The 72089-nt window shown below is 33.7% G+C and overlaps 1 protein-coding gene across 1 annotated transcript; it reads right to left on the reverse strand.

Annotated features, from left to right (window-relative positions):
• Nucleotides 1–22916: 22916 nt before the first annotated feature.
• LOC141667086 (carbon catabolite repressor protein 4 homolog 6) lies at nt 22917–37913 on the reverse strand. Its single transcript, XM_074473437.1, has 15 exons — nt 37783–37913; nt 37277–37682; nt 35780–35946; nt 33733–33798; nt 31745–31797; nt 28503–28584; nt 28370–28416; nt 27101–27182; nt 26177–26269; nt 25995–26027; nt 25795–25883; nt 24681–25704; nt 24490–24575; nt 24135–24219; nt 22917–23254 (listed from the first exon to the last, which is right to left on the reverse strand). Exons 1-15 carry the CDS (start codon nt 37843–37845, stop codon nt 23186–23188), a joined length of 2445 nt encoding a protein of 814 aa, XP_074329538.1. The 5' UTR covers nt 37846–37913; the 3' UTR covers nt 22917–23185.
• Nucleotides 37914–72089: the final 34176 nt, after the last annotated feature.

Below are 72089 nucleotides of genomic sequence, written 5' to 3' on the forward strand. Positions count from 1 at the left end.
AGAAAAGAATTTTATATCACAACAGGACAAAAATCTGAATTTGTGAAAAAGTATTGTTGAAATAAAAGAATAACTGAGAGATCAATATGATCAAATGAACTTGGTATTGTGTGTCCAAATGAAGACACTACTAAAGGTTGTTAACCTTCTTGTAGTCACAACACACACAAGTGATGGCGTCCCATCCAACTCCTATCACACAGATAGGTATACCTTGTGTCCCCTATAGTTAGGGTTGTTCATCTCAGTCAGAATAAAAGAATATCAAAGGAATCCAAAATCAAATGAATACAACTGAAAAGATTTCAAAGCTGATATTTCTGGAGAAAATGAAATCCAGAGAACAAAATCCTGACACCAAATGAGCAAGCGGTGTCACATCACCAATAAACTATCCACCATATAAGAAAAGTGGAAGTTAAATTATCATAACTTGGTAGAGCTATCAAAACCTGAAAAATAGGCTTCATGACAGTCTCTGGCACATTTAAAACACAGCTATAATCGAAAATGAGTGTTAGGAAATATATCCTCTAACAATTACTTCTTTTTGAGAGATGTCAAAAGGAATTATAGAAAGAGAAGGTATTGCCAAAGTCTTAATGCTTATCTTCTGTTTGAACTCTTCTGTTGACTCGTCATCCGATTCTCGACACTTCTTCATATTCCAAGGACATTGATAATCTTCATCGTCGTCAAATCATATTAGCCTCGGAAGATTCCACAAAATTTGCAGCTTCCCGGAGTTCCATCCAGCTGAACACAACCATCTCGAACGAATGCGCCTATCTTAACTTACTCGTTGGTACTATATCCAATAGTCCAACAGAAACTCGATATGAGCTCAAACGTCCTCACATAGCTATAAACACTCCTACACACTCTCGTTTCTAGTTTAATATAACCTCAGCTCTGATACCAACCTGTAACGCCCCCAAATCCGGGGTCAGAAGATTTGGTCGTCACGATGAAACCTCAATCCAAATTAACCTATTTAATCAATAATTAAATGCCAGCGGAAGATAATTATCATTTATGACCCCAAACTACTCCAAGATTTTTTAAGGTTACAGTTCTAGAAACAAGAATTCCAAATTCCACAAATAAATTTTCCTTTTCTTTAAACTCTTTTCAATAATTCTCAATCTCAAAACTTAACCCGCTAGTATAACTTCGAAAAGAAGTATACTAGGCCCAACTATAAAATACACAACTATAATATAATATAATATAATATAATATAATATAATATAAACAACTTTATAGAATAAAACTTACACCAATTCGCAAACCCTGGACCAACCACCTTCCAAAAGCTTCTTCTTTGCTTCCTTGAATTACTCAGCTAAACAGCGCAAGCTAATCCTCACTAGAGGTTAAATTTAAAAACAGGCAAGTATGAGCGAAAGAAATGCTTAGCAAGATCATTATGACATATATAGGGTCTTTTGATATAAAACTGACATCTGCATTAGAGCAGGACATTTAAAATCATAATTGCTGAATCATAAAATTTTAGTTGAGGAATCCCAGAATTGATTCCTTAATTGTATTCAAAATCATCTTGATATTTTTGAGCGAAATGCTTCAGCAATACTTTGAATCTTGACAAGAATAAAACTCACAAAACAGTGTTTACGAAAATATCGTAAACAACAATAATATGAAACAATGATTATGGATTGAGTCATAAACTTTATTCAAAGCCGAACTCTTGATATTAATACTCATTTTGTAGCCATATCAAATTAGATATTACTACAAACTTTGATGCTCACAACATCCCATACTGAAGTCAACACCAATCATCTGTACTAATACCACCTTTGATATTTAACAACAAACTAAGTATCCACAAAATCAGAAACTGAATCAAACTGCATTTCATCTTTTATCCGAAAATAGAAATAGTTGATAAATTATTTCTTTATAAGATTATCAAAAGCAATATAATAATTTAGATTGGAATCCTCGAACGATGGTGTATTGCCGCCGGTGATCAGCCGCGGAGCAACACCGGTATGCCGAAGCATATCCAACTAAACAAATGGGGCACCCAAGGCACATATCGGCCTAATGGTATTATATCCTGTATAATACCTAAATCTCTGCTGGACCGCCGTTGCGGCCTCTTACGCAACCATCCAATCTTAAAACTTTTTGTTGAAAGGGGTCATAATACTCGACACCCTTATAAAACTTTTATTCGCCCATTTACTTGGGCAGGAAAACCAAAACAACGTCATCTTTCTCAAAATCCAAAATATTTATAAATCCAGTAATTTGATAAGTAAAACATTTAACTATTCTGAACATAGAATAGCAGAGGGTACTTGCATGATAAGCATTTTAATTCAGCGATATGTAAAACATTTATCTATTCTAAACTAAGAATAGGGAAAGCAATATTTGCATAATGAGATTCAAAATAAATATCACTTGAATAATAAGTGATGATAGGGATATTTGCCTTTGGGTTTTTAGCAGTTAGTCACACTCGCAATAACACAATTATCTCAGTCTGGCATCTCATGACCTCGTTGTCCTTCTATTTTGACAACTCACTGATATGCTGCTTCTGCTATTGCTAGAAGCTTGATAACCAACAACATTCTATTTCACTCTTTATCCAACTTCTTGTCTCGATCAACTCTAGATATCTGCATCTATAATTAAAAGATATAACTTTAATCGCCTAAACGATAATCACTCGACGAACTGCGCGTTAAAACCCTATTGTCTACCCATACGATAAACCGCACATAAAGAAGATAGTCAAACACAAGACCATTGACCCACTTACACACGTATTTCATATAACACGTAATCACATAATCCACATATCACATAATTCATATCACATATGACTCGGTTCGCCAAAAGGTTCAACTCAATACGTTTAAAACGGAAATCGGGTCAAAAATATGATTTATCGATCAATAATTGACTCAGAATGACTTGTAAATCAAGCGACCTATCGAAACAAAAGGATTTAGGTCTCGAAAGTATTTTTATTGAAAGCGGAATATTTTTCTGAGTCTAGAGGCGTTCGTTTCGTATTAAACGGACGAACGGTTGATTTATTATGAATTTTTGAATATTTTTCGGAATTAAAACGGGTCTCCGAATCATTTTATAATTAAATAATAGGGCATGAACACCCGAAAATAATTTTATAAGAATTATTGAGCCTGGAAAATAATTTAAAATAATATTTTAAAGTTCAAAACTATTTTTTGGGATTTTTAAATCAAAATAAATAATTAAATCTAATTAAATAATTAATTAAAATTAATTAATAACTAATTAAATTAATTAATCAATTAATATTTAAATTACTTGACTAATTAAATAATTAATTATCAACTAAAATTAATTAATTAAATAATTTGGATATATTTTGGAATTAAAAATAAATTTTCAGAATTAAAATAATGATTTTCAAAATTAAAATGAATTTTTAAAAATTAAAAATTGGATTTTTGAATTATTTTAAAAACTAAAAAGCTGGAAACAGGGTTTAAATTAGGGGTTAGGGTTTGGATGGATCAAACCCGGGTTATAAACAAAACCCAACGGGTTGGAACCGGGTCAGACCAAAAACAGGTCCGCCGGAATCTGGGAAACCCAGAAACCGGCGGCCGTTCCGGGCGCCGGACAAAATTCCGGCAAGTCTCAAAACCCAGTCAACACAGCCAGGTTTTCACAGATTCCAGGCTCAAACCATTCCACTTCCTTCCAACATCAACTCTGATATCTTAACAACTACAAACCATTACCAGTTCATCTTCTCCGACGAAAATCAAACAAAAACCGGCGAAAAGCCGGCGAACTTCCGGTGAAGTTCGATTACGCTTAAAACTTGATGAAAGCTCGCGATTTTGATGTCAAAACAACACTAATTCAACACTTAAACTATTCACGACCTTAAAATTATCACCACATCATTGTAATATCTCATATTTTCAAATATTATTTTTATTATTATTTGGAATTATTTATGTGATTTTTATGTGAATTTTGGTGAATTATCTGGTAATTGGAGTTGATGTTTTGGATGTTTAATATTATATTCTTTGAGTATTCTAATTTTTATATGTCCAGAATAAAATATAGATAATTGTGATATTTTTCTGGTAAATTTTGGAGTGTTATATGATTTTATAATGATTTATGAATTATTAATTATTTTCTTTATAATTACAAAAATATTTTATAAAGCCGGGAATCGTCCGACTTCAACTATTTTTTGCGTTTTTGTAACCCGAAACTCTTCCGAAAACTCCTTCCTAACCCAATCTGATAATTCCGGACATTTTCCGTGTTTTAACTTTTTCGATCCGGATTACGGTTTGACCAGTGTGCGGCCCGGCGCAAGATTTTTGGTAAGATAACCATTTCGATAAATCAACAAAACCAGTATTCTCGAGAGACAGGATATTTTTACATTATTTTCGTATATGGTGTTTTATGAAAAGCTCGGTTTTGATAATTATCCAAATCTGATATTAAATTGTATCATTTTTATAGTTACTTAGCGGCTAAGTAACCTATTTTTGGATCGTTTTATAGTTACTTAGCGGCTAAGCAACTAATTTATCGATCCAAAATGATCCAGAATGAACCAATATTCCGCAAATATAAATAGCCTATTTCTTATTTCATTTATCTCGTTTATTCATTTGCAACCAGTAAAAATACAATAAATACAAAGAAAAACCTTAGAAACCGACATGTTCCTGAGAATCAAACGCACGAACGAGGACGTTACCGAACTCCGATTCGAGCGTTTAATATATCAAATCGAAGCTCTCGAAAAATACTTTTTGATTCAACCAACCATTTCAGGGCAGAAATCAAGGTGATTTTCTTATTTAATTATTTTAATTCGAATTATTTAGGAAATAAAATATGAATTTTTGCAGACGTGATTATTTGAGGTTTTTGATGATTCCATGTTGTAGAGCATGTTTTTCTGGTCAATTTCATATATTATACTTCAAAAATAGAGTTCAATATTATATAGTAATTGAAGTTTGATTTTCTGGAAATTCTGTAAAAAGGTTGTTCTTAGTGTTCTTGAAGAGTTCTGAGAATCAAACTTAAATTTGAAGGTGATATTGAACACCAAATCACAAGTATTTGTAACCGTTGTGAAGCCCTTGATGAGAGCTATATGTTCGTACATATATCATCAACATAGGTTGATTATTTAATAATTTCGATTTTTTAATTTTATTAGTTAAATTCGATTTTTGATTTTAAATAATTGTTTGTTTGATTTGAAGTTAGATTATCATTCTTGGGAGTCTGAGGATTGATTTCGTATATTAATATGTTAATTTTGGTCCATTTTTGATTAAATTCGAAGTTCTTATTTTTTTTTGTTTTTAAATTTGAATTTCTGGATTCTATGATGATGTGGTGATAATTTTAAGGTCGTGAATAGTTTGAGTGTTGAATTAGTGTTGTTTTGACATCAAAATCGCGAGTTTTCATCAAGTTTTAAGCATAATCGAACTTCACCGGAAGTTCGCCGACTTTTGTTTGATTTTCGTCGGAGAAGATGAACCGGTGATGGTCTGTAGTTGTTAAGATATCAGAGTTGATGTTGGAAGGAAGTGGAATGGTTTGAGCCTGAAATCTGTGAAAACTGAAAGAGATGTGTCCTAAGTCCAATCATGTATGATGATTTAGGAATAGCTTTTATGTAGTATGTTTTGATTTCATTGATATTAATAAAAGACTTGTTTTGGTTTTATTGCGGGCTTTATATATTTAAGTGTTTAAATAAGATATACCATAGTTTAGAGTAAAGCTTTTTATGGATTATGATGAGATCATAATAATGAGACCTAAAATATGATAACTCTAAACTTAAATATTTCCTGGTCGTAGGATTACTAACTGGTAATTAGTAATCCGCAAAGATCGGTACATATTATGCCTGCTTCATTATGAAGGATGTCTGTTCTCATAGACATTTATGTGGTGACACTATAGCTAGTATGCAGGTACTTATTATAGAATAAGTTCACTGAACATGACTCACACAGCTGAACAACTGATGGAGTTCACTCACGTGTCAGCAGTTGTTCACATAGTGATAGTTGTACAAGTATCCTTAGACTTGAGGTCATCATAGTCATCTTGTATACACTGAACTATGCTTTACTTTAGTTCTTAGTCTCCAGGGACAATTATAAGGGCTCTACTGGGTATAGGAATTTGTACGCAAAGATAGTGTATGATCAATAAAGGATCTACCCCTTTCAGTGAAGGAAGAGAATGTTTAATGCTGATCCACTTATGCTAGTTCAGGAATCTCTGACCAGAGTGAATGAAATTAGAAAGGAGTTTCTAATTTACATTAAATAGAACTAAGCATAGTGAATGGGAAAGCAAATGATTAAATAAGATAGGCTTAACACAAGTTCCATGTCTTGTATTTAATCGTGACATTGCAGTGTAGAAGGAATTAATTGTACGGTAACTACTCACTGAATAGGTTTTTGGTATTCTAAGCAGTGAATTCGTATTATCCGGATAGTCGCGATATGCTGAGAAGTATCCCTCACGATGTAGAATAAATATGATTAATTTATTAATTAATCATATTTAATGAATTATAAAATTTATATAAATAATGATAAAATAGTTTTATTATTATTTATTTCTACTACCGGCTTAATATTGAACCTACAGGGTCACACCATAAAAGAGAATGATTTAATGGTGGAGGAATTAATTAATAATGGCTGGTAATTATTTATTTATGAAATAAATAATTAATTAGCAGATTTAATAATTGATTAAATGAGATTTAATTAATTCTTAATATTATTAATTAAGAATTTAATTTTGGAAATTAAATCAAGTGAGAGAATTATTTTTTTAAAGTGTTTAGAAAAGGGATTAATGATTAAAAGGTGTTTTAATTATTAGTTAATTGGTTAATAAGAATAATCAATTAAAGGGTTAATAATAATAATATTTTATGGAAAATTTTTCCTATAAATATACTATTATAAACCCTATTTACCTCAACCCAAAATAATTAACCCTAATTCTAAAGTAGAACAAGAGGGAGGCAACTAATTCTCTCAACATCTTCCTCCTCCATCACATTGTACTCTTGCTGGATACCGGTGGAGTGCTTCACAATTGAGGAGCAGCTGCTAGGGATTTCCGTTCATCATTCTTGGATCGCTATTAAAGACCTCCATATTTCCATTAACGTAAAGCTTCTTAAGGTAAACATACTGAACTACGAATTAAATATTATTTTTCGCATGGATCCTACGGAGGGTTTCGGTTTTTTTAAGATTTAAATTTACGTTTTTGTTGCGTTTATATGCTAAAAACCCTTCAATGGCATCAGAGTTACTTGCGAAAAGTTTTTAATTCGTTTATGTGTTTAACTGTTTTCGATATATGAGCATGTACGTGATTCGCCATGATTTGATGTTGATATAATATGCTTATATATGTATGGTTTTGAATATATGATATTCATGTGAGTTGTATAGTCATAAGATGATTATGTAATCTGTATATATACTGAGGGGGCTACTCCAATAGAAACAAATTTAGAATGGAAACTAGAAACCAAATAATTTTTTAAAAAAAAACTAATTCGAAATATAACACATATGGTATGCAAATCGATCGTTGAGAGATGTAAAAAAATATAGTGAAATCGGATTTTAAAAAAAACATACGGTTTGACAGGAAAAATCAAATTAAAAACAGAGGGGAAAAGCTGAAATTGGAGGTGGGAGGGTACAGAGTAGTTGGGTGGGGTGATTTAGGGAGGGTTCATAGTTTCTATTTTAATTTTATTTTGTATTTGATCATTCTCCTATATACTGATATATACATGATTTATGTCTGCTAATTATGAAAATCATATTAGATACGGATTCTGAATTGGCTGCTGCAGATTTGTTGAAATCTGGGTCTGGTGTCCAATTTACGCAAACTAATACCCTATTTCATAGGTAAATGAGCGTTCGAACAAAACTGATAGCTAAAGCTATCAACTACTCGTCTGTAAGGCATTTGACGTCGTTTACTGCCCGTAAACAGTGATTCTTGTTTTTCTGATTTGATTTTGATTTTTCTGATTTTTGTCATATTTTTTTTTATGATTAGATCATGGATAATATGATATGTTAAGATCAGATTATGTGTTTTAACATGCTTTTATGTGTTATATGAGCATGGTGGATGGTTATGGCCTTTCGACCTTAGTGTAATGGTTTTGGTTTTGGTTTTAAATACGACTTGCATGTCGTCAATCTTTGTAATCATAAATCTCGAATGTAACTCGAGTTATTCTTGTAAGTTCATTAGATTAGTTTTACTTTCAATCTATGTAAAGTAATTGAAGACTCAAGAAGGCTATCCAATGGAGGTGATACAAAGAAGAAGACGAGGCATACAAGAAGTCTACATAAAAAAGAAGACTTATGTAATAAGTAGTTGTATTTATTTCCATCACCATATTAGATTGACCTTGATCTTTATCATGAGCTTGATAAAGATCACATAGGATGGGGCCATAACCAAACACATTTACTTTATTGCACTTTACATTTACTTGTTTATTTAATTCTCTCAACCTCTTGCTCCTCCATCACATTGTACTCTTGGTGGATACCGGTGGAGTGCTTCACAATTGAGGTGCGGCTTCTAGGGATCTCCGTTCATCATTCTTGGATCGCTATTAAATACCTCCATCTTTCCATTAACGTAAAGTTTCTTAAGGTAAACATACTGAACTACGAATTAAATATTATTTTTCGCATGGATCCTGCGGAGGGTTTCGTTTTTTTTTAAGATTTAAATTTACGTTTTCGTTGCGTTTATGTGCTAAAAACCCTTCAAAAACCTGGCTGTGTTGACTAGATTTTGAGACTTGTCGGAATTCTGTCCGGCGACCGAAACGGCCACCGGTTTCTGGGTTTCCCAGATTCCGGCGGACCTGTTCTTGGTCCGACCTGGTTCCAACCCGTTGGATTTTGTTTATAACCCGGGTTTGATCCATCAAAACCCTAACCCCTAATTTAAATCCTGTTTCCAGCTTTTTAGTTTTTAAAATAATTCAAAAATCCTATTTTTAATTTTTAAAAATTCATTTTTATTTTAAAAATCATTATTTTAATTCTGAAAATTTATTTTTAATTCAAAAATAAATCCAAATTATTTAATTAATTAATTTAATTAGTTATTAATTAATTTTAAATGATTATTTAATTAGATTTAATTATTTATTTTGATTTAAAAATCCTGAAAAATAGTTTTAAGCTTTAAAATATTATTTTAAAATTATTTTCCAGGCTCGATAATTCTTATAAAATTATTTTCGGGTGTTCGAGCCCTATTATTTAATTATAAAATGATTCGGAGACCCGTTTTAATTCCGAAAAATATTCAAAAATTCATAATAAATCAACCGTTCGTCCGTTTAATACGAAACAAACGCCTCTAGACTCAGAAAAAATATTCCGCTTTCAATAAAAATACTTTCGAGACCCAAATCCTTTTGTTTCGAAAGGTCGCTTATTTTACAAGTCATTCTGAGTCAATTATTGATCGATAAATCATATTTTTGACCCGATTTCCGTTTTAAACGTATTGAGTCGAACCTTTTGGCGAACCGAGTCATATGTGATATGAATTATGTAATACGTGGATTATGTGATTACGTGTTATATGAAATACGTGTGTAAGTGGGTCAACGGTCTTGTGTTTGACTATCTTCTTTATGTGCGGGTTATCGTATGGGTAGACAATAGGGTTTTGACGCGCAGTTCGTCGGATGATTATCGTTTAGGCGATTAAAGTTATATCTTTTAATCATAGATGCGGATATCTCGAGTTGATCGGGACAAGACGTAGGATAAAGAGTGAAATGGAATGTTGTTGGTTATCAAGCTTCTAGCAATAGCAGGAGCAACATATCAGTGAGTTGTCAAAATAGAAGGACAACGAGGTCATGAGATGCCAGACTGAGATAATTGTGTTATTGCGAGTGTGACTAATTGCTAAAAACCCAAAGGCAAGTATCCATATCATCACTTATTATTCAAGTGATATTTATTTTGAATCTCATCATGCAAATATTGCTTTCCCTATTCTTAGTTTAGAATAGATAAATGTTTTACATATCGCTGAATTAAAATGCTTATCATGCAAGTACCCTCTGCTATTCTATGTTCAGAATAGTTAAATGTTTTACTTATCAAATTACTGAATTTATAAATGTTTTGGATTTTGAGAAAGATGACGTTGTTTTGGTTTTCCTGCCCAAGTAAATGGGCGAATAAAAGTTTTATAAGGGTGTCGAGTATTATGACCCCTTTCAACAAAAAGTTTTAAGATTGGATGGTTGCGTAAGAGGCCGTGGCGGCGGTCCAGCGGAGATTTAGGTATTATACATGATATAATATCACTAGGTCGATATGTGCCTTGGGTGCCCCATTTGTTTAGTTGGATATGCTTCGGCATACGGTGTTGCTTCGCGGCTGATCACTGGCGGCAACACACCGTCATTCGAGGATTCTAATCTAAATTATTATATTTCTTTTGATAATCTTATAAAGAAATGATTTAATAACTATTTCTATTTTCCGATAAAAGATGAAATGCAGTTTGATTCAGTTTCTGATTTTATGGATACTTAGTTTGTTGTTACATATCAAAGGTGGTATTAGTACAGATGATTGGTGTTGACTTCAGTATGGGATGTTGTGAGCATCAAAGTTCGTAGTGATATCTAATTTGATATGGCAACAAAATGAGTATCAATATCAAGAGTTCGGCTTTGAATAAAGTTTATGACTCAATCCATAATCATTGTTTCATGTTATTGTTGTTTACGATATTTCCGTATACACTGTTTTGCGAGTTTTATTTTCGTCAAGATTCAAAGTATTGCTGAAGCATTTCGCTCAAAAATATCAAAATGATTTTGAATACAATTAAGGAATCAATTCTGGGATTCCTCAACTAAGATTTTATAATTCAGCAATTATGATTTTAAATGTTCTGCTCTAATGCAGATGTCAGTTTTATATCAAAAGACCCTATATATGTCATAATGATCTTGCTGAGCATTTCTTTCGCTCACACTTGCCTGTTTTTAAATTTAACCTCCAGTGAGGATTAGCTTGCGCTGTTTAGCTGCGTAATTCAAGGAAGCAAAGAAGAAGCTTTTGGAAGGTGGTTGGTCCAGGGTTTGCGAATTGGTGTAAGTTTTATTTTATAAAGTTGTTTATATTATATTATATTATAGTTGTGTATTTTATAGTTGGGCCTAGTATACTTATTTTCGAAGTTATACTAGCGGGTTAAGTTTTGAGATTGAGAATTGTTGAAAAGAGTTTTAAAAGAAAGTGAAAAATTTATTTGTGGAATTTGGATATCTTGTTTCTAGAACTGTAACCTTAAAAGATCTTGGATTAAGTGGGGTCATAGATGATAAATATCTTCCGCTGGCATTTATTTATTGATTAAACAGGTTAATTTGGATTGAGATTTTATAGTGACGACCAAATCCTCTGACATCCCGGATTTGGGGGCGTTACACCTAACCCTATATACACACACTTATACACAATCTTCTCCATCACTTTTTCAATTCTCAAAACTCTAATTCTCTCTTACTTACATCTTTTCTCTCAAACTTATTCAGTTACCATGGCACCCAAGAGACAAAGAACCCAAGTTAGCAGCAGCACCACCGATTCTTCGAGCGTTGGCGGTGTGAGGACTAGGTTTTCTACTCTAGAGGCTGAGGTGGAGTATACGAGGCTGCTTTCGAAGCCCATAGCCAAGGAACGAGGTTTTCTGCCATCAAGAAGGGATGGTAAGTTGCTTGAGATGATAGTGGAGATGGGTTGGATTGCTTTTTGTGAGGCACCCGCTGCTGTGCCCATGAGTGTGGTTCATGAGTTTTTTCGCGAATGCGAAGGCGGATAAGAATGGTTTTACTGTGGTGAGGGGGTTGACGGTGGATTACAGTGCTGAGGTTATTCGGAGGGTGATTAACCAGCCCGATAGGAGGCCAGCGCAGGAGGATTGGAAATGCTAAGACGGACGAGGATTTTGACTTAAACGTAATTATTGTTATGTTGTGTTTTCTTGAGACTCATTGGAGGTTCAAGAGGGGCACGAACGAGTATGCCACTTTCCATGCCTCGTGCATGAACAGGTATACCCGTGTATGGAACTCTTTTATTTGTGCCAATATTATGCCTTCATCACGTGTGCATGATGGTACAGTGGATCGGGCAAAGCTGTAGTGGGGTATTCTGCAGGGTGATTATGTGGACTTGGGGTCTGTGATTTATCAGGATATGTTGAGGTTTCTGCGGGGCAGCACTACAGGTTCTATTTTGTATGCGTCCATTGTGACGAAGCTGTGTGTGGCGGTTGGAGTTCATTGGCCCGTACACGAGCAGCTGCAGATGCCCAGTGCACTGATTGACAGTTTGAATATAGCAGTGATGCAGGAGTGGTACGGTGGAAAGCCGGATGAGAAGGGCCTTGGTTATTCTTTTGATCACTTGTCGGGTGGACGGCCAGCTGATCAGACATATGCTGGTGGTTCGGCCCAGGCTAGTAGAGCAGCTTGGAGAGCGCAGAGGGGTGAGCCTAGTTCTTCACAGCACCAGCAATAGCAGGATGCTGAGAGCGGTGCTGGTTTGAGTTCAGCGCAGTATAGGATCTTGATGAGGAGGATGGATGCGATGTATGACATCCATAGTTGGTTTGCATAGGACCTTACCCGGGCGTTGGGGACTGCATTCAGAGCCACATGAATTGACATCTAGTGGCCAGTGTTCGGTGAGGATTCTGTGTACCCGCCGCCTGACACTCCTGACACTCCACCCGTTGAGGGTGATGACCCTGATTCCGAGTAGGTATGCCTGATTCCTTACTATTACCTTCACTGAGGATAGTGGATATTTTAAGTTTGGGGGTGGTAGTTAAGGAATATAAGTTATGTGTGAGTCTCATATAGTTTGCATATTCATGATGGTTTAGTCATATAGTTTGTATATTCATGATAGTTTAGTTCATAGAGTTGCATATTTGTCATGTAGTGGTTTTTTTAATTTATTTTACATGATTAGTATGTTGAATTTAGTTGCATTTACATTATAACATGATCCCTTAAGTTTACTTTACCAACTGATTTGTGATATTGATGCTAGTATAGTGATGTCGTATTTAGTGATGTTAAGTCCTATCGAATTGATTTGTATGCTAGAAGCAATAAAAATTTCATTAAGTCTTATAGGTTGCTTGAGTGCTAGATCATGGTCATGGTTTGTTTGTTTGTCAAGGTTAAATCACTTGTTTATATTTAGAATGTATGATATTTTCTTAATGATGAAATAACATGAATATTTAAAAATTAGAGAAAAACATTGGATTTCATTGCTAGTTGTTGTGGCTAGGTGTCAAATGGCTAGTAGCCGGCTCATTTCATATGAGTAGTCTAGGGTTGAACGAGATGGAGCGAAATGCAATCGTTCAGAAATTTTTGAAAAAAATATATAAGAAAAAAAAAGAAAAAAAAAAGAAAAATATGTGTTGGTGCATAATTGATCGTGAGTGGGCTCTTTAATACTCGAGTTATTAAGTTCTTAGGGGACTTTGTGCCTAGTGACCTAAAGCTTTTATAGTCTTGGATCCAATAACCTAACGCTCGTTATATGGGTATTATTGTATAAGTCTTTTGTTGACCTCACTCATTGCACGGTCAAAAAAGCATATTTGTATTGTTATGTGTTATGAATAAAAGCATGAATCCGTGTATAACTCCGATATAAAAATTGAAGCGTTGTCAGTCATTTTGAGTTTAGCGTTTATTCTATTTATAACCTTGTGATTTCCTTGATGAGCAGTGAGTCATGATTATTGATCTAGTTACGAGAGTATATCTATTAAGCATTTGCACACACACACACGTTTCTAGTTTGTAAGTTGATTTGTGAGATTTGATTGATCTATGTGTGAATAACTGCATTTGTTGAGATGTTGCTCATTGGGTGGTTTAGTTAATCTGAGGGGATCGTTGCATTCATGTATTTTTATTTCTTGTTCTTGGAGTCTGTTTATGCTTGAGGACAAACATCGGTTCAAGTTTGGGGGTGTGTTAAGTGGCATTTATGTCCACTTAGAACATCCTATAAAGGCTTGAATTGGTGTGTTGTACTCAAGTTATTTATATTTTTAATGTGTTTTGTAGTGTTTTTGCATTTCAGGCATAGTTGAAAGAATCAGGAGGTTTAGCATTGCTTTGGTGCTAAATTGGTGTTAGGAATGTGTCCAGGAAGTTAGCTCGTGGAATGCCATCTCAAACTAGTCAAGAAAATAAAAATTAAAAGTTTTTCCCGAAGGTCAGCACGCCCGCGCCGGGTTGTCAGAGTTGCAGCGCGCCCGCGCTGGTGAAGCGCGAGGCCTCGCCAGGTCGGGATTTCAGAATCCTGTTGCAAGTAGAAGATGGATTTTCGGGTCTTCTGGATTGATTGGGTTGCTATATAATGACAACTTAAAGACGTTTTTAATAGGAAGCATGTTCTAGAGCTTAAGGAGAGACATTGAGAAGACTTAGAAGCACAAATACAACCAAGACGAAGAGGATCTAGTTTATTCTTGTGATTCTTTGTTTTAAGTTGTAATCTTGGATGCTAGTTTTCTTGTTTGTTAAACCTAATACTCTTGTTTAACGTACTTCGATTATTATTCAGCTTATAAAGACTTAGTTTATTATATCATGCTTTCATCGTAGCCCACGGTGATGATGAGTTTGATTACGGGCTAATCGTTATTGTGGGGTTCTAATGGATTAATTTATGGATTTCTTTAGTTAAATTATTTCGATACCTTAGTGCGTGGTGATTGTATGATATCCTAGTAGTGGTTGTGCTTATTCGTCTTATGAGCGTCGCGAACTTATAAGATAGCGTGTTAATCTCTATTGAAGCGAAAATGAATATAGGGGTTTAGAACTTACCATGCTAGCATAGGTTCATGTATTTATTATGCATGATTCGTAGGTAATTTTAACCATCTTACTTGCCCTATGTAATCATGATAGATAACTTATGCATTAAACCGTTATGTTGTCAAATTCTATAGACATATAGGGTCTCAGTATAATTGGTGTCTATTAAGCTTCTATCTCTTTTGTGGATGTGTGGTAGTAGGATATGCGTACAACGAAAGTTGGCATTTACTAGTTTCGTGTTATTTGATTAGTGTCATCATCATTGCATGCTAAGGTTAAGAATAAGAAGGCCATTGAATGAAGTATTTAATGAAGTTAGGATCCCGTGTTTGTGTCATATAAATTAATCAACTTTAATTCTCTTAGTTAATATTAGTTAGTAAAATCTCGTAGTTATAATTAATCTCAATTCGTTATCATCTTAGCATTGAATAATAACCATACCCTTGTTGCATAAGTACATTGATTGAAATTAACCTAAAAGAGTCTCTGTGGGAACGAACTAGAAATAATTCTACATTACTTGCGAACGCGTATACTTGCGTGTAATTTAGCGCGTGTTTTCGTCCTAACATAGATACCTATTTCATTATTGTTAATATGAATATTTCATCTTCAATAATAACTAGCATGATAGCTCGTGCAAAGTCGGGTAACATTTAAATTATATAATTTGACAGTTTTGATTTTGAAATAGATAACTTGTAATTTTTTAAATATTATACATTAATAGTGTGATATATTTTGGTAACAAATATTTTTTTTTATAAAAACTGATACTAACTTCAGGTTCTTATCTGAATTTCATATTCAATCATAACAATAAACTATAATTTAAGAATTTATAAGGAATTTTGTATATAATTAAAAAATTATAAAGTAGAAAGATAAAATAATACATATTTTTAAAAACATATCCTTGAGTTAGTTGACTGGCTTGTGTGTAAGTGCTCAATTTAACCATGCCAACGTATTCAGATCTAATATACACTTCACCTTCATCCTTACGAATCCTTCACGTTTTACATCATTTTCGCCAACAGTAACATGATCATTACATATCTTTCACTTGGACATCCTTATCGTCATTATTGTTCGTGATACAGACATACATATGTATAGTGTGTGTGCACACCGTCTTCCTTCGACCATTCCTTCGAATTACCGAGTCGACCATAATTTAATCATTCAAACAACTACTTATGAACAAAATTATCTCCTAATTTAGGCTTCATTCCTGATCACACCTCCGCAAACTGATTTTTTTTCATACTTTCATAATAGAAATGAGTTTATAAAATCCCAATGACTATTATTTGCACATCCTCTCCAATTAGCAACACCACAGACATTACCTTCAAACACTGTTAAAATTTAGATATAGTTTTTTTTAAATTTGTGTTTCAAATTTTAGTTATTTGGGTTCATATTTTAGTGATTTTGGTGGTTTTAATTGTGGTTTTAGCTAAGATTTTTAGTGATTTTAGTCTGACTTTGTGATAATTTTACATTGTTGCGTGGCAGACAGTTTGACAGTGATGGTGATAGTAGAGACGTGTTTATGGGGATGATGATATCAGTATATTCGTAAAAATGTAAGAATATTTACTCAACTTATATATAATTTCTTCGTCCTATAAAATATGTTAATTATCAAATATTTAAACAATCATAATGATCTTGATCCATATATCATGTGTGTTTGTTATTTATTTGAATATTAAAGTTGTGATATATTATAGAAAATAAAAGATAATAAGATAGAAACATTTGAAAAAAAATCAGTTTATTTGGAATATTTTGAATATATAGTAAGTCAAGTTTAAATAAAACAGGTTGAATAAAATAAATTTCTATTATTTAGAAAAAAGATTTGAAATAAAATCTGCATGTAATTCTAATCTCTATTACCGTATACTATCCATATAAATATAATAGAGTTCTCGCAAATCAGTCACTGAAATATTTTCATGCTAAAATATTTTCATAAAACAATAAATATTTTGTATCATATTATCTTTCTGCACAAAACTAGTTAGGGGTAATTTGGTTCAGGAAATTTGGGTATCAGATATGAGTTTTGTCCATTTCAAACCCATACATGGTGTTTGGTTCATAATTTTTATTAGCTGAAACCCCAGTATCTATCTGAAACCCACTGGCAATCAAATTTGATACCTTAAGGGGAAGGTGGGTATGGAGAAGGGGCATGAGCTATCATTTTTATTTTTATTATTAATCTTATTTGTACAATTAAATACAATTTACAATTTCAGTTCACAAATTTTTTAATTTGATATATTATTAATTTAATTTTAAATAAAATCATAATAATTTTTTATTTAATGCCAATTAGTTAGATTTAATTTATTTAAAAATATTAAATTATTATCTATTGGGTAAAGTATATTATACTAATAATATACTTTTTATTAAATTTTTATTTATAAATTGTATAAGAACTTAATTTCAATGCTCAATATATACTTACACATAATATTGGTATCAAAATTGAGCTATCTATTATATAACTAAAATTAAACGGATTCATTCCAAAATTGAACCAAACACATAATATTATGAATCATTCCTTGTCTACATACGAGTTTAACCTGATTTCTGATTCTAAACTCATATCAAACTTCTGAAGTAAACGACCCCTTAGCTCCTTATTAAGCTTTGATAACTTGTTGTTAGGCTCTAAGCTTGTTGATAAGATGTTAATCCATATTATGGGCAAAACATAATTAGTATCATCATAACTAAAGGAGTATAAAAAGACATATATTACACAAAAGAAGAGAAAAAGTTTACTAGTAATTTTTATTTCTTATATTCCTAAGTTTAAGAAAAGAAAAAGAAAAGTAAAAAAGTGTTAAAAATTAAATAATTCAATATAGTTATTACTACAATTTATCTTTCTCTCGATTATCTCAGTTTTGGATGTAAACTTTCAGAGAGAGAATTTTAAAGAAAAAGATTGACTTTTATTTATGCTACGTTTCTAAAAAAACTACCAACCCATGGGAGGAAATAAGTAAACATATTTTATTCTTTTGTTTCTTAATTTTAACTTTGGTTTCAAATTACTTTATAAAAATTGGGAAATGAAATGGATGGATTAATTTTTCTCAAATTCTTGAAAGAAAAAGAAAAAAAAAAGAAAAAATCGAGTAAAATTTTTAGACATTATACTTCAAATTTTCTTCCCATACTTAATAAAAAGCAAAAGATTTAGCTTCCGTTCTTTTCTTTCATGTGATGGGTTAGGAAACACGGGTTTGGGGGTACAGGCTATACGACCATACCGACATTCTTTTAAATTTGTGAGCAATTGTGTTGGTATTCTTCATTATATATTTCCTCCTTTTTTGACATTAAAGTAAAAAAATTAATAAAATTTTGTAATCCAGCCTACGATCCGAAACAAAAAACAAGCTAAACAACTATTCATTTTATTTTCAGATCACTTAACACATATAATATCTAAATGTTTTAATCAAAAAAGCATTACAATGATATCTCGAACAATCTAATCTACATCAATAATGAAACTAGTACCATCATAATTAATATTTACATAACTGTCATTCGTAACCCCAATATTAAGAACTATCAGATTATATTAGACTATATTGGATGAACAAATAACCCCAAATATGAACAATTTTTTGTTAAGAAAGACGAGTTATTGCAAAATTCACCAATGTCTCATATTCGATAAGAGTTTTAAGAATATCCCAAAATATCATATAAATCATTATAAAAAACTACCAAAATCATTAACATGACACACAAAACTATCAAAATATCTACAATAACATTACAAAAAGATGGAACGACTAACAAAATTGATAATAAGATACTTAATAAAATCTAATCCAAAAAACAAGTAAATGTAAGTTTTATTAAAAAACGGTAAATAGAAGAGAGTATGTGAAAACGAAGGGGGAGATGAAGAACGAGAGAGAATTAACGTCTAGAACCATAAAATATGAGAGTCAACTCTCAAAATTTTAGAGAGAAAATAAGGTGGGTAAGTAAAAAAAGAGGTGTTTTGTTTATGATAATTTTCTCCCTTTTGATTTATTGTTTTTATAAGAGAAACCATAATAAAAAGAATAAAATTATTTTTAATTTTATATTTCTCCTTCCGATAATCATCATAATGCATTAATTTCATAATATACAAAGAAAACTCAATCTTTGAATTGATAAATAAATAAGGATAATATGGGAAAATGACTACAATTGTAAAACCCCGACATAATATTATTTAATATTCAAATATTACTTAATATATTATATATGTTTTACTAATTAAAAAGCAGTTTTTAATAAAAAAAAAAAGAAAAAAATGAGGCCTAAGAATATTAAAAAAAAAAAAAGAATAAGTGGGTTTTGAAAACTTACACAATTATTTTGGTCAGGGAGAAGGAAGGAATGTACGGAGAGACGAAGATTAGGAAAAGGAGAGGGAGGAGTAAAATAACATAACCTATTTGAAAGTTAAGAAAAAGCTTAATTACATGTATACAATCGTATTTTATTTAAGATATAAAATTTATAGGTTTTGATACTTCTTATTCTTGAACTAAGATTTAGTATAAATGGGGATATCTAAATTTCTTGAGTATCCATCATATTTTCTGAATTCTAAGGTACGAATTATTTTATCTCGCTCTTTATTTTTGTATGTATTGGCAGGTTGTTGGAGTCACAATAGTCTGGATTTTTATAATATTCGTATAAAATTCATATTTTATCGCATGAGAGTGATCTTGGTATTCCTAGAAAGATAATTGAATTTTCTATGATTTTTACTATTTAACTTTTCTGAAATTTTGCTTGTATGGGCGTGTTTTCTGAAATTTTTTGTGAGTATTATTGAAACTGAGGTGTTAAATTTAAAAATTCGTAGTAAATTGAGATTTTATGAAAATTTTATAAATAATATATTCCTGAAAGGTATTTTCTAGTTTTACATATTATGTTTACATTCGTTGCTAAATTATGTAGTTTCGATGTCATTAATAGTTATTTACTAAAATATAAAGGGGTTGATCCTGTTCAGCAGCCCACAAAAATCTATCCTCTGAATCCGTTATTTGGTCAATTTTAACGAGCCTTACTATTCTGGAAAGTTCTCAGAATTTTCTACGTTTTTCTTGTTTTGTACTCTTTTAGATAAGATCATCTTCATAGAGTAAATTAATATTTTTAAGAACTAATCAGGTTTGATTTAAATACCAATATTCTATTTTGTAAGATATTTTGGTTGGTGATGGTTGAGAAATATTGTTGGTTGTATGGTGGAATAATATAATTTGGGAGATATTATAAGATATCCGTCACGAGTGAATAATCTCGTGTTTGACAACTCCTATACGATATATTTAAATTGTATAGGTGTGTCGCCGAAGTCGTGAGACACATATAGTCATGACTAGTATGTACGTGTGTGCTCGGCTATTTTGAGTAACATTTACTTTGTGTAATGCAAGCCCCTGTAAGTTTGATTGATGACTATATATCCTGGATAACCGAAAATGTAGAATATCTTGTAAGTGTAAGATTGTCTCCCAAGTTAGTAAGTAAGTTCGGCATTCCCCTAAAATTTAGTTTGAATATTATTCATAATTGTAAGAGTACGTATATAACCTGGATATTTTGATGGGAGTGATTTTGGCATTCATGATATTTTATCACATCCATATTTTGTCAGCATTTTTTATTTTGATGATTAGTTTATTTTCATACACATCATCATATGTAACTTCTGGACACTTTGACATTGTCGTTATCCATATATTAGCATTTCGCTCACTATCGATTTTGTTTCCTCTATTTTCCCGGCTGGTAATCTTAAGTAGACGAGCTACTTTATGGGATGAGCACGAGTGCGGATTTAGAGGAGCTCATTTATTTTCTTGCATTTTATTAGAATTTTATTCAGACTTCATAACTGTGGTTTTAATTTGGAGAGGACAATTTAAGTATATTTTTATTTCATGGATTGTAAGTTTTAGTTTTGGATTGATATCATTTCGATGGAATTTATTTTGAAGAACTATATTTAAGTGAACTTGGATATATTTATTATTCGGAGAAAACTATTTGCGTTGGGGTGCTCCAACAATTGTATTGAATTAGTAATAATGAACAATTAATGTGAGATTTTCTTTTAATGATTTTAAAGCATAATTTCTTATTATAATTTTGTAAACTTAGCTACATTACTTTTGGATGTTTTTGGATGTGAGGTTGCTTTGCGTATTGAAATTGAATAGAAAAAAGGGTCAATTTGAACTGAAGTTGAGAAACATCTGGGCTCAAGGGGAAGTTAACGTTGACAAATCATGAAAGAGTTTAAAATATGGTCCATTTGGTCTTCTTCCTTATAAATTACTTTTCACATGGTACTTCATTCCAAATTTGGGAGCATATTGTTATTTGTTTTCTGATATTGAGATATATTTGGTTTTAACCTTATGTACCCTTAATTTTACATAATATTAACACAATCTACAGTCACTTCTCTCCTTGTAGTTCTAGACTCTGAAAATTTCGCAAAGCATTTTTCCATTTCCATGTATAAACTCCCTCGTGTTTGTCGACAATAAATAAAAGGGATATGTTATTTTCATAACTACTTTTTAAAATTCATAATTAAAAAATATGAAAAGATTAAATTATTCTTCTATTCATTTTTTCAGGAATTTGATTGTGAATTCACGGGGCCTAATATTTTTTTCTCTGAAAATTAAAAAGTAGCTCAGGAAATAAAATTTTCCTAAATAAAAGAACTAGGAAAGTAAACATTACAAACTAGCAAAAAGGGAAAAAGAAAAAGAAAAAAAAACATTACTGTGTGGAATATGGGCGGTGAACTGCATTTTATGTTTTCTGAATCCATCTAGCTGTCATCATGTTCACATTTTCTTGTCTCTACATGCACACACTGAGTGCCAGTGGAAGGATCAAAGAATCATGGAGGACACCGGATGGGGATATTAAATGTTAGTGCCGGCTTAATATGTTATTAATCAGATTTTATTTAATTGTCCGACCTTAAGTATACAGTTTTCTACAATATTGCACAAGTGAATGTACAATTTTTTATGTAATATATTGAATTAAAACCAAAACTCTGTAATAAAGTTTTCCTTAATTTACGTCAGTTTAATATGTTAAAAAAATCTATTATAAAAGTAATAAACTGTGTAATTGTAAACATGTTATTACGGGGGAAAAAATCAATTCTTCCAATTGAATTAAAAAAAGAAACTAATAACTGACATATCTTGAAGCGTACTAACATAAAGCTTCTCTATTACTTTAAAAATGGGGGTATAGTAGGCAATTCAAAGTCTCAGATACAAGTCCGACAAAAAAAAAGTCTTAGATACAAGGTAGACAGAAAACGTTCAGACTAAACGAACCTTTTAAACGAGACCAAACAAAATCAAGGGGAAGGATGCAAAGTCTGACTACGAATGATATGATTCAAATTTTGTCCCAAAACAACTCAACACACTTCAACTTTGAACTTCCAGAAATTTATTAGCTTATTCCTTCATCAAAAAAACTCATCACTCCTTTGTATTAATCACAAGGAAAACACCAGATGCGAAAATAAATTAGAATAAGTGGAATTCATGATTCATATATGTTTCCTTTTTTTTTCAGATAAGATCGAATTTCCGAAATAAGAACTATGCCTCAACACATTATTTATGTCTTGAGTTACCCCGCCCTACTCAGCCTGATGGTACCTCCTTAATCAGGCCATAAAGGAAGGCTGACACTGAGTTGGTAGGCGCACTACTAACCTCCATATACAAATTTCCTAGACCAACAATTTACTAAATGGAAAGAGAAGAAAAGAACATAAATAAATAAGCACATAACTACTAATAAGTATTTAATCTTCAACTCAATTTTAGTACACATGATTGACATTATTCCTCGTTGAAGAAAAATACAAGAGAGAGAGTGTGTGAATTTTCAAGGCCATATTTACAATTAAAAGTAAGATTAATCATGTGCTAATGACCGGCTTGAATAAAGATGTGTGTATGTTGGGTATGTTGGGTTGTGGGTGGGGACAGCTATCACTGGGTCACTAATAGGCCTAAAAAAACATTACATGATAATATGCTACAGACCTTCAATATCTTTTGTAAAAGCCAACTCAGAAACCAAGGCAATATGATCGCTTCCCCATTTCTGTAAAACAATCAACGGTTAGAAAATACGCAACTGTGATATATGGTACATGATTAGATGACTTCAAGTGATCTGTGAGTGCAGAAGACTGCTCCCTATACATGTGCACCAATAATGGTTTGTGAGTGTCATCAACATGTGAAACCTCAAAACAAGTAATTGTTTGTCAAGAGATGTAGGTAAATGCTAAGATTTCAAATGACTCAACTATAGGAAATTTGGATAATATAACAACCGCAAAGTTGCGGATAGCAAAGACATAAAATTTAATTATGTATTGAAGAGATTCATTAGATACGCAAATAATTTGTCTCATATGAAAAGTATGATAATATCATGCAGACATGCACTCTTCTAGTCAAGGTTCCTGGCAAATACATTAAACACTGTAGCAATGAAAGAAACTATGGGGAGTCACCTGTATCAATGATGCTGTGCTGCCAATTTTTCATGAATTTGACTTGGAATTCAGGAGACCTATTACTAAATTCAGTAGAGACTGAAGGAACTAGATGTAAAGTTGGGAAGATTAGAGAGACCTATATAGACTGCTAACTTAGAATGTTGGGGAGAAAATTATATATACTCCAAGATCTAAGATTACTATGTTACATAGAAGCTGTTAATTGTTTAACTGTTCACCAATCACCATTTTAATTACAAGTATTGAATTGGACCAAGTACTACCATGCAAGACTAGAAAATTGAAATATACTATCAATTGCAGTAGCTAACAACACCAAACGCAGAAATATATCAACACATCCAGAACAAACATATTGACGACTTGCATGCAAGCAGAGAAATTGTAAAGCAGGACATGTATAATCACTCAATGTTAAAGTATACATGACCCTGTTATACATGATAATCAAAATACCTTGGTAGGAAATCCACTAGTCCACTGCATAGCATGCTTTGGTAGCGGAGCAAGAACCCTGACAGTTTGCAGACCTTCAGAACGCCTGCAGTAGTTTATATACAATTACATTCAAGTATTGGATCACTCAACTTTGCACATCCCTTAAATAAAAAAAGATCACATAATCACTCAACTAAACATAGCTCTTATATAGAAAACACATAGCGAGCTGCAGAACTGCAATTAATAATGCAAGCGTATAATTCAATATATCCTTTATTAAATAGAAAGATCTTCACAAGAATCCACTCTTAAAAACCAGGGAAGTCAATTGCAAATGCACTTGATGTATGGGAAAGAGACGGATACAAACCATATGTAGTCGACTGTGCCCAGGAAGCACCTATTGTAGCTGGTCGCCAAAGGCTCGCCATTTGAGTCTCTTGTTCCTGAAGAATCCTACAAAGTGAATCACAAGCACCAATGTATCAAATTAGTATTGCCAGATATAATGTACAGTTTGAAAAGTAACAATGTCCACATTCTTAACAAATAATGATATACCTCAACTTCAGAATATGTGCTTCTTAGCTTTAAAGGGCTCTGCACGAGTGTGGAGTCCGCACAGCCCGTAGCAGTTTCTATTTCCATCGGGGTCCACGCCGATGGATCATAAGCAATTATTTCCGCATCAACTTGATTGAACTTCATGCCAGAATCATCAACATGTAGACCCAATTCAGAGATTGCACCATAGTCAGTGGAGCCTAAGCATTCTGAAGAGTTGGATCCAGACATTTGACTTAATTCAGACGGAATGCGAAGGTCACCATGTAAAGTGGACAAAAAAGCTTTAGAATCTTCAACCGGTGTTCTACTTTCCGCGGATTCAGTAACCTTTTCAAATGAGTCATCTTCCATTTCATCTAGTATAATACCATTACCTGCATCTGCATAGCTATTTGGAATTTTAACTTCAAGCGAGGTTGGAAGACGATTATTTTCATTGGAAACTGAAAGAGGTTGTGTATGATTAGAACTTCCATTTGGAGTGGAATCATTTATGTCACATAAATTTGATTGATGAAGCTGGCTGCAAGAATCATCTGATGCTCTATTAAGGTCCTCCTGTTCTGTGCTGAGCAGATTGGTATGTATATCTTCTTGATGGGAATGCATATTTAGCGGTTGATGCATTGCCGTTTTAGTGAGATGTACAGAATGCCTATCCTGGCTTCCATTTAAACTGCCAACTTCAATATTAAAATCTGAATCTTTTTTATCATGGCAGACGCCAGCTTCATCACCATCAGATATTCTCTCATCATTGTGTTGACCGCCGTTGGATAAGCCAGAAGAGTCCAGGCTCACAGAGTTAATATGATCAGATAAAGACAAGTCTCTTTGAGTAGTAGGTATATTTCCATTTTTACCATTAAGATCAATGTTTTTCTGCATGTTGGAGGAAGTCTCACCCTGCAAGACATTCCTATCAACGGCAGGAGCATGAAGAGAGTTATCAGTTGGTATATCAAAACGCCTGCCTTCCCTGTCATTGATCATTGTTATAGAATTTGCAGTCTGAGTCCTGCAATTGTGGAAATTGAACTTTCATTAGTGTGCAACAAATCCCCGACTCCTGAGTAACATTCACCGATCTCAATAACAAATATAATACCTGGGATTAGGAGGATATGACCTTAGTGAACGAATTTCAGCTGAAGCTTGTCCAGATAACTTATCTCTAGGCAGGTCAGACAAATCTAACTGCAACAAATAATTATGTCATGTGTTGGAACTCATAAAAGTAAGAAAGTTCTGAAACGAGTTAATGGAAAAACTGGCTGCAAATGGAAGCAAATGTAAAAAGAATCTTACCTCTTGCTCTGATATAAAATTGTACAGTGGACTCTGAAACCAGACAGCAAAGAGAATTAGCAGAGAAACTTGATGCAAACACAATTACGAACAGGAAACTAGAGTACAACCTCCAATTAAAAAAGATGAAAGTCATGCACCTGAACTTACAAAGAGAAAGATAAAAAAAGGAATCAACCTACCTTCGGCGTACAGTTAAAATCACCACAGAGAACAACTGGAGCATCATCCCAAAGCTTTGACACAGCATGAATCCTGTCAAGAAGGACTCTGACCTGCCAGAAGAGAATTAGTTATATTATCGTAAATTAAACACAAAAAAGAAAGGATATGACATATCATAAGTATACAACAAATAGCTTAACTTCTTTTTACTAATGCCAAATTCTTAAAGTATTAAGCAAGGCCACATTTGGGTATTATGAAAGATGCTATAAATTCCTTTCTATACAGTGTCTATAATACATGTACATATAAATTACATATAAACATCAGCGATCTAAAAAGAAAAAAGAGAAGTTCATCGATGACCGGAGATGAATGTGTAGTCCCTCAACATGGAAGCAACCCAATTGCCTATTTTCTCTCAATTGCAGCTTTATATTCAATCAAAGGCAACTTGGTAAGTCCCTGTTGACCATAAATTTTCACTGCATGATTACAACTACGCCACCTGCATCCCTTCCCAAAAACACGGAAACATGCCAGGTGGCGTATTATGTGCGAATGACGCACCCCGGCACATAGGGCATACGGGATACATAGTGCTTCAGTAGGGTGATGAATCCCTGTTTCCTAGTAAATTAGCAATGAATGTTGCAGAAATCTCACTTCTTACTTCTATACCTTGGACTAAGCCATCTTTATGACTTTACTAGCAATACTACAGATAAGCATATGTTTCTATGTAACATAATACTGATGCATTATGCATAATATCATATCCTTACATGTCACGAGAAAAAAAAGTGCAACTAAACACTTAAAGCGAGTATGAAAAGAAATTTCGGATACTAGAAAAGGAACACAAATTTGTAATACAGTGCCACATAACCCTAAGATGTCAAGAAAACAGTCCACATAAGTGACTACGAGATTGTATGTACCTGGCCAAGCTTCATCTCTCCCCTTCTAGGATTGTATAGAACATGAATGTTACCTACGACAACTTTACTAGAACCTCCTGTACTGCAGAGAAAAAAAATCTTCATATTAAGTGGGGAAAATACTATTCATAAACAAAATCAAAGCAAAATGACCATTAGTTTTTAATAAAATCTTTTGGTTACTAGAGTAGTTTGGTAATTTTGTACCTCAGTTGGAGGCTTGGAGCATCTAAGTCCTGTCCAAATACCTTTAGTTTATACTTTATATAAATGTTTAACCTTTTAACTAGAGTAGTTTGAATTTATCATATACCTCCCAGAAATCAAAACAATCTCATTCATCTCACCAATTTGACAATACGTCTAATTCCATTAAACATCTTTATATTTAATGGAAGAAAATGAGTTTAGTATTGTATACCTTAGTGATTCAAAAATATCAAGTAACTAATTGAATAAATAACATTTTTCAATAGATTTTATTAATATTTGCCATTATAATAATATTCTTATTATGCTAACTGCATTTAAAAATATAGTAATATTTAGTCGAAGTTAAATAACAATATTATATCTGATTGAAGAGAGAATGTTCAAGTTAACATTATAAATTATACACCCTCAGTCCCACTTCACGTTACTTTTCCGCATGCTTTTCAATACTCGTTTAAAGTATAGTTTCATAATGTTTTTTTAATTTTTTTTCTGAATAAAAGTTTACAGTATAGTTTAAAAAAAGTTTTCCGAATAAAACTTTTCTGAATAAAAGTTTAATGTTTAAAGTATATATTTTTTTAAAGTATAGATTCATAATGTTTAAACTTTTATTCAAAAAAGAAATTAAAAAAAAACATTATGAAACTAAACTTTATAGAAGTCTCGAACTGCGTGCAAATAGTGAACGTAAACATCCCAGTGGGACGGAGGGAGTAGTAAATATTATTGAGATACAATGTTAAGATACGTTCAAGTACATATATTATTAGGCTCATGCAATAAAATCTGTTATTAGGAGACAATTGTTCAAGTCAACATATTCTTAAAGTAATATATTTATATAACTAGTAAACTTAAATAGAAAATTTGTTACTTTATAGAAAAGTATTTACTTTAATGTTCAAACCATTTAAGTGAATTACTTGACATTTAGCCCGTTCATTTTCCATAAGATTGAACTTCATACATTTATATAATTACATCTATTTTAGTGACAAAAACAAAATTGTTATGATAATAAATAAGGAGAAAGATTATGAATAACATGTTTACCTTGAAGGTATAGCTGATTTGTGTCTTGTATCATTCTGACTTATCCGCTGTTTCAAAATATGGGGTCATGATATTATAAACCAAAGTAATTCATCTTCAACAGGCCATTGTGGATTAAAAAATCTCGACGTACCTCTAACACACAAATCTGGGCAACATTATCCCGTAGTCCAAGCTTATTAAATTCAATGGATTCCTCGTGCAATAGCTTGAATCTAACAAAAACAGAAACTTAAAAATCAATTCTAAACAGTAAACACTATAAAACATTATTTTTCTCGAGGATGAATCACATGAAAGCACGGGGTTTTCAAATCTATTGGCACACCTTGTTAGCAACGGCAAAACATTGATTAATAAATACCCATTTCATTTTACAGACTTTTCCAATCAATCAGTCGCACTTCAATTAAATATAAAATACTCAAAAATAAATAATGACCGCTTGGTTTAGCGGTATCTCCCTTGCTCCCACAATGGGATGTTGAAGGTTTGAACCTTGTCAAAGTGGGTGTGCTAGTATCCCCCCTCCCCTCCTCTCTCCATATATATATATATATATATATTAGGTTCTACGGGGTCCTTGTTTTTTGTGGAGTCCTGGAGTCCACCTACGTTCTGCAATTAAAATATTACGTAAAATGTTGCCGAACATATCATTTTGCTAATCATCTTGCATTAACATCACTATTTTAATGAAAATCTTACAACATACATACAATTTACATGTAAAAATATGCAAAACATATAATTATACGAAACATGTTTATTGTGCGGAACATACATGTTCACATTGCAGAACATACATGTTCTAATTGTAAAATATATGAGATGCAATATTTTTTTGAAAATAGTGATGTTAATGCAAAATGATTCGCAAAATAATATGTTCTGCAACATTTTACATAGTATTTTAATTGTCAAACATAGGAGGACTCCACAAAAAACAAGGACTCCATAGAACTTTTCTCTCTCTTTCTCTCTCTCTCTCTATATATAGGCTTGTCAATGGAGCGGGGATCCGGTCCGATTCGACCCGGAGCTTGATAAATGGATATGGATTGTATAAAAAAAATTCTGATCCGCTTAAAATCCGATCCGATAAGGATCCGATCTAGTAAGAAGCGGATATGGATTTTACGTGATCCGATCTGTTAAAAACCCGATCCAGCTTATATTATATATATAATAAAATCTATATATTTAAATATTTTAGGTTTCTAAGTACAAAATTTTCATTAAATTTAAATTCCTTAATATTTCTTCCTTGCGATTTATATATTGAACCTGAAACATAAAATATTCAAATGTATTCATATATTTGCCGGTTATGCAACTTTCAGAATATATCTATATTTAATCGTAGAAAAGTGAAATTTTACATAATCAATTTACTAATAATTTAATTTCGCTACATGAATCCTCAAAACTGAATCTATGTGCAAATTTTTGTGATGTAACTATATTGGTGCTATATTTTAAAATTCATGACTCGTTTCAATATGCAAAAACAAATAAATTGAAATTCGATGACAGTAGTCTTTGAATGGCTTGCACATTTATCTAAACACACATCGTATCATTTCATATTTTTCTTCGTTCATTCTTTTTTTAATGTTATTCTCTCGACAAAAAAGATGATATCGGGTTTTTTCCTCACAGTTTTAGCTTTATACACTTTATTTTACAAATATTTTTCTTTGTTCGTTCATTTTCGATGTTCCTCGTGTGATAAGTTGAATAATTAGTTTATTCCATTTCGAGAGATTTTTTTTCATTAGATGATAAATTGATTTTACGCATATTATACACTTAATTTTACAAGTATCTTAATTTTCTTAAAGTTACTTTTCGTAACTTTTGATAATTTAAAAAAAACTCACAAAATTATTGTGCAATTAAATTGCGTAATTAATAAATAAAATAAATATTTTATGTCATAAATTATTCTATAATCTAATAACCCTTCTAAATTCTAAATAATAATTGAGTCTTAGAGTTCTAACTCCCACCAAATACCGTAATTGATGGGTCTGGTGACTATGTCATTGCATATTTGCAATATTAGATAACTTTAATTTCCAAATATTTTTTATTTTCATTTTTAGAAATCAGCATGTAGCAAGAATAATTTAATTTAAGAAATTTTATATATTTAGATCTAAATGGATTGGAGCTCCGATCCGAAAATCCTAATGGGGCGGATATGGATTGAGCTATAATTTATCCGACACGCGATCCGATCCGAAAAAATTAAATGAATTTGGATATGGATTTACTTCAATTCGATCCAAATCCGACCCGTTGACAAGCCTATATATATATATACAAGTTCAAGGAGTCCTCATTTTTTGTGGAGTCCCGGAGTCCATATACATTCTGCAATTAATATATTACATAAAATATTGCAGAACATATTATTTTCCGAATCATCTTGCATAAACATCACTATATTAATGAAAATTTTGCAAAACATAAACAATTTATGAGCAGAAAATTGCAAAAGATATTATTTTATAAAACATGTATAGTTTGCAGAACATACGTCTTTACATTGCAGAACATACATGTTCTCCTTGTAAAATATATGAGATTTGCAAGATTTTCATTTGAATAGTGATGTTTAAATACGATGATTCGCAAAATAACATGTTCTAGAATATTTTACATAATATTCTAATTGCAAAATGTAAGTGGACTCCAGGACTCCACGAAAAATAAGGACTCCATAGAGCTTTCTTCTATATATATACTTAAAAATAAAGACAAGAATAATATAATATAATCTTAAAAAAATTACATGTTAAATTTATTCAGTTAAAACTTTTCTTTTAAACTTAGTTATATGTTGGTATATTGAAAGTTAAAAATTACCAGAGATAAAAGAAACTATATTAATATATTCAGTTAGGTGTTAATAATTTATAACTTTTAGATTGCCAGTTGTATAAAAATAAAAATATTATTAAAATGAACGGAGAGGATTGCCATGTGTGGCCCGCAAGGGCGCGGCATTCGCCTGTGGGGATTTGTAATGAAAGGAGAAATCTCAGGAGAGTAGGCAACACTGATGTAGGAGAAGGACAAGTTGAGATAAATTACCTATTATAAATGCAGACCTACTGATTTGAGTGACTTGTGAAATCTGGTTAAAATATTACAAAAAATAGGGAGAAGGATACAGCCATGTGTGGACAGCAACATCATTAACAAATACCACCATTGCATGTAACTCAAGTCCTCGGAGTAATTATTAAGTATTTACATAGTATATCCTAGCGCTGCAACATCCATTAACAAGCTAAGACTAATTTATCTAAATCCAGTTTACTAGAACAATAAAAACTAAGGGAAAATGAGACAGGGCTGTGTTACCTTGAGGGACGCCAAAATATTGCACAACCATCAACTGGATTTCCCGTTCGCATCTACAGTTTTTTTCTGGGAAAATGTTACGATTTTTCCAATCTTAATGAAAAAAATAACGAACAAAACATATAAAATGACATGTCTAGAGTTAATAATACTTTCGCAGCAGATAGCCGATGCCTTGTCCATACAAAAGTTGATTAGATTAATATAATAGACATACAAATAAAAAAATTGAATGAAAAATCAAAGCTCAAATCATGACAAATTACTTGGTTTGATTTGATGCAAATGACGGGGATATAAAATTAGTAACAGATATTTCATTGTTAAATGAACACAACATCATAAGCATGAGTAGTTCATTTTAATAAGCTAGTAAGGTTACGTAACAAAATTATCATTCTAGCTATTTCGCTTTTTTTTATTATTGTCAAACTCCCATGCTGAATTCTAAGGTTGCTACTACAATGATTTGAGATGCCTAGCCAACTCCAGAGGGTTATTTGACAACAATACTATCTAAAAACCAGAAGTGTGTATACACAATGGCTAAGAGGTGAGCCAGTTCCTTTTATATGGCTAATCAAATAAGTTTTCTCACCAAAAATTTATAACGTAGGTGTTTTTACACATCATCTTATTTATCACAATTTTGCACATTTGAACTCGAAGGTTTAAGATGATTTCAGTCCAAATATATATTTGAATCAGAAGGCTTTTGATCACTGTCCTGCCTACTCGGTTGATCAAATTGCATAGGAGCAATATCTCCACATGCATTTTTGTAATACCTCCGCAAGCGGATCTTACCAAGTATGCATTAAAATGTCGTATTAAAACCAAAAAAGCAAAAAACACTACAAAAGTTTATGCCTTCAATACTTGGGTAAAGATCAATTACCAGAGTACATATAAGAAGCACAAGGGATTTATTATGGCACGACTATGGCCATCACTCTTCAGCTGGTCCAATAAAGTTAAAATGGAAATATTTAAGGAAAAAACAAGAGTAGTAATAAAAAAGAGTATTATACATCCATCGTTTTTAATAAGGTAAGCAGAGGATTACTCAATAAAAGGTTATTGAAGGATAACTGAAGTTATATATAAATACAGCTAACTAAAGATTCCCAATAACAATATTATAATATTTTAATTCACATGCAAGCATTTAAAAACAGAAATACAAGTAACCAATTAACAGGATTAATAATATAATACTATTTCGGCACACGATATATTATAAAATAACATAGAATGAATAATAAATATTAATAGGAAGGTACAAATAAAAAATAATTAAATATTAATCATGGTTGTCACGTCGTTAAGTCGAGGTGAGTCGATGGACTAGTCGTAGACTAGTCGACAAAATAATAATATAGTTATAAAATTATATATATTAAATTAATATTGTAATTAAAGTTTCTAACAGCTACCATTATGTTGTATTTCAGAATGTTGGGATCAAAATAACAAATAAACATCGAAAAATAACAAATCTGCCAGCCAGTAGTATATTATATCCTAAAAGTACAGAATCATAATGTTTCTGTCTGACTGAATAATAAAACAAGTTCTGCTGCAACTAAAACTAACTCATTTCTAAAACGGAGACATTTTCCCTCTTTATTTAAAGAGACAGGACCACGATTTGACTATTTCGAAATAAAATAACAAAAAGAGCACATACAGAAATTATAGGCCTTTTCAACCACATGTTAACTTCCAATTCAATTTTTCACACACAAAGAGAGAAGAAAAAGAGTATAATAAATCAACACTTGAACTAGAAGATATAATAACATAAAGTGGTAAGAAATGCAGCAAATTTATGCATATGCACACACTCTAATTTTATTTCCTGAACTAAATATTGGGAAATGTTTAAGGAGCAAAAAAAGATGCAACACAGTTTTAAAAAGTACATAAGAGTATAAATGTATGAATAGAGACTTGGGAATTCATAGTTTCTGCAACTCACAACAAACCTTCCAAGTCCCGCAATATCCCCTAACCCTCAACTCTTCCTCTAATTCGTGAAATCTATCAACCTCCTGAAAAAGTAAATAAGTAGGAATAAACTTCATAAAAAATCACGGCCGGATACTCCACCAAAAGGAAAATGTATTCGCAGAAAAAAAAGGAGTGGATATCATTAACTAAACAAAATAAAAGTTATAAAATGGAATAATATGAAATATAAGATGTATGACGGCAAGATCCAGATGCAATCAGTGTTATGGCCTAGATCTCACTGTTCAGAACCCTTTCCATACGGTGCAAAACAGTTGTCCAGAGTCCAGACAGCAATGACTCGATGACAATGTGCAATACAGATTACAGAGGACTAGTTAAAAACTTTATGGACTAGAAAATAGATTTGAACAGATAAAATCATCACAAAAGGACTGATGAAGGGGGTCCGAGGAGTATAATCAGGAGAATCATCAGGCGACCAGAAAGGGAATTAAGAGTTCTTAAGAATTCAAGTCATGCAGGGTACCTGAGAAGAGGAAAACACAATCAGTGATGCCCACGCAAAATAACTAGCGAGGAGAAAAGTTACTACTTCAAAATGAAATCCTGATCTAGAAAATGAGAGCCTTTAGAAATGGAGAGCATATTTTACAATATTTACGGTTCATGAATTACATTAGAGCAGTAACTGCAGTCATGAAATACTGGAATTACATTATCTTAATTTGTATCATAATTGGAACCAATTGTAATTTATTTTTATATAATTAAAAATTTAGATACAGAAATTGTAATACAATTTTAATACTTTGTACATTTTACAGTATGTTATAGACTTATGGTGCAAAGAAGAATCTGAGTAAATTGGTTTAACTGTAAGAACTTAAAATTCTATTGCAAGCTCTCAAAATGGTGAGGTCCCGTGAGCCACTCATGAGTTCATGACACAGGTTTAAGTGATTGACACCCAAGACTCCGTGGTTCCGGCTACAACGGTTAAAAGGGCTCATTCCCACTCCTGTCAATAACAAGCTCCTTGGTCCAAATAAACCCTTCTTGCATCTAAGGTTTAAAAATGATATTTGCTGGCAAGCCTAGGCCGTCTACACTTTGTTAACAGGGAAGAACGAAAGGATAATATCCAGAGTACCTTCTGTGAAGAATTTACTACTGCAGGAAAACTTGATATGTAACTTACCAGAACCTCAAATAAAGAAAGGGTGCCCCCATATCAAACCAAAGTATGCCCGATATCTTTTTCAATTTAAGGATTGCGGCATAGATCATTATAAGATGATAACTCTTTTGAATTAATGTCTGTAAGACCCACAAAAAGCTGGTCTATCTGAGAGAAATGTCAGGTTACTATACGTATTGGCTCAAGATATTTGACAAGTAGATGAAAATTAGGTCGAACAGGGTATCTTTGTGCCAGATAATTGCAGCCAGCTGAATGAGTAGAAAAATTGATAATGATGTCATTTCATTTCTTGAGCTGGAATATACAATTGTGAGAGTTCCCAAAATCTCTTTTCATTTTTCTTTCTTCTACTATAGGTCTATTCTCTCGGCAATTTCCCTCTCTCTTCTATGTATTCCTAAAATTTATCTGCTGAATTATTGAGTCTGACAGAAACTCAGTAATAGTATTTAACCAGTTGGCCATATCTAGACAAATCAGGTCATTGATGTGACTTGATTGGACTCAATGTGAAGAGCACAGAGAAGATAGCAACAGGGATTGCCTGGAAGCTGTCGAAGGTTTCACTATGTCCCGCAATTCACTTGTAAAAACTTATAGCTGCTAGACACATTTGAAAAATACTTGTTCTGAGAGTTCTGTTGGGACAATAAAAATTACATTTTGACTTCCCAACTATTAGTAGCTCCCTGTATTTGACTCATAAACTTCTGCCCAGGCCATAGAACAAATGTGGAGATATAGGTGTCAATATTGACTTACCTTTTTAAAAATGTCAGATATTATGTATAGATACTATCCCCAAATATATTAAATTACGGGTCTGTATAATGTAATGACATCGATGGAGTGATTACCTGAAAGCATAATATGTCAGCTGACCATAAACCAAGCTCAAAAAGTATATTCTTCTTTCGCCATTCCCAGTCCATCATATAACGAGGTACATGAAAGTACAGTTTCCCGCGATGATCAGTAGCCAGGTAATCTGCTAGTATGTTGTATGAGAGTACTGTAAACCGATCTGCAAATTATATCCCAGGTTCATTGGATTCTGAAGAATTTAAATGGAAAGCTAGTATATATAACTTCGTTTCATCCAACAGGTTCGATGTTATAATAGATGTGACCTTACTGCTAGGCAAGCTTATAAGTATAACTTACACAAGTGTAAGTCTGATACTAAATAAACATAAATTGCGGAGTAAAAAACATGCATAATAAAATGTAACCTAACACATGACTCTCTAATTAATAATATAAATGAAAAAGTTTATATTGTTGATTAATTGTTTTCGTCTATATACAATTTCAAAGATTGAAAAAGAAGATAAAATTTAAAAAAAAAAATCTCAGGGTTTTTGTCAGTTAGACTAAAATCGGCATAAATAGGATATTAATATATTACTTAGAAGTTAGAAGTCATAAATTTACCCCAAAAAAATAAAATCACTTGAAACAATACTAGTTTTGTTTTAATGTTTATCCAGATGTCTATATAAGCTCCTTCAGAAAATTTCCAGGGCTTTTGTCACTTGGACTGAGAGTGGCAGAAATAGGATAATGATATAGTATTAATTAGAAGTCATAAATTTACACCCAAAAAATTAAATTAATAGAATCAGTTTGTTTAAACATACATAAAGAAAACACCAAAAACAAAAGTTCATATAACGGTTGTTCATTCATATGAGCAAACAACAGTGACCATTTAGCGCAAAAGATGACGCCATACAAGCATTAAAAAGGACGTGTTCGATAAAACAAAACAATAGTCTTGGGTAGATATTCTGGTACCCCTGCGGTACTTCAACTGTAGAAATCAGTACTCCTAGAATTTTTCAAGAAAGGAGAAGAGTATTTGCATTGCAATCTGCAAGCCATGACATTATTGAAATCACAATTTTAATAATCAAATATAGGTTGAACCAATATTTTTTTCGTAATACTAATCCACTACCATAAATTAATAAAGTACACAATTCCTTTAATTCCCTTATTACATGACCTAGAAAATTCCTAATAATCTACCTATCTAAAATATGCTTCTTTACTTTGATTTCCTTAATCTATTGCTTTTTCACTCGACTTTTGAAGTTCTATAAACAGAGGTTATTTTCACAATGGGGTTAAAATTTTTAAAAAAAATAGTGCATAATAATTCAAATTCGTCATTTTAAAATTCATTTAGCCACAAATAGGAGATGACATTAAATTTTACAATACAACATTCTTTGAGAACTGTGTAAATTATGAGTTCAACTCCGTGAATCAAAAAACAGAAAAGTTAGGATTCAAAATCAGCAATGCACAACACTAAAAACACAATGAACCATAAGCAAACAATATAATACCGCAATTACGAGACGGACGCTTTTTAGCAAACTCCCAATTCCGATAATTCAACTGCTTCTGATTCCTCGATTGTTGATTCTGCTGATAATGCTGCTGCTGCTGTGGATTCCTCAACTGCTGCTGCTGCGGAGACTGAAACTGGTGTCCAAACTGTTGTTGATTATTATAAAAAGGCGGTGACCTAAACGCCTGATTCGGATAATAACGCAACGGAGGAGCATTAAAATTCGACTGCGATGGTGGATACTCGGAATGCGAAAACCTAGAATTAAATTGCGCGTGATTTTGGTGATCAATTTGCCCTCGGCCTCTATTAACGTCTCGAACTGATTGAAAATGAGTGTCTCCGGAGACAATACCGGCGGGAAGCTTGTCGGAGAATGCTCTAATCCGGCGACCTCTGTACTGTAAACAGAATGACACTTGCGTGGATAAAAACAAAACAGAAACATAAATGTAAAGAGACATACAGAAGATGTATGTATAAAATAAGTAATAGGCTTACAGGAGGACGTGAAGACATGGCGGTGGCGAGGATGGAAGAAGTTGCAGACAAACGAACCCTCATTAATCACCCCCACCTTTTCTTACTCAAAAATTGTTGCGCGACTTTATAATTTCAGGCTTCGAGTCTACCGGCATTTTCCCAAATTATTTCTTAAATATTTTGTATTTATATATTTAGTTATTATTATATTTTATATTTTATCATGACAATCTTTGTAAAATATATTATTATTTTAAAAAAAATATTACGCCTTTTAAAGTATTACTAATGTGTATAATTGTATTTCACAATTATGCATAATTATTCTTTTATTTTATTTAAATATTTTAACATTCAAATAACATGTAATATATATTTGTCCGTATTTATTTTCAAATGATTTATTTCAAAAGAATTTCATTTAGTTGTTATTATATTTTTAGGTGACATACAATTAAATTACAATTAAAGGTTTTGTTCAGAAATTAAAAAGTTGGTTGCACTTTTTATCTTACTACTTTTTCAAGTGTATTTTTAATAATATTTTATAAATTTTCCTTTTTTGTAATAACATTTAAAAACATACTTTACAATCTATTGTTAAGGTATTTTTTCATTTGATTAAATTTATATGTTATTTTAAATTGTATTAATTCATAATAGTTATTATATTTCTTTTCAAATTTTATTATTTATAGAATTTGTGACATTAATAACCAAATATATATAGTAAATGTCTCCATTATTTAATAATATAAAAAGTTAACTTTATACGTGCACCATACATATAAAAATTTATAAATAATTTTTTACATAAGAAGAATTGTTTTAGACTACACACCAACACACTAAGAGGAGATAGGGGTGATGTGCGCGCCGGGATAATTATATTATATTATATTGATTAATTACTAATTATAATATTAGTCCCGATCACAATCCTAATTAGGATATTATAGTCCTAACGATAAAACTATAACCATTTTTAATATAAGATTTTTTTTTAGAAAATGAGTTGATTTATTTACTTTTAATATCAATATTTCTTTAACAAAACTACTATTATTTTTGTTATTCAAATAAATTTATTTACATGATGATGATATTATTATTTATCTCTGCATACTATAGTTTATACATAATATCAACAAACTTTGAGGAGATAGGTATGATGTGGACAATAATATAATATTTTACTGATTCATAATTAATTATATTATTAATATTTTCAAGCCCGAATTACAATATTAGTCCTGACTACCAAATCATGCCATTTTATCTCCTTTACTCCAATTATATATAGAATATAATATCAAAAGTAATTGTGTTTATCTGAATTTATTGATATAACCCTCAATTATCTTTTACTTTAACAAACAACAGAATCTGAAATAGTAGAGTAGTGAGATTGATTTGGGGGCTTAAAATAAAATCAATTAGGATTATCAACGTTCGATATTTGATTATAGAATATATTGTATGTCTTTTTTAATTCTTGTGCATCTCTATATACATCAATTTATGCTTTTTTGTTTATGTTTTTATGTCTTTTCGTTGTTTATATTTAGAATTTGTTGTGATTTGTGTTAAAATTATATGTATATGTGTGTTTTGTGATTTATGGTGCTTGTAATGTAGTTTTGTTTGCTGATTTAGTCATGTTTCTTAATTACCAGATGAATTTATGATAAATTAAGTTGTTACGTTTTACTGAGAGAAGAGAGAGACATGGATATATAGAGAGAGATAAAGATAGAAAGAGATAGGTAGAGATAGATAGATAGAGATATAGAGAGTGACAGGAAAACAATCATCATTCTATATATATATGTAGACTAGGTTCCCGATATCTTGTCTTTCCTTACAATTTTATTAAATGTAATCAAAAGTTCTGTTTACTAGTACGTACGATGTTAAGCTAAATCCTTAATTACATTTAACATTTAAATTATAATCGTTCCCAACTGAACTTTTGATCTAGTTTATTGAATATCGACAGTGCAAGCACAATTTCTTTACTGTTTCCCATTTTTTTGAATTCCACGAAGCTTAATTATGTGTGCATTATTTTATGTGTCCTTTAATATGCTAATATATTTCTTTTTTAGTTCTTTTAGGATATGAATCTGGGACCTCGAGATCCCACTATCTTAAAATTACAACGTGAGCACAGATTTATAAAGGTATGGAGATTAGGCGACAGAGATTCCCAAAGATGAGTAAAGCAAATTAGTCCCGACTTCCTGAATTACACCATAAAATGCTTCCGCTGTTAGAATCAACTAGTTTCTGTGGCATTGCAAGGGTTTCTTCACCTCAGCTTGATTGAAGTCTCATTTCAGCTCTTGTAATAAGATGGAGGCCAGAAACTCATACGTTTCATCTGTCGATTTTAGAGTGTTCTATCACACTTCAGGATGTTGAGGTGCTTATTGGATTGTGTGTTGATGGGGACCCTATTATTGGTGTGTTGATAGGGACCCTGTTATTGGTGCTACTTTGATTGTTAATGGTACCTTTTGGCTGATTATTGTGTATTTATATATTTTGTTTTATGTTTTATATAGGTGGATGGTATATTTTATATAGCTGGCTGGTTCATCATTATTTTACAGAGAAAAATGGACGTACTCTTCCTGTGTACCGAGTTATTTTGGATTCAATATAGGTTCGTCACACTTTAAATGGTAGCCTTGCACTCAAGATGTCTTGGATTCACTACTACCATACTGCTTGAGGGGACGGTATATATGGTGTTACTGTGGCACACTGATTTGGATCTCTATTATTGAGCATCATCGGCCTAACCGTGTCATGAAGCAATTTGGGATTTTCAGACAATTCCAGATCACCCTAAAGATATGAGTCACCTCCACAAGTTTACGTTGCAAGGAAAAGTATCGGTTAATTGGGTACATAAACATCAACCATCTATCAGTCTTTAGAATTCTTGTATTTTATTCTGTTTGCGAATCAGATATGATCGTCGGTCAGAGTAAAGTTGTTGAATATTATGATTGGTATATGCAGAGGACACGAAGATTTCATTCTCGGATGGGTGCACTTCATGTATATGTTGTAAGTATATACGTGAACGTCACTTGTTTTTATGTGTTTATTAGTTTTTCAATGTTAATGTTAGAATTGTAATATCCTCTAATTTTAATGCCTATATCTATGAGATTGATTTGTGATATACTCTGCAGTCGCAATTCAAATTGACTAAATATTGAAGAATTGACCCAGACATTATCTGTTTGAGTACCATAATAGTTGTTGTAGGTGTTTTATAAAACTGCAAATGTGTTGATAAATCTACTAAGGATTTGATCATTCTGCATTTTTAAGATATAAAGTATAGCTGATATAATATTCCTCTTGATTCTATATCTTGGATGATTAACTGTCGTACTCACAACAATATCTATGGTTAAAATATAATATCATAAAAAAGGCAAATATGCAATTTACAGTTTTACTAAGGAACCAAATATTGTATTATTTTCATTATAGGGAGAGTTATTTAAAGCTATAGCTAGATGTTCGGAGAATGTGCTGTTTGAGGTTAGTGAGCTAGCTTCTCTCGGATGGCAAGTTGTTCCACAACGTTCAGTCCATGGATTTTTTGAGGAACTCCCACTAGAAGAATGTCGAAGGTTGTTAGTCGACATGCTAAATGTGGTGGGCATGGAAGATGTTAGATATATTTGAGATGTCATGTCTAATATGTTTCATGTTTAGTTTTCAGATCTTAACAAACAGGAAATATCAGTACTTACTGGAATCAGTACTTACTGGAAGTCAGAACTTAAGGATATCAGAACTTAGGTTATCAGAAGATAGATATCAGAACTTAAGTACGGGAGGACTTACAGTTAAGGAAGGAAGCTGATTTACAGGATAAAAGATCAAGACTAATACAAAGAAGATATGCATGGAAAGAGTTAGAAGATAAGAAGACTTATATAAGATATATGATTGATATATTTTAGGAGACATAATTATATTTCATATCAATTAGAAGTTATCTTGTAACTGTGTACTATATAAACACAGACATAGGCTTACACTATATGTGTTATCATTATCGAGAAGATCATACATTGTAACCTAGCAGCTCTCGTGATATTTGTTCATCACTGAGAGAGAACAGTTCCATTGTAACAGAGTTTATTATATTGAATATATCTGTTTACTGTTACTTGTGTTCGAAATCAATTTGATTGTATTAAACACTGTATTCAACCCCTTCTACAGTGTTGTGTGACCTAACAATTGGTATCAGAGCTTATTTGTTAACACACATACAGTAAAGATCCAAACAATCATGTCTGAAGAAGCAGAAAATCCAACCAAACCCACTAAAACTGAAGAAACTCGAAAGACTCAAACCCACAGTCGATATGAGACTATTAGGGTTCCCATACTGAGACCTTCTGAGTATCCCATATGGAAAGTGAAGATGGCTATGTTTCTGGAAGTTACAGATCCAGAATACCTTGACATAATTAATGAAGGACTGCATAAGCCAACCAAGCTCTCTGTTGTAGTTGCAGATCAGCCAGCAAAGACCATACCAAAGGAGAAAAGTGAGTATACAGCTGAAGATATCTCATCCATTGCCAAGGATGCAAAGGTAAGGCATTTGCTGCATAGTTCCATTGATAATGTCATGTCAAATAGGATAATTCATTGCAAGACTGCAAAGGAGATATGGGATGCTTTGGAGACAAGATGCCAGGGAACTGATGTAATCAAGAAAAACAGGAGGACTATACTCACTCAAGAGTATGAGCACTATGACTCAAAAGGTGATGAGTCATTAACTGACTTATATGACAGGTTTGTCAAACTCTTGAATGATCTGTCACTGGTGGACAAGGAATATGATCTTGAAGATTTAAATCTAAAATTCCTTTTAGCTCTTCCGGAAAGTTGGGATTTGAAGTCTACTACTATAAGAGACAACTATGCTCTTGATGAAACTACTCTTGATAAAATTTATGATATGCTCAAGACTTATGAACTTGAGATGGATCAAAGGAGCAAGAGGCATGGGAGAAAGTCAAGGACAGTTGCTCTTAAAGTTGAGGAAGAATCCCCCAAAGTGGTTGTCTCAAAGAAAGGCAAAGGAAAGGCTCTCATCATAAAGTCTGATTTAGAATCATCAAGTTCTGATGATGATGATTCAGAAACTGAAAGTTTACCTGAAATAGATGTTGATGAAGAGATGATGAAATTATGTGCTCTTATGGTGAAGGGTATCACAAATATAGCCTACAGGAAATTCAGAAGGGGAAAGAAGTTTTCCAGGAAAGGTGTAAGTGCTAATAAGAAAGGGTTCAGAAAGTCTGAAGGCAAAAGTGCAAAGTCTAACAGAGGAGACAACTCAAATGTCAAATGCTACAATTATGGTGAAAGAGGCCACATATCTCCTGACTGTAAGAAAGGAAAGAATGACAAAGGCAAGGCACTTGTCACAAAGAAGAAAATCTGGACAGACTCTTCAGATTCTGAAGATGAGGTGAATTATGCTTTAATGGCAAATGTAGATGGCAGCCCTGAAACTGCTGAATTGAAGGTACCTCAAACAACTTATGCTTTTCATACTGATGATATTACTGAGTTGAGATTATATCTTAAAACCATGTTTATTAGCTACAGAGATCAAACTTTAACATGTGAAAGATTAACTTCTGAAAATCTTGCTTTTAATAAAAGGAATGATTATTTAGAAAAAGAGTTAGTTATGTTCCATCAAACTCAGAAAGAAAGAGATGATGCTTTTTATGTTAGAGATGAATTGCTAAAATTGCATAAATCTCTAAAAAATGAGTTAGAAAAAGAAAGAGAGATTATCAGGACTTGGACTAACTCTGGCAGAACAACTCAGAATTTATTAAGTAGTGAAAACTGGAAAAAGGGCTTAGGTTATGGAGATGATAAAAGTGAAAAAGGAACTGAGCAAATTGAGCCAATTGTTGTTAAATAAATTGCTAGGCCAAAGGTAAATCCTGTTAAGTTTGTAGCTAAAACTGTAAAGTCTGATTCTGAAAAGATGAAAGAGTCTGTGACAGAAGTTAAGTTAAATAAATTGCTAGGCCAAAGGTAAATCCTGTTAAGTTTGTAGATAAAACTGTAAAGTCTGATTTTGAAAGGATGAAAGAGTCCGTGACAGAAGTTAAGGAGAAGTCAACTTCTGACAAATTAGAACAGGATAAACCAGCTGAAGTCAACATAGGCTTAATGACAAAGAAGCAGCTTAAGCATAAGCTGAAAGAAATAAGGAATGTCAACAAGGTAAAGGCAGCTAGGAAAAATAGGAATGGAAAGGAAGGTGTGAATAAAAGCAATAATTATATGCCTGTTCCTAATGCTCCTAGAAAGAAATGTTATAATTGTGGAAACTCTAACCATCTTGTTTCTTCTTGCAGGAAGAATAAGAATATAAACTCTTTACCTATTAAGTCAGGAGTTAAGAGTCAGTCTGTTAGATTTAAGTCACAAAATCCTTGTTTTCATTGTGGTAGTTTATGACATTTCATTTATACTTGTAAGGAATATCATAGTTTATACTATGATTATTATCAAATAAAACCTTATTTGAAGAAAGTTGCTTTAATTCCTTCTAGTGTAAAGTCTGATGCAAAGTCTGATATAAGTTCTGATAAACAACATGTTAGCATAAACTCTGATATTAATCCGCTGCAAATGCTAACAAACTTAAAAAGGCCAAAGGATCCAAGCAAGTCTGGGTCCTTAAAACTAACTATTAGTGGTCTTTGTGATTGCAGGGCAATAGAAAAAACATCCTAGTACTGGATAATGGATGTTCAGGACATATGACTGGAAATAAAGCCCTGCTCTCAGACTTTGTGGAGAAAGCTGGCCCAGGAGTTTCTTATGGAGATGGCAACATGAGAAAAACTCTGGGATATAGCAATATTAATCTTGAGAATGTCATCATTGAAACAGTAGCTCTTGTCTCAGGACTTAAACACAATCTGCTGAGTGTAAGTCAAATCTATGACAGAGGTTATCATGTGGATTTCTTTGAAGAACACTGTGAAGTTGTAAGCAATTCTACCGGGAAAGTGGTCTGAAAGGTTACATGCATGATAATATTTACTAAGCCAGACTTTTAACAAGTTCTGATGGTTCTGCAATCTGTCTGTTGAGGAGAGCATCAATTGAAGAAAGCTGGAATTGGTACAAAAGACTCTCTCATTTAAACTTCAACATAAATGAGCTTGAAAAGAAAGATCTTGTGAGAGGACTGCCAAAATCAGTATTTGCTCCTGATGGCCTTCGTGATTCATGTCAAAAGGCAAAACAATGAAAATCTTCTTTCAAGAGCAAAAATGAGTCATCAATTCTTGAGCCTTATCACCTACTGCATGTTGATCTATTTGGTCCAGTCAATATCATGTCTATTGCAAAGAAAAAATATTTTATGGTTATAGTGGATGAGTTCACAAGGTACACTTGGGTGTACTTCTTGCACAAGAAGAATGAATATGCATCTACACTAACTGATCATGTCAAACAGCTGGATAAGTTGGTCAAAGATTCTGTTAAAACTATAAGAAGTGATAATGGCACTGAGTTCAAGAATTCAATCATGGAAGAGTTCTGCAAAGAGCAAGGAATCAAACAGGAATTTTCTGCACCTGGAACTCCACAGAAAAATGGAGTTGTAGAAAGAAAGAACATGACTCTCATTGAAGCTACACGAACTATACTTGATGAAGCAAAGCTACCAACCTACTTTTGGGCTAAAGATGTGCAGACTGCTTGTTTTACACATAATGCAACACTTATAAACAATCATGGAAAAACACCATATGAGATGGTGAAGAAAAAGAAGCCAAATCTGAAATAATTTCATGTATTTGGATGTAAGTGTTTTATTCTTAAGACTCATCCTGAACAACTGTCAAAATTTGATCTAAAAGTAGATGAAAGAATTTTTGTTGGATATCCACTTTCCACAAAAGCTTTCAGAGTCTACAATTTAAGAACAAGGGTTGTCATGGAATCTATCAATGTATCTTTTGATGATTAGAAGATTATTGGACTTGAAGATTTCAATGATCATGATCAGCTGAGATTTGAAAATGAAGACTTAAATTCTGATTCTGTAAATTCTGATTACTTATACTCTGATCCTGTAAGTATTGATGTCATTGAATCTGTGGTAACAACTCCAAAGGAAAATGCATCTGTCCAGGGGGAGCAAGCTGAAGATCCTACCACATCTCAATACTCTCAAGAAGCATCAGAACCTGTCACTAGCTCTTCAAGTTCTGATTTATCTAGTTCTGATGAGCCAAATTCTGATAATTTTGGAAACTCCGATACTTCAAATCCTGAAGGATCCAAGTCAAATTCTGAAATCTCAGAGAGCATAACGACAGGGGGAGCATCAAAAAATGCTGATGGAGACAGCATGGATCATGGGGGAGGATTCAGTTCTAGAAGTTAACTTCAATCTGTAAGGAAGTGGACCAAATCACATACACCTGACTTAATAATTGGAGATCCTGAAGCAGGTGTCAGAACTAGAACCACAACATCAATGAATGTCTCTATCATTCTTTTCTATCTCAGACTGAACCAAATAAAGTGGAAGAAGCTCTTCAAGATGCTGATTGGGTGCAAGCAATGGAGGAAGAGTTAAATGAATTTGAAAGAAATAAAGTCTGGACCCTAGTGCCAAGACCAAAGAACAGATTAGTAGTTGGCACAAAATGGGTGTTCAGAAACAAAACTGACAGTGATGGCATAATTATAAGGAATAAAGCAAGGCTGGTTGTTAAAGGCTACTCTCAACAGGAGGGTATTGATTATGATGAAACATTTGCACCAGTTGCTAGATTAGAAGCCATAAGAATCTTTTTGGCTTATGCTGCTCACAAAAAGTTTAAAGTCTTTCAAATGGATGTGAAAAGTGCTTTTCTTAATGGAGATTTGGAAGAAGAGGTCTATGTTGAACAACCTCCAGCCTTTGTAGATTCAAAATTTCCAAATCATGTCTACAGGCTTGACAAAGCACTTTAGGACCTTAAGCAAGCTCCTAGAGCATGGTATGAGACTTTAGCTCAATTCCTTCTGGAAAGTGGATTTCACAGAGGTACAATTGATAAAACACTGTTCTACCTCAACCATGGAAAGGACTTACTTTTGGTACAGATATATGTTGATGATATCATGTATGCTACCTGTCTTTGTGCATGATTTCAGGCTGATCCAAGAGAACCTCACTTAATAGATGTGAAAAGAATTTTCAAGTACCTTAAGGGTAAAACTGATCTAGGATTGTGGTATCCAAGAGAATCAGATTTTAAGCTAATAGGTTACTCAAATGCAGATTTTGCAGGATACAAAATAGACAGGAAAAGCACTAGTGGAAGCTGCCAATTTCTTGGAGGCAGATTGAATTCGTGGTTTAGCAAGAAACAGAAGTCAATTTCCACATCAACTGCAGAACCAGAATATATTGCTGCAGGAAGCTGTTGTGCACAGATTCTTTGGATGAAGGATCAGTTACTGGATTATGGGTTAGAGTTTTCTAAAATCCCTATTTACTGTGATAATCAAAGTGCTATTGCTATGACAGGTAATCCAGTTCAACACTCAATGACAAAGCACATGAGCATTAGATACCATTTCATAAGGGAACATGTGATGGAAGGTACAGTGGAATTGCATTTTGTTCCAACAGATCAACAACTAGCAGATATCTTCACAAAACCACTATGTGAAGCTACTTTTACAAGATTGGTAAATGAACTTGGAATGGTTTCAGGTTCTTTCTCTAAATCTACTTAGTTTTTGTTCTCATGCATCAGACTTTATGATCAGTATTTACAGATTATCTTATCTTCATGTAATCTGTACTTCATTTGAAAATTCATTTAATGCTGATTATTATCTGATATGGATCTTTAAACTCTGAAAGTATTTTGAATGTTTTGTGACTATTCAATCTAATGAGGATAACTGTGTTAGATGCTGACCTAGTAGTCTTTAACATACTAGAAATCCCATGTTTGAATTAGTTGTTTATGTGGAAACTCATTAACACAAGCAAATTCTGATATTGAGTTTAGTCAAGTTTACTTTGTGTATCTTATTACTAAGTCACAAACTAGATTCTTGCTTCTTATCTGTCATATTCTGATGTCAGTAAATCTTAAGGATGAACTAAATGCTGATAAGCCTCACTTATCAAAAGAAAAGAAAAGAAAAGAAAAGCCAGGTACTCCTTTGAGATCTAGAGTAAATATGTGATAGGGAAGACCCAAGTGCATTGCCGGTATTAAGTAATATGCATTAGAAAAGCAAATAAATTTGTCTTGGTGACTTTTCACATTCTCTGATTACTGGAAAAATACTCTGATAATAGCATAAATTCTGATAAGCAGTTGTGACTCACTTACACTGAGAAGCCACTGTAAAAAGGAATTTCAAAAGATGCATAAAATAAGCACAAACAGTTGAGGTGGACTCTTGCATAAATTTGTTCTATAGTAGACTTCATGATTGATGACATATTTTAAGCACTTTTCTCAGTTATGCCTTATTTCTAAGATGTACTGAAGTTTATCAGACTTTAATCTTTATCTGATATTCTGCTGAATGCACACATTTTCACTCCATATGAATGATGAAAATTACTGTGGTGATTAAGTTGTTTCTGACAAACAGTTAAGTGTTATTTGCATAAATTCTGAGGATAAGTTCTGATGAAAGTTCTGATGATTAAACTCTGAAGAATCAAGTCAATATTTGTATGAAGAATCACAGAAAAAGATATTCAATTTTTGAGTACAGAAGCCATATTATGATGACTGTTAAAATCTGATATAAGTTAAAGTTCTGATATTAAATCCTGATGGAATCCTTAATGCGTACGTGGCATTATTCTTTACTTGACTAATTTGTAGTAAAAACTGAAACAGTCATATTTAATCAGAATATTTAGGTGAGATAAAAACAGTCATAATCATTAAGGGTGAGTGGTAAATGTGTTTGTCTTGAAAAATTGCACGTGCACAGTAATTGTTATTTATTTCCAGTGCCCATTAACTCATGCTTTAACTTTTTATTGACTGTTATTATTACACATCGGTCTAGGGAGATATGGCATCATTACTTCTACTCTTAATCGTTAAATAGTCTCGAGTCCCTTGATATTCCGATGGCTATTTAAACTGACAATTCATGTCAGCCAAATCATCTTCCATTTTCTCACAAACTCACACTCTCTCTTAATTCTCATCATTTTTCTTCTTCATAAACAAAAATGGTTCTTTTCAACTTGTTCATGAATTATGAAAATTTTAATGTAGAGTTGAGTTGTGATAACTGGCAACAGGAGTGGCATGTCACCGCCATTCCTGAAGAGATCTGGAACTCTATTCCAGAAGAGGTTCATACAAACCTCTTGTTCTTTTCGATGGATCAGCTCCATCTTGATCGATTGGAAGAAGAAAAGAGAGAGGCTCTCCTTCAGCAAGAACGGATCATCCGTCTTCCAGTGCTCTTTGTCAGCAGCAGGAGGAACTAGTCGATAGGTTTTCTTCTTAGACTAAGGCTGTTGATGTTAACCATCTTAGACTAGGACTATCTTGTAATGTTTGCATGTAATCTATAAATTTCATGAAATGTACTCGTTTGATATATTAATGAAATTTCCTTTAATTGCAAGATTAGTCTGTGTTTATCTCATATTATGTGAATGTGAATCTAATTGAACTGTGTCTTTTAATGAATGTTTGATTAAAATTATGGTCAATAATAAATTGTGATGATTTGAGAAACACAGTTGAAGCACAGGTTCATGCATCAGAACCTGTGATAGTTGAAGCTGAGAATGTTTCTTCTTAGAAAAAAAATAGAAGCTCAAAGTTCTGATACTTTGAAAAGAAAAAAATATGTAAGTTCTGTTGCTGCTGAAGCAACTCCTTCATTGGCAAGGAGATTGAAGAAAATGAAGGCTAGGAGGTATTTGGCTAAGACTCCATCAGAAGATACTGAAGAAGTTGAGGAAGGGGATTAGGAATCTCTGATCTCACAAGAACAAATTATCATTGAAGCCCTTCCAGCTCAAGCCAAAGACACTGCTAATGATACAATGGTTACCCCTCCTGTCTCTCCTGTTAATGCTACAGATGATGCTAAAGAACAAACTGAAAACTCTGAGATAGATATTCACAATTTGAATATACCAAATGTTCTTTATCTGGAAGCTCCATCTACAGAAGCTCAACCATCTACAGTAAACTCTCCAATCTTAGATGCTAAGAGACCATCTACACCGCTCTGGAGATAAATTCTGATGCTCAGAATTTAGATAATGTTATTCCTGAATCTCCAGTTACTTCACAAATTGTTGTGATGTCAGAACATAATGAGTCTTCCTCAAGTTCTGAAGACAGTGTTTCTGTTGAGACTCCAGTTCCCATACTAGGCAAGGAAGCATTGATGAAGAAATTTGTTGAAAAGGAAGCACCTATTTCTTGGGAGGATACTCACAGAGGTGTGGAGTGGACCAAGAAGTGGAATGAATCAGATTTTATTCCAAGCCCTAAAATTCTGACAGAGCATATTGCTAAAGCTGATGAGTTGCTCACAAATGCTGATTTAAAGACACAACTCAAGATCACTGCTCTATGTACCAAACATCTTCAAGGTCTACATTCTTCTACTCATGAAAAGGTTGATATACTAAAGGAAAAAGCTGATAAGCTAGATCTACAGATCAAGCTTGACAAGAATAGGTATATCAGACCTACTCTTGAGAAATTTGAAGCCATTGAGAAGATTCAAGAGAAGCAACAGGCCCAAATTGATGAGGTCCTGGCTAACCAAGCTTCTCAGAAAGCTCAATTGGATGAGATCCAATCTTCAGTTGAACTTCTTCGCTCTCTCTTAATTCCTGATGATGCCAAAAAGGGGGAGAATGTAGTTAAGTCCAAATGCTCACCTACTCAAATACTGAAGAAGAAGGATGATAAAGGTGATGACCAGGGAAACTCTGATAAGAGCAAAGGTCAAGGAAAAATTCAAGGAAAATCTTCACAGAAAGTAATTTCTGATGTTAGCAAATCTTCTACACAGAACAAGTCAAGTTCTGATAAACAAAGTCTGATACTGAAGAAGAAGGATGATAAAGGTGATGACCATGGAAACTCTGATAAGAGCAGAGGTCAAGGAAAAGTTCAAGGAAAATCTTCACAGAAAGTAATTTCTGATGTTAGCAAATCTTCTACACAGAACAAGTAAGTTCTGATAAACAAAGTCTGATGTCAAGTTCTGATATTCTGATTCAGTCAGGATCTATAGACTCACAGAAGTTTTTACAAACTCTGAAGCTAAAAGGGAAGAAGACTACTGTTTATTACAAAGATCCTAAAATCCAGACACTTGATGAGGAGATAGCTAGAAGATTATTTCTGAAACAAAAACCAGGAATGGATTTGGAAACTCTCAAGGAGGAAGAAGCTAGATTTGCAGCTGAGAAGACAAATCTTAAGTCTAAAGTTTCTGATGCAAAGAAACCTCCAAGGCTTAAGGAAAAAGGCATTGTGGTCAGGGAAAAGTCAAATTCTGAGACTTCAAAGTCCAAGACTAGATCACAAACTAAGATTGATCCTAAGTCAAAAGGAAAAGAAAAGGTTGGTGAACCTTTAAAGATTGAAAAAAAGATAAGTTCTTCCGTTCCAGTGTATCAAACTATAATGCATGATGATGATTTGATAGAAGATGAAACTGTTTAAATTCTGAAGAGAAGAAAGATAATTGAAGAATCTAAAACAATCTCTGACATTGCTCAAGTTGTTCAGAATAAAGAACAGTAAGTTACAGAAGAAACAGCAAATTATGATCAAGTTGATTTGAAAAAGATGACAATTGCTGATAAAAAGAAGCTGTTATGGAAGAAAGCTACTCCAGTTGAACCAAAATCCAATCTTATGATTAATCAACTCGCAACATTTGGGTTGAGAGCCAAGAAACCTAGAGATAAAGCTGGATTAGGTTCTGATGAAGAGAAGATACAAACAGGAGTAGAAGTTACTCTAAGAGATCTAATCATGTTGACAGGCAAACCATATGAATAAATCAAACAAAAACATCTTGACAAAGTGTTGTTTGCTCAAATTATGATAGATGCACATGATAAGGATAATCTAAAAGAGAAATTGATTTTCTTTCTCAATGATGGACTAACTTACAGACTAGCTGATACTGATGTGCTAAAGAAGTCTGTCAGAGAGCTTCAACATATTCACTATCTTCTGGAAGTAAAATATGATGTTACAAGAAGATGGTCAGAATACATTTTGAAGGCTATAAGAGATCTACTTAGAATTTCTGGTACAAAGACTTTTCATTATATACCAATGATTACTGAAGGTGATGGAAGAGAAATTCCTATGCTGAAGAATTCTGCTAAAGTGGAAGTTATTCTGAAAGGAAGATGCTTATGTTATAATGAAAACTCTTCACATCCTAGAGTTATCAGACTTGGTGATGGACTTGAAAGAACATCAATTCAAGCTCTCAGAACAGCCATTTATCAAATTGGTGATAGTAAAGATGAAGAACTGATGCAGGTCAAAGCACAGTTAGTTGAAGTTCAGAGAAAAGCCGAAGATAAGCTGGTAAAAGATTTTGTTAAGAATCATTATGGATTCATATTGATCCATTGATGTTGGTAAAGCTACAAGGACTGTAAGTTGTAGTTAATAGTCTTAATAAACTCTCATTGCATTTGAACTTAAATGTTTTTGACATCATCAAATCTATTAACTTGTATATTTTTGCACAATTTACAAGTTGGGGGAGATTGTTAGATAAATTTGAGATGTCATGTCTAATATGTTTCATGTTTAGTTTTCAGATCTTAATAAATAGGAAATATCAGTACTTACTAGAATCAGTACTTACTGGAAGTCAGAACTTAAGGATATCAGAACTTAGGTTATCAGAAGATAGATATCAGAACTTAAGTACGGGAGGACTTACAGTTAAGGAAGGAAGCTGATTTACAGGATAGAAGATCGAGACTAATACAAAAGAAGATATGCATGGAAAGAGTTAGAAGATAAGAAGATTTGTATAAGATATCTGATTGATATATTTTAGGAGACAGAATTATATTCCATATCAATTAGAAGTTATCTTGTAACTGTGTACTATATAAACACAGACATAGGTTTACACTATATGTGTTATCATTATCGAGAAGATCATACATTGTAACCTAGCAGCTCTCGTGATATTTGTTCATCACTGAGAGAGAACAGTTCTATTGTAACCGAGTTTATTATATTAAATATATCTGTTAACTGTTACTTGTGTTCGAAATCAATTTGATTGTATTAAACACTGTATTCAACCCCCTTCTACAGTGTCGTGTGACCTAACAGAAGAGGTCGTGGAGGTGCTCGTTGTGTCCGGCATCGAGTAGATGATGACACGTGTGTAGATGCAGTTATTCCAACAATTCTAGGAGAAGAAAATGATTATGTGATGTTGGAGGTGACAATGTACCTCCTTTCGAGCAGTTAAATAATATTCACAATTTAGGCAATTCCGCACATCCAAGTGAAGCTCTTATTCAGGAGCCGAGACACCTCAATAATGATGATAATAAATTGGGAAATGAGGCTAATGAATATTCAGTTGAAGCTGTTACTAATGACTATATTCAGCCGCCAATCACTCCTATTTAGTTGCCAATTAATCCTATTTCTGTTCAGCAGCCTGTTTGTAATACAAATCATTATCTGTCATTCAACTTTGGTTTGACTCCAGGTGGTTCTTTAATCCCGACACCTGAGCCTGTTGATGAAGCTATTCAACATCCTATGCATATTCATATTCAGAAGTCAAGGGATCTTGTTCAAAAGCGTGTTTGTAATATGGATTATTGTCCGATATTCAACATGGCTTTGACTTCAGGCGGTTCTTTAATTCCCACACATGAGCCTGTTGATAAAGCTGTTCAACAACCTATTTGTAGTCCTATGCATAACTGAAGGTTCAGGTTCCTCATTAGCCTTCTTTTCTAGGTCCCATTCCTCATTCTACTGATCAGTATCCACATCAGAGAAGGTGGGCTTATCTTTCTCGGGGTCTGACTCTTCCTTCTCATTCTCAAAATCCAGATGGACAAGGTCGACCCTGTGCTTTTCCGCGAGCTTCTGCTTCCTGATTCGCCTACTCATCTTTGCTGACTTCTTCTCAGGTGGACTAAAAGTACTCAAAAAATAATCACTATAGTTACACGTGCCTGTTAGGCCTTCAATGAACTATAGGGGGTGAATACAGTTAAACAACCAAATCGAAATAACAGACACAATTGAAATAACAGTTTTTATTATTTATGTATAAAAACTGATTACAATACTCTCTCAAAAGATGGACATATATATCCTTGAAAGCTGCTAGGTTATGAGAATAATATTACAATATTCATAACACATGAAGTGTAAATCTAATATGTGCTTGTATACTACACATTTACACAATTAATAAGGAATCCTATTATAATACAATAAAGAATCCTATAACATATCCATCTATTGATTGCTACAATAAGTAAAGTCCTACATTGACATATCTGTGACGCCCTCCAAACCCGGGTCAGAAGTTTGGGGTTCACAACACACACACACATACACACAATATAAACCTGTTTATAAAATAATATATGCAATGACCCGACACCATACAACCACAGATCTTAATAGGTTAAAGTATGAACATAAGCCACAACCTTAATTACATTACAACGTATCAAATTCCAACTAGTTTAACTTACAAGTGATAATACAACACTCTTACAAACTTGCTAAACTCAAAACTAAAACATAAGCTTCTGCTAGCTTGATCCAACTCAACTTGGAACCCTAGCTCGCACACTGGTCTGGGGATCCTTGCTACCAACAGTTTCCTTTTTAACTGGAAAAGAACATAAATAGATTTGCAAGAGTGAGTTAACTAGCTCATCAAGTCAAAATGACAATACTGAGATTAAACAATGATCAAATGAAATGATTAAAGGAATCAAGATTCTTGTTAAGCAATGATTAGAATTGGATATTCATTTTTAAGTTTAAAACCAAGGTTAGGATGCTGATCAGTCACGCAATAACCTCGAGTAAGGCACACAACTCTACTTTATAAACTGGATCCAAGGCACACATTGGCCTAATACGACCACCAATATGGTCTGACCACGAATCTGGTCCACATTTTAGAAAACCATCCAATTTCATAGCAATTCAATATGATAAGTAATGTAATTTAATAAAATAAAATCATAAACAACATTAATAAGACATTCGTCTCAAATCCATGGCTTAAGACTTGCTGAAATCTCTTAACTTTCTTCCTGTCAGTGTCTACATATGTCTACATATGATGGTATAAACCTAGACAATTATTCAAACTTACTTTCATAATCAACTACTGACATATTCCCCTACTTTAACTCTGGAAACTTCAATTCCATTTGATCCTGAACAAACTGAGGAAAATACTTCTCTAAAAACAACTCCTTGAATCTATCCCAAGCAATACCATTCAAATCTATGCTTTTCGAAGTAAAATGAAATAGTCTAAAGGTGTTATAGTTAGGATCAATTCAGAAAGAATTTTTAGAGAACTTTCACATTTGATATGGTGAATAGTTTCCGTTATCTAGAATTTATGTTCATATGTGATATCATCAATAGTTTGAAGTATTTATAATTTAGAATCTTTGTATATATCTAAGACACAAAAAAATTAGTTCAACTTTGTTGTGTAGTACATAAAAAGCAATGGCTTTTCTTAAGAAAAGAGGGTAATTTAATTTACTTCTTAGCCAATACGTCTGGTAATGGGGTTTATTCAAGTATAAACACCAAATAAACATTAAAGCTCTCCGATAAAAGCTATAATAAAAGCTAAAATTAGAAAATAAGTACATAATTGGTTAAATATAGCATTGAAAAATTAAATAGTTTTTCTTCTAGTATGTTAGGAATATATGTGCATTAGTTTGATGATATGTTTAACAAAACACTTAAGTAGAAATCTAGTATTTGTAGCCTCAACGGATAAGACCATTTTGGCTATCCGTTGATGGTGTAGCTTTACTTAGAAATAAGTCTAGTGTTGTAGCACATTTCAGTCTCTGAATTTGAGATATAAATTCTCAAATGTTGAGGGAAATTATAAGTCATGTTGACAACTAGAGGATATGCAGATAGGAAGGCCAATTGTAAGTATTTCATGCCTTGTAATTTTGTATAAATGAAATGGTGTCAACGGATAACTTAAAGACCTTCAACGGATGAGAAACAAAGCTTCAACGGATGTCTCTAAAGCTTCAACGGATAACATGCTTCAACGGATGAGTGCATCAACGGATAGAGCTTCAACTGCTAACACATCAACGAATAAAGCCATCAACGGATGAAGGCTTCAACGGATGTTCTGTTAAATAGCAGTTGACAAGTGGTAGTTGTACCTACAAACAGAGGCACATGGGTTGACAGAGACAACTGAGATGTGGTAGCCTATTTCAGGAACATCAGAAAAAGCAGCCGTTCTACTCTAGTACAAAGAGGCAATAGTCAACAAAGTACTTGAGTGATATGGAGAAGAAACAAGTGGAGAACTTATTTTATTATTGTATTTTTATCTTTGTCTTCACTTGTACACTTGGTGATATATAAACCAAGTAGCAGCTAGTAATTAGATGAGAATTTTTCCAGAGCTGTTTAGAAAAATCTTGAGAGAAAAATTATCTAGTTTGTACTAGGACGCAGCTGTGATCAACTTATTGAATCACAGATTTTCTGAAATACCATCTCTGGTGGAACAACAATCCACCAGAAAAGTTTTTAAGGTCTGTTGTGTTCTTTACATTAGTGTTTGAATATATATTTGTCAGTATTAGCTTAAAGCAATTCATACACTTGTTTATCTTAAACACATAGCCTTTGAAACTGCTCAAAACTTGAAAAAGTTTTGAGATTTAAATTCAACCCCCCTTCTGTAAATCTCATTGTTAGTTCATTAGGAATAACAATTGGTATCAGAGCAAGCTCTTGACACACAAAGAGTTTAAAGATCTTGGAAACTAACAAAGATGAGTAAGAAGGATATTGGAGTAAAAATCCCAGTTCTTGACAAAGACAGTTATCACCATTGAAAGGTGAAAATGCACCTTCATCTACTCTCCCAAGATGAAGGTTATGTAAACTGCATTGAGAATGGTCCTCACATTCCCCACAAAGTAGCCACAGTTGCTATGGCCACAATTGCTGTTGGTCAATCCATTCCACAACCTAGAGCAGAATGGACAATGGAAGACACAGAAGAAGTCCACAAGGATAAGAAGGCTATGAACATTTTGTTTAATGGTCTTGACAAGGATATGTTTGATAATGTGATAAATTGCACAACTGCCAAAGAGGTTTGGGACACAGTTCAGCTACTGTGTGAAGGTACAGAACAAGTAAAAGAAAACAAAATGCAGCTTCTCATTCAACAGTATAAGTATTTTCATTTTGAAGAAAATGAATCTTTAAATGACACATTCAATAGATTCCAAAAGCTGTTGAATGGACTGAAGCTGTATGGTAGAGTGTACCAGGTGAAGGATTCAAATCTTAAATTTTTAAGATCCTTGCCAAAGGAATGGAAACCCATGACTGTCTACTTGAGAAACTCTCAAGATTATAAGGACTTCACTCTTGAAAGATTATATGGAATCTTGAAGACTTATGAACTAGAGCTGGAACAGGATGAGGTATTGGAGAAGGGAAGAAAGAAAGGAGGTTCAGTTGCCTTGGTAGCTGAAAATGAGAAAGAATGCAAACAAGAAACTGTGAGATCTACATCAAACTCCAAAGATGGCACAAGCAAATCAGAATCAAGCAAGGGTAAGGAGCAAGTTGCTGAGAATGAAGACAACTCCGGCCAAGATGACTCTGATGGTATTGATGAGCATCTTGCATTTCTGTCCAGGAGATTTGCAAAGATGAAATTTAGGAAAAACACTAGAGCCACTAAACCTCATAAGAACATGGTGGACAAATCCAAGTTCAAGTGTTTCAATTGTGGTATAAGTGGACACTTTGCAAGTGAGTGCAGAAAGCCAACTTCTGAAAAGAAGAAATTTGACCAAGTAGATTACAAAAAGAAATATTTTGATCTGCTCAAGCAAAAGGAGAGGGCTTTTATTACTCAAGAAAAAGACTGGGTAGCTGATGGAGAAGAAGAGGATGAAGATGTGGAATATGTCAACTTGGCTCTCATGGCTGATTCTGAGGAAAATGAAGTTAGTTCATCAAGCAACCAGGTAATCACTACTGATTTAACACAGCTTACTAAAGAAGAGTGCAATGATGCTTTTAATGACATGTCTACTGAACTGTATCATTTGCGTGTGTCTCTTAAATCTCTTGCTAAAGAAAATAGTAGGATTAAAGAGAACAATTTGTTTTTAAATAATAGAAATGCTGTGTTAGAAGATAAGTTGATTGACCTAGAGAAAACTAAGCTACACTGTATATCTGTTGAAAATGAACTAGCTGAATCTGTTAAGAAAGTAGAAATACTTTCTAATCAATTAGAGAGAGAGCAAGAGGTGATTAAAGCCTGGAAGACATCTAGGGATGTTAGTGCTCAAATTGTCAAGGTCCAAGGAATTGAATCATTTTGTGAGACTGCCTGGGATAAAAACAAAAAGAAAATGGAATTAATTGATGGGCTGTCAACGGATGTGGAATCAACGGATGATGAAAATTATCCGTTGAAGGAAGAAAAGGAGCATCCGTTGAAGGTTCCTCAATTAAAACAGGCAGATGTTTCTAAAAGTGAAAATCTAAAGAAACTCAACAAAAAGTTTGGTTCAACTTCCAAGAACTTTGTCAAAGAAGAAGCAAGCACATCCAAAGATTTCAGTAAGGTGAATATAGGACACATGACCTTAGAACAGTTAAAGAATAGGCTCAAAGTGGTTGAGGATAAAAAGGAAACTAAAAGGAAATCTAATAGAAATGGGAAGATAGGGGTTAACAAACATAACAATTACACACCTGATAAGTATGCTCCTAGAAAAAGCTGTGTGCATTGTAGTAGTGTTAATCATCTATCTGCTAATTGCAAATCTATTAAGAAAACTCCCATACATGTGCCCTCTTCCATGTCTAATATGTCTGCATCACCTCTGCATGCTATGCCTGTTATGTCTCAACAGAATCCTTATGCACATTTTGCAAACATGCCATATTTTAACAATCCTTATCTTGCTGCATTTAGTATGCCTCAAATGCCATACAATATGCCAATATGGAATAACATGCTTGCACAATCCATGCCTTATCAAATTCCAAATGTGCTAAATGATTCTGTGACTAACCCTACACCTCAACCAACTACATCTAAGATCAAGGTTGACTCAAAGTTACCTAAGTCTAAAGATGCAGGAGGAATGAAGTCTAGGAGAAAGGCTAACAAGAATGGACCCAAGGAAACTTGGGTACCAAAATCAACTTGATTGATTTTATGGTGTGCAGGGAAAAAGAAGAAATCTATGGTACTTGGACAGTGGCTGTTCAAGACACATGACAGGAGATTTCTCCCTGCTCACAGAGTTTAAGGAGAGAGCTGGCCCTAGCATAACCTTTGGAGATGACAACAAAGGGTTTACTATGGGATATGGCTTGATTTCAACAAGGAATGTCATAATTGATGAAGTTGCATTAGTTGATGGTCTCAAGCACAACTTACTGAGCATCAGTCAACTATGTGATAGAGGGAATACAATTTCCTTCAATTCAGAAGCCTGTGTTGTCACCAGTAAGAAAGACAACAAAGTGGTTCTAACTGGAGTTAGAAAAGGAAATGTGTACTTAGCTGACTTCAACTCTACAGATGCAGAATCTATTACTTGTCTCTTCAGCAAAGCAAGTTCAGCTGAAAGTTGGCTATGGCACAAGAAGCTATCCCATTTGAATTTCAAGACAATGAATGATCTAGTCAAAAAGGACTTAGTTAGAGGAATTCCTCTTGTTGAATTCTCAAGGGATGGTTTGTGTGATGCTTGTCAAAAAGGCAAACAAAGGAAAGCATCATTCAAAAAGAAGCTTGAAACAATAATTGATGAACCATTACAGCTGCTACATATGGATTTGTTTGGACCAGTCAATGTATTGTCAATTGCAAGAAAAAGATATTGCTTGGTGATTGTAGATGATTTCTCAAAGTTTTCATGGGTCTATTATCTTGGATCAAAGGATGAAGCAAGTGAAATCAATATCAATCACATCAGGCAAGTCAATAATCATCCTGACTTGAAGGTTAGGAATATCAGGAGTGACAATGGAACTGAGTTCAAGAATTTGACAATGAGGCTGTTCTGTGAAGAAAATGGAATCATGCATGAGTTCTCAGCTCCAAGAACACCTCAGCAAAATGGGGTAGTTGAAAGAAAGAACAGATCTTTAATTGAGGCTGCTAGAACAATGCTTGAAGAATCAAAGTTACCAACATATTTCTGGGCTGAAGCTGTTAATTGTGCCTGCTACACTCAGAATATTTCTTTGATCAATCAAGCTAAAGGCATGACTCCTTATCAGTTGTTCAAGAGAAGAAAACCAACTCTAAACTTTCTTCATGTCTTTGGATGTAAATGCTTTATACTGAGAAATCAATCTGACCATAAAGGGAAGTTTGATGCAAAGGCTGATGAAGGGATATTTGTTGGTTACTCAGCTGGAAAATCTTATAGGGTCTACAATCTAAGAACCAACATTGTTATGGAATCTGTGCATGTTGTGTTTGATGATAAAAAGATTGATGGACTAACAGATGAGGGACACCATGAAAGACTCAAATTTGACAACATTGAGATATATTGTGATGATAGTGAAGAGGAGATTGATGGAGATGACACTTCAAAAGGGATTCAAGATATGCCCTTGGATAATGCACAGAATTCTGCATCCGTTGAAAGAGGCAATGCAGTATCCGTTGAAAGACATAGTGCATCATCCGTTGAAGTACATAATGAAGCATCCGTTGATCATAGTTCATCAACGGATAATCGATTTACATCATCAGTTGATAGAACTCCAAGTTTCCTGCAAAGGACCAACAACTCAGGGGGAGTTTCAACCGATCAACACTCTGTCTCACATCACGACAATACTGAGGCCACCTCATCTAGAGCACATCTTCCACCTCAAAGGAAATGGACCAAGAATCATCCCTTTGAACTGATCATTGGTGATGCATCATCTAAAGTGCAAACAAGAAAAGCTACTCAAAATGAATGTCTGTATAGTAGTTTTCTATCTCAGGAGGAACCTAAGAAAGTGGAAGAAGCCTTAATGGATCCAGATTGGATATTAGCTATGCAGGAAGAGCTGAACCAATTTGAGAGAAACAAAGTTTGGAAGCTGGTACCCAAGCCAAAGAACAAGAGTTCCATTGACACAAAATGGGTATTCAGAAACAAGATGGATGAAAATGGCATTGTCATAAGGAATAAAGCCAGATTGGTTGCTAAAGGCTATTCTCAACAAGAGGGAATAGATTTTGATGAAACATTTGCTCCAGTTGCAAGACTTGAAGCCATCAGAATCTTTCTAGCCTATGCAGCTAATGCCAATTTCAAAGTCTATCAGATGGATGTCAAGAGTGCATTTCTAAATGGGGAATTGGAGGAAGAAGTTTATGTAAGCCAACCTCCAGGTTTTGAAGATCAAAATTTTCCAGACCATGTGTATTATCTGTTGAAAGCACTCTATGGACTAAAGCAAGCACCTAGAGCCTGGTATGAGACTTTGTCAAAGTTCCTTCTAGATAATCATTTCACAAGAGGTACTGCTGACAAAACTCTCTTCTTTAGAAATGTTAATGGCTCTAAGATACTTGTACAAATTTATGTAGATGATATTATATTTGGATCTACAGATGATAAGCTTTGTAAAAAGTTTGCTAAATTAATGCAAAATAAATATGAAATGAGCATGATGGGAGAGCTAACTTACTTTCTTGGGTTACAAGTAAAACAAGTTAGTAGTGGAATTTTCATTAGTCAAACTAAATATATTTATGATCTTTTAAAGAAGTTTGACTTAATGGATTGTTCACCTGCAAAAACTCCCATGGCCACTGCCACTAAGCTTGAATTAAACAAGGCTGAAAAGTCTATGGATATTACAAGTTATAGAGGCATGGTTGGCTCACTTTTATATTTAACTGCTAGTAGACCTGATATAATGTTTTCTACATGTCTCTGTGCTAGATTTCAAGCTGACCCTAAAGAATCTCACTTAGTGGCCATTAAAAGAATTTTCAGATATCTCAAGGGGACTCCAAATCTAGGAATTTGGTACCCTAGAGAGTCTGGTTTTGATCTAATTGGCTACTCAGATGCAGATTATGCAGGTTGCAAAATAGACAGGAAAAGCACAACAGGCACCTGTCAATTTCTAGGGAACAAGCTTGTATCATGGTTCAACAAGAAGCAGAATTCTGTTTCCACATCAACAGCTGAAGCTGAGTACATTGCAGCTGGTAGTTGCTGTGCATAAATACTATGGATGAGGAACCAGTTATTTGACTATGGTATGACTGTTGACAAAATTCCAATATTTTGTGACAACACAAGTGCCATTGCCATTACTGAAAATCCAGTGCAGCACTCAAGAACCAAGCACATTGATATCAAGTACCACTTCATTAGGGAACATGTGATGAAAGGTACAGTGGAACTTCATTTTGTTCCAAGTGAACAACAAATTGCAGACATATTTACCAAGCCACTTGATGAATCAACATTCACAAGATTGGTAAGTGAGCTAGGTATGCTTAATTACTCTTAAAATTCATGTCCTTATTGCAATTTAAATTGAAGCCTGAAATGTATTAGCTGCAAGAACAAATTTGATTTTTAACACAGATTATTCCATCAACGGATATTCCCTATCCGTTCAAAGTCAAAATTGTTCTGTCAACGGATGTTCATTATCCGTTGAAAGTCATATACATTTCTGGAATTTTTATCCGTCAACGGATAAAACTGAAGTGCTCTTCAACGGATGACAGTTTACCTTATCCGTTGAAATATCACATCAGTCGATTCAGGTGTTTCACAGCCGTTGATTCTATTGTCTTAACCGTTGATACTCATACATACAGCTGTATGTATTTGTTTTAAAGGTAGTTTTTAGAATACTTACAGTTTATTCTTAAACGGCTGAAATTCACTTACATATATTTATTGTTTAATCTCTTATTTATGCTTTTTAATTTGAGAAAGTATATAAGCCCTTCTGATTTTTCATTTTTTACTTTACGCTTTCTTGAAATTTCAAAGCTTTTACCATTTTCTCTCTGCAAAACCTTCAAGTTATTCTCTGCAAATTCTACTCACAACAATGGCACCAGTAGTAAAGATTATGTCTCAATCCGGATTCATCTATGAGAAGAACAATTTCATAGCTTTGGTAGAAAAGAATGAAGCCCACTCCGATTATCACAAAATGATGGACTTCATCAAAAATTGTAAACTTAGCTATGCAATGCTGGAAGCCCCAACGATTTACTGTGAAGTAGTTGAGGAGATTTGGACAACTGCTGAGTTCAACTCAATAGATATGACTATCTCCTTCACTCTCAAAGGTAAAAATCACTGTGTTAACTGTGATGATTTACTAGCATGTTTTAAATTACCTGAGAACAATGCCATGACACCACACACTGATAATGATGTATCCAGCATGTTAGATTCCATAGGTTATTCTCTTAACTCTGCTAGTTTAGGGAGTATTAAAAGAAAAGGCCTTAGGAAAGAATGGAGTTTTCTTGGGGATGCCTTTATCAAGGTTTTCTCTGGGAAAATTAGCAATTTTGATGCCATAACTTCATCTCTTGTTAATATGCTCTATATGCTTGTTTCTGATAAGTATTTTAATTTTAGCAACTATGTTATGCTAGAATTGGGTACTAGATTAGGTAACAAAGCTAATAGATCTAATAACATCTATTATGCTAGATTCTTTATGTTATTGGCTAACCATGTTGCTGAAGGTTTGGTCATAACCAATGAGAATAATAAACTCAAGTGCTGGGCACAAGAGAAAAGAGTTCTTGCAGATTTATTGAGAATGGATCTCAACAGCAGTGTGCCATTGGTATATTTACCAATCATGAATGCACCTCAGGTAAGTGAGGTAATTGCTTCTACAACTCCTACTTCTTCCAACCCCTCTATTTCTTTATCTTCTAGTGTGGCCATGGAATCTGTGACAATGCCCCAACAGATTCCTACCAAGGTCACCAAAACTAAACTTTCAAAATCAAAGACAAAGAAAACCACCTCTGTTATTTCTCAAAAGACAATAGTTGTAACACCTACCCTTAACCCTGAGGGGAGTGAACAGGGTGTGAGTGGTGAGGGGAGGGGTAAACATCAAAGAAACCCCCAGGATAAGGAAGGAGAGATAAGTGTTTCTCAAGCTAGCCAAACCACAGTTTCTCAAAAAGCTGTGGTGGTTGAAAAGGTTACTAGCACATCCCTAGCTGCATTCTCCCAAAAGGATGTAACTATTGAAAATAGTTCCCAACCAGGAACACAGATCAAACGAGGGAGGGACACAGAAGCCAAACACTCACCAACAAAAGCTTTTATTAGAAGAAAGAGGGCTAGAACCCAATCTTCTACACAGGGTGCACACACTGCACAGATACATCCATCTGTATCTATGCCTTCTCAAACTCAGTTTGATGTGGCTCCAACAAATGTGGAGTCACAGCCCCATTCTCTTACAATTAACACACATCAATCACCACACACTTCATCACCATCACTGGATGTGGATATGTTATTCCCATCAATTCCTGATTCTCCCTCTTTACAACTCAGGGAGGAGCCCCACTCAAATACAGGTGATCATCATCTTTTAGATGATTTGTTGGATCACCCGCAAATTCTTTCAGATGTAATTGAAGGATCTGTGCCACCAAAACTCAAATCAATCCACACAGATTCAACAGTTATATCACTTTCAATTTCTACTTCTTTTCCTTCTTCAACGGATATCACTCATCCGTTGACAAGTGGTTGTTCTTCAACGGATAAGCTTAACAGCAGTTATCCGTTGATACCATCAGTGTCACCTTCAACGGCTATTTCATATCCGTTGATAGTCTCTACACACACAACTGAAACAATTCCAAGTGTAGAAGACATGATTACTGTACAATCACTTTTAGGACTGAGGGAAGGGAGTGACAATTTGAGTGAGAGGCTGGGTTGCACCCAGGCAAAAGGAGAGATTGAGAGCTCAAATATGCATGCTATTTCTTCCAGCATGGCAAAAGTAAGTGAGAGGAGTACCACCTTAGTAGGTGAAGGTGAGGAAGTGAGGAGTGTGAGCCAGGGGGAGCCCCTGATGCAAGAATATAGAGAAAAAGAGAGAAAGGCAGGTACAGCAGAAATAAGGATGGATCCAGCCATTGCTAGTGAGTCAATGATTGTGAATGATGCTGAAAAGGAAAGACAATTTCAGCAACATTACAAAGCTGTTATTGATAACATTTCCTTGGATGCTGACACTTTTACTCATCCTGTTTCAGCCTATCAATTATTGGCTGCACAGGGCAATGTGGAGGCAGAAAATACACTACATCTAGTACATACAACAGCATCTGTTCAAAGGGACAAAGCTGCTATTAACAAGATGCCTTCAACAGCTGGTGAGTCATTTGAAGAATTTGGAGTAAATTCTGATGATGATGACTTTGTTTCTTCTGATTGAAGCATGAACTTAGGGGGAGATGCAGCTGGCAAAAGCACAGGGCTTGACCCCTCTCCTTGATGATAACAAAAAGGGGGAGAGTAAAAGGGAAGGGGAAGGAGAGCCATCTACAAAAATCCAAATATCTAAAGTGCTAGTTCCTGCCATCACTACTTCTCCAATCATTCAAATCAAAGGAAAGCCTGATGGAATTGATTTAATCCAGCTAGCAGCAGCTGAAATTCAAGTGAAAGAGCAAAGGAGGAGAATTGATGAAAGGATGCAACAACTGTTTGGCTCTACACAAGATAAATCAATATCTGTGAAATATAGCACAAAGGTTGAACCAATCAATATGGAGCACAAGCCAGAAAGGAGAAATAAGGTTGGAGAGACTTCTTTCAAGAATCTAAAACCTATGGTTCTCAAGCCCAACACTAGATCCAGCAAGGACTCCACAAAGAACCCTCTAGACTTTGCTCAGATGAAAGAAGTGGACTTTCCTCTTCCAAAGCCTGATGAAGACAAAGTTTTGGGTACTAGCATCATAAAACACAAGGAGACCATGGATGAGGCAGTAAGGAGAAACATGGCTATTATCTTTAGAGAGGGAAAGAGCATATGTGTGATGCAAGGACATCCCAAATTCTCAATAGCCAAGAGGGAAGAAACCAAAAGGTTAAAGAAAGAAGCTGAAAAACTCAAGGCTGACAAAAGAGCACAAGCAAAGCTTGAACAAAAGCTAAAGTCAAGTCTAGTTGAAAATGAGAAAGGAATTGAAGTCAGGGGTGAAGACAAGATTGCAAACTTAGATGAGGTTTTTGGGAGTATATTTGGTGAAAGTATGGAGGAAAAAGAGGAATGGCAGAAGGGAAACAGAAGAAAGGCCAAGGCACATAGAAGGAGTGAAGGCAACACTGAAGAAACTAAATCTCTACCTTCCATACCTGAACCCTTTGTTGCTGATCCCACTATAAACATCCATGGTGAACCAATCATCCCAAAAGAGGAACCTATTGATTGGGACACCATCAATTTGCCTACCTTTTTAACCACTCTTCCACTACCAAAGAAACAGAAAAGAAAATCCAAATCTACACCTCCCCTAAACTCTAAGAAATTCACTCAAAAACATAAACCTAACCCTAAGCCACCCATTTCTAAAGATGATTATGTTCACATCTGTGACATAAAAGAAATTTCAGACATTGAACTCTATCTGGATGAGCTGGAGGATGTAAGGGGAATTGCTGCTTATAGACAGCTACCAGAGAGATTGGTGTTCAGATACAAAGGAGCTGGGGAAAGAACATGGCCTCTCTACAGGATTCTGAATGAAGGCTACTCTACCTTGATCAGAGTCTTTTCAGCCATACAAAAGGATTCTGGCTTTACCAGGACTGCCAAGACTGAAATTCTCAACAAGATTGCCAACATAAGGAAAACTTGGAGGGAGCCCAATGCCTTGCCCAGAACCTTACTCATTCAAGAAAGGGGAACTACAATTCACAAATCACCTCATTGGTTGATGGAATTCAGAGATGATAAAGGAGTCAGAAGATTTTTCAGACTTGAAGACCAACTCAAGATTGCCAGCAATGAAACTCTCAAAGAAATGCAATCTAAGTTGGATATCAGTGATGAAGATGAAGCTGAATTCTTCAGACAACTCCAACTCCAAATTGAGGAAAATGACAAAGGGCTAGGAAAGAAAACCAGGGATCAAAGAAGAAAAAGATGATTTGCTCAGGCTAGAGGAGCATCCTTGGAAATACTGTAAATCTTCAATTACCTTCTAGTACATACACTTTTGCAGCACTTTTGAATTTCTACTTAGTTTCAGTTCATATATTTGTTAAGTGTTTTGTTATCATCAAGTTAACCTTGAATTTATGTCTACAATTCTTATAGACATAAATAGGGGGAGATTGTTAGGAATATATGTGCATTAGTTTGATGATATGTTTAACAAAACACTTAAGTAGAAATCTAGTGTTTGTAGCCTCAACGGATATGACCATTTTGGCTATCCGTTGATGGTGTAGCTTTACTTAGAAATAAGTCTAGTGTTGTAGCACATTTCAGTCTCTGAATTTGAGATATAAATTCTCAAATATTGAGGGAAATTATAAGTCATGTTGACAACTAGAGGATATGCAGATAGGAAGGCCAATTGTAAGTATTTCATGCCTTGTAATTTTGTATAAATGAAATGGTGTCAACGGATAACTTAAAGACCTTCAACGGATGAGAAACAAAGCTTCAACGGATGTCTCTAAAGCTTCAATGGATAACATTCTTCAACGGATGAGTGCATCAACGGATAGAGCTTCAACTGCTAACACATCAACGGATAAAGCCATCAACGGATGAAGGCTTCAACGGATGTTCTGTTAAATAGCAGTTGACAAGTGGTAGTTGTACCTACAAACAGAGGCACATGGGTTGACAGAGACAACTGAGATGTGGTAGCCTATTTCAGGAACATCAGAAAAAGCAGCCGTTCTACTCTAGTACAAAGAGGCAATAGTCAACAAAGTACTTGAGTGATATGGAGAAGAAACAAGTGGAGAACTTATTTTATTATTGTATTTTTATCTTTGTCTTCACTTGTACACTTGGTGATATATAAACCAAGTAGCAGCTAGTAATTAGATGAGAATTTTTCCAGAGCTGTTTAGAAAAATCTTGAGAGAAAAATTATCTAGTTTGTACTAGGACGCAGCTGTGATCAACTTCTTGAATCACAGATTTTCTGAAATACCATCTCTGGTGGAACAACAATCCACCAGAAAAGTTTTTAAGGTCTGTTGTGTTCTTTACATTAGTGTTTGAATATATATCTGTCAGTATTAGCTTAAAGCAATTCATACACTTGTTTATCTTAAACACATAGCCTTTGAAACTGCTCAAAACTTGAAAAAGGTTTGAGATTTACATTCAACCCCCCTTCTGTAAATCTCATTGTTAGTTCATTAGGAATAACATAGTAGATTCAAAACAATTAATTATCTGTATCGTAAGGTAAGCATCAATAAAATCAAGTAATGAAGTAGTAATAGTAGTAACGAATAGAGGAGGATACAGTGGCAACCATATCCACATGAGGATCATAATTGGTTTAAGCATGATTCTTGAACTAAAGTGCCTAGCTTCATCAAAGTAATCATCGAAAATACATCTTAGAGCAAGCTTCACAAACAACAAATTATATGACGGCTCCAACATCCTGCATGAGCATCAAGGGTATCTCATTAGTTCAACACATTAATTAAAACCAACAACTTGGTATCCCACTAACTACGTGGTCCCAGAGTAATAAAAAAAGGAGGTACAATCATTTCAGAATATTATTCAAGCAATAACATCCATACTTCTGAACTTGCTTCTATCAACCATTCTTGTCTTATAACCCGATCCACAAGATGAACTTGATCTCTGACCACGGTTGCTGCTTCCAGAACCCCTAAAGCCTTGCTTCCTTCTAAACCTGATGTTACTGAACATCCCTGCTAGGTTGGCCATAGTAGGATCTTCCATGCTTTGCAACTCCTCAGTGGTGTAGTAGTCACTTGGATTCCCTGAGATGTTTCCATCACCCATCTCAGCTTCAAAGAGCATTTCTGCTTTAGACTTAGGATTTTCAGCAGTAATGTCAAGCTCTTTGATTCCACTGGCTACAAGAGCAGTTGTCTTGAGTAGTTCAACATTTTTGCCATCAACTGTACCGCCACCATAGATGATCTTCCTTTGTTCCTGCTCCATCTCATGTGTCTTCAATTTACCATACAACTTCTTAAGTGTCAGGGTCTCAATATTAACTCATTCACGAACAGATGAAGCCTTATACTCCAAGTGGTGAGGTAGGACTAGTATAAACTTCCCGTTGACTTCTCTCTGAGGATAAGTCTTGCCATGAATACTTAATTTATTTAACAGCTTGTTCAGTCTTTCAAAGACTTAAGTGATACTTTCTCCAGGCAATGACTTAAAAGCCTCATATTGTGAAGTCAAGATATCCAGTTGATTCTTCCTAAAGTCTTCAGTTCATTCCATAAGCAATTCTATGGTTTCCCACATGTGCCTGGCACTCTCACAGACCATAATTTGGTGACTCATATCATCATCCATCGAATCCACCAAAATAAGCTGCAGGCCTTCATCCAGAGCTACCAATTCTTTGTCACGAGCACTCCATTCTGCTTTAGGACATGACATTCTCATATTAGGCAATTCCGAATGATCCTTCATCGACACATGTCTTCCTTCTCTCAATACCTTCATATACTCTGGATTTGACGCCTAAATATATAAAAACATTTTCTTCTTCCATAGATTGTATCTCGATTTATCGAACCGGGGAACCTTAATACTACTAACCTCCTAATAACTCATCTTTTCAGATCTACGAAAAATTCGCAATATACCGTCTCAAAATACGAGTCAATCAACAATACCAAACCAGTCAAGTCAAAACCAATAAACCCAAAATCAGATCTACACACCAGAAGCACTCCCAGACTCCGTTCAACCAAGATCAATAACAAAACTTGCTAATCTAACGGATCAGATCTGTATATCAATCAACAAGCTCTGATACCAATTGTTAGGTCCAAAAGGTACATACAGAGGGTGGGTGAATGTATGTTCTTCGTTTTTTAAAATTAATTACAACGGAATATCCAAACTAAAATGAAATAAACACTCTATTCTTTTTATTCAAAAGTATAAATACCCGGAGGGTTTGCTTACAACTCCAAATATAAAAATTCGAAGCCACAAATATAAAAAGAACCAAAGCAACAAGCTATAAATATAGGGTTCTTCTTATCACTCTAAAAATCTAAAGTTCTTATCAAAAGGTATTAAATACAATCAAGAGAGCTTTAAATAATGAGTGTTACAAGTTTGTAAGGTTTTAAATGGTGTGAATCAAATTGGACATGACCTCTCCTTGTCAAATCAAGCTTTTAAAGAGTATTAAGATAAAACTTCAAGAGCTTCGCAATTTGTAAAAATAGAGAGATACAATTCTCAATCCGCATCTAATTGTTATATAAGCTGATATATAGGTGAGAGAAGTAGGGATACGTGGCTTATTTATGTCCATGTATTTGAATTTGTATAGCTTACAAACTTGCCACTTTGTATCCCTGGAACTTGTAACTTGCGACTACAACATGCACCAAGGAGTTTTTACTTAGGTTCTACGCACTATCTTGCTAACCTGCGACCATGGATAGCTAGGAAGGAGTTTTTGCCTTAGTTTCTGATACAAAACACCCTAACTGGCGTCCATACATCCTTGTCTAAGCTAACCTGCGACTTATGCTCGAAGAAGAGTGTTAGGTCCCGAAGTATTATAGAAGGGAGGGTTGAATACGATACTCACTAAATTAAAAAAATTCTTTCGAATCTTTTGCGGATATAAAATTTAGTGTTCAGTTAGTGGTTCCGTGTTCTTGAGGTGAATAGTGTTTAGAACAGTAAAACGATGAACACAAGATATTTGGGGAAATATATATTCATATATAAATCTGCGAGGGGTGTTGCTACACTCAGGTAAATAAATTAAACAACTATAATCTAAGAACAACAAAGTTCCTAGCAACTAGAAAGATCAACAAATTAAATCCTATACAATGATCTAGCTTTTGTTTGTCTAAGGATTTAATTACCGGGTAACAATTATAATGCCCCTATGAATATATAAAAGTTAAATCAGGCATTATAACGTTATTCCGGTGAGAAGAATAACTGATATAATTTCTGTGTGTATCTCCTATGTCTCTCTTTGCTTCAGTTCTTCAGCTCTTTTTGGAGAGAAGATGAACAAAACAATACAATCTGAATTGTTGAATGTTTCTGCTGCTGATTGTAGACTTTATATTCAATTGCAATATGTGACTGAAAATTAACCACACAAATTAATTGAATGTTCAACAAAGTTGTGGCTGATGAGTAAGTTGCGACCGGGTATATTCCTTGTAACCTGCGACCATCTAACCTGCGACTATAGGAGGGGGAGTAGGATTGCTAACCTGTGACCTTTCTTTTCCTTTTTTTTGTTAACCTACGACCACTTGGTCGCCATGTTTCTTTTGATTTTATTAACTGGCGACCAAAACTTGGTTTTGGTTTCTTTATTATATTTTTTTCTTTTCTTTTCTTTTCTTTTTTTTTGTTTTGTTTTGTTTTTCTATTTTCTTTTGTTTTCCCATTTTTTTTTATTTTTTCCTTTTTCTTTTTGTTTAAGTTTAAATTGTAGCTAAATTAATTTATAAAATAAACTTAAATATAACTTATATAAATAAACTAATTTAGATTTATAAAATAAACTTATTTAAAATTTATAAATAAATCATTTTAAGTTATTAAATAAATTATATTAAAGTCCATTAAATAAATTTATTCAATTTAACAATTAAACTTTGAACTAGGCCAATTCCTCTAGATGTTTAGATGTGTCATGCGCATCTCTTCTCGTATTTTAACAGATAAACGTTC

The sequence above is a fragment of the Apium graveolens genome, chromosome 6 (assembly GCF_009905375.1).
Source record: "Apium graveolens cultivar Ventura chromosome 6, ASM990537v1, whole genome shotgun sequence".
Classification (NCBI taxonomy): domain Eukaryota; kingdom Viridiplantae; phylum Streptophyta; class Magnoliopsida; order Apiales; family Apiaceae; genus Apium; species Apium graveolens.

What these genes read in the sequence shown, in the direction of transcription:
- LOC141667086 (XM_074473437.1), bottom strand. Translation starts at nt 37,845, where the DNA reads ATGAGGGTTCGTTTGTCTGCAACTTCTTCCATCCTCGCCACCGCCATG. An exon ending in CCATGTCTTCACGTCCTCCT is followed by an intron (nt 37,683 to 37,782) that starts GTAAGCCTATTA and finishes TTCTGTTTACAG; the next exon opens with TACAGAGGTCGCCGGATTAG. An exon ending in TCATATCCTCCTAATCCCAG is followed by an intron (nt 25,705 to 25,794) that starts GTATTATATTTG and finishes CCACAATTGCAG; the next exon opens with GACTCAGACTGCAAATTCTA.